This window comes from Pinus tabuliformis, chromosome 5_1, assembly GCF_031772625.1.
Source record: "Pinus tabuliformis cultivar Carrire ecotype Pingquan chromosome 5_1, CPIR1, whole genome shotgun sequence".
Taxonomy (NCBI): Eukaryota; Viridiplantae; Streptophyta; class Pinopsida; order Pinales; family Pinaceae; genus Pinus; species Pinus tabuliformis.
This window is the reverse complement of record NC_142305.1, coordinates 715,581,703-715,653,791: the sequence shown is the minus strand read 5'-3', so window position 1 is coordinate 715,653,791 and position 72,089 is coordinate 715,581,703. Positions and strand designations below refer to the sequence as shown.

The 72,089-nt window shown below is 36.0% G+C and overlaps 3 protein-coding genes across 3 annotated transcripts; 2 read left to right on the top strand and 1 right to left on the bottom strand.

Annotated features, from left to right (window-relative positions):
• Positions 1 to 12,895: 12,895 nt before the first annotated feature.
• Positions 12,896 to 13,498, top strand: LOC149166914 (uncharacterized). The gene has a single exon (XM_089430297.1). The coding sequence runs from the start codon at positions 12,896 to 12,898 to the stop codon at positions 13,496 to 13,498; it is 603 nt and encodes a 200-aa protein (XP_089286423.1).
• Positions 13,499 to 13,532: 34 nt separating this feature from the next.
• LOC149166913 (uncharacterized) lies at positions 13,533 to 13,961 on the top strand. Its single transcript, XM_089430296.1, has one exon. The coding sequence runs from the start codon at positions 13,533 to 13,535 to the stop codon at positions 13,959 to 13,961; it is 429 nt and encodes a 142-aa protein (XP_089286422.1).
• Positions 13,962 to 40,337: 26,376 nt separating this feature from the next.
• On the bottom strand, positions 40,338 to 42,045 carry LOC149166912 (uncharacterized). The gene has a single exon (XM_089432823.1). The coding sequence runs from the start codon at positions 41,512 to 41,514 to the stop codon at positions 40,582 to 40,584; it is 933 nt and encodes a 310-aa protein (XP_089288949.1). The 5' UTR covers positions 41,515 to 42,045; the 3' UTR covers positions 40,338 to 40,581.
• Between the last annotated feature and the right edge of the window lie 30,044 nt (positions 42,046 to 72,089).

Here is a 72,089-nt window from a genome sequence, read left to right as displayed (position 1 = left end):
GTTTGGTTCACCCATTCTCATTCATTCTCAGCAGGTATTGTGCAGTGGAGGCAGGCAAGCAGCGGAGGAGATTTGGAGATCAGATCTGAGCTGTATTGTGTGTAACAGGTGGAGATAGTACTGAGTACTTGTGAGGAGTATTGTACTATGTTTGTTACATGTTCTCAATCAATATAATATACAAATAGTTTGGGTTTTTAGTGAGATGCTTTCCCCGGGAAAATACTGTGTTGATATGTGTGATTGATGCTTCTATGTGCACATGTTATTGTTTCTGCTTCTGCAAATTGATGATCAACGTAGAGGAGGTTATGTATTATGCATGCATTCCGAAATAGTGTATAATCAGGATAATCTCTGTGAATAAGTGTCTTATTATTCAAAATTTCTACACTTCACGGCAGTTCGCCAAGAACTCTCCGCAAAGGTAGTCCAACCAGTTAAACTATACTCCTTCCACACACTGTTGTGTGAGCACGACAACAGACGCCGACACCTCATAGGCGCGGCACTTCCGCATCACCTTCCCTACAAGGATCTACATTTCCACCTTCACAGCGGGGTCGAAGATGCTAGAGATAGTGTACTCGCGCGACTTCTTCACCATTTTGAACTTTTCTTTCATTGATTCTTTGAACGCCTGCTCGCCACCCTTGCTGCCAAATATCATAGATGGATTTTCGCTATACGACAGGCGCGTTATTATGTTAATCAACATATCAGTGATGGGTATCATCTCCTCCAGACACAGACACCCATCATGCACCAAGCATAGCAGCTGCTTGATGACCAACACTGTCACTGGGGTGCAGTTATAATGTAGAACCCAAAGCAGGTTGAGTAAGCTTGCCTTCTCTACTCCTTTGAGCCACTTCGCTATATGGCAGGTTGAGTAATCCTGCCTTCTCTATTTGTGTCTATGATGCAGCGCATCAGCTATTTGGTCGCCAGGTGTGGGAACTTCTCGTGGTTCGCCAATTCCCAGTCTTCAAGCTTCAATATCAGCACCCATGCCAAACACGGACCGTCAAAAGCAATTTCATTTGTTAGCAGAGGGGTTTGTAGGGGATTCTTACTTTCATCAATGTGCTTTGGGACCTTGGACTCAGGCTTGCGCGGAGGGACATACTTTAGTAACCGTGTAATAGGGTCCGTACCCTAGGCTTTAACCTCCTCTATTTCCACTCCCACATCCTCATCATCCATGGGGATGTCTTTGATATCCTCCTCTTCTGCTTCTAGGTTTATAGCCTTGCCTTTCTCCTGGGCAGTGAGCTTTGGTAGGTTTCGTCTTGGTTATGCACGCACCCATATGGCAGCCTGCTTGCCCTTATTGTCCTTCATGGTCTCCTTGGTTGGGATTGGCTTTGGTCCCGGCATTCTCAGGGATTTGGGGACCTTCGCCAATACTTTAGCCACTTCCAGGGCAACTATTTCGACATCTCTCTCCATTTCCTGTGCTGGCTCCTCTACTACTTGTTGTGTATTGATAACTTCTGGGGGCGCTAACATGATCTTCCGCAAGAATTCCTATGTGTCCATCGGCAAAGTCACAAATACCCCAAAAACTATCAGAAGCTCATATTGTTCATGCTTCATAGGTGCTTGGGAGCTCAACCATTGAATATTCAAAATTCCAAGTGTTTTTCGCTAGGCAGCCACTTGTAATTTATAGGGCATTTTGCATTCAAATTCAACCGTTCCCTCCAAAATCAGTTCATTAATGTTAGATTGGTGGCAGATTTTCAAGGATCTAAGCCATAAATTTTGTCTTAAATGTTGGCCACCCACTCCATTTGGCCTCACTTCTATCGTCTTTTCATGAACAGTGACTTTAACGGTCACTTTCCAGCCGACTGCATGATTTCTCCCTGGGTAGCGCAGCTCCCTCCGTGCTGTCGCAGACCCACTGACACATCTGTGCTTCGCACCATCTTCCAATCGCGCAACTCCCTAACCCAAGCAATGTAGTTTATAGTCCTGCGCCTCCTTTGAGCTGTCTGGAGCGCTAAGACTCTGCTACTTTCATTTATTCACATGGCCAGACCAACAATGTATGGCTTCAACTGACTTCCATTCACCTTTCTTGGGACCTTCTCCTTATATTTCAGATTGATATGGTAAGGCCTTTGCTTAACTGGCTTCATGTTGGCCTTTAACTTGATCGTCATCATTCCTAGGTCCCCGATTATTCCTTTTAGATCCGTAAACTTGGTATGGAATAAGTCCTGGTATTCACGAAGCAATTCAGCAACCTTATCCACCATCACATCGTCCTAGTAGTCTCCAATCTTTGTGAATTTGGGTTCTGCCTTCGTACCAATGTTCACTTTTTTTGTTTTCAACAACGTAGTTATATCAGGGTTCTCAATTTGCGGTCCTTGAACCTCGCGGTGACCTTATGTTTCCAGAATGTTAATCTTCTACAGATCCTCATCCTCTTCTTCAGTAGTTACATTATAACATTCCAGCGTGCGACTCAGCTAAGTAGCCCATTCAAGCCGAGTCAGGTCTAAAGGATCCTGCAGCATCCTAAAGATTACTGCTTTTACTTCTTATAGTGCTTCATCAATATTGTCAAACCCATCCTCAAAACTGAATGTCATCATGACTCCTTCGCGCAGGATATCCCATTCGCATGTCCCATGGTAGAACTTTATTTCTATATACCAATTCATTGGGATAACATCCAGGGTATGACAAAATAGGTGCACCCACTCAGGTTGAGGCTTTCTCCAAAAGCCTAGGTCCATTTGGCCAGATGCATGCACGAATTGTTCTGCCCATCATATTTTTCTGTCAATTGTATCTTAGGCTTCCCAAATTGTGTTCTCATCATCCTCCTACATTCGCGCCAATCATCAAAGCTTCCCTTGTGCGTACCCCACCATCTTGCGAGCATAGCACGCAGTGCCCAGTCTAAGGCATGGAAGCACTACTTTTCTAGTACCTCCCTTTCAAATGCATCGAAAAAATTATCTACCTCATTCAAGCCATCATAAGTAGGTAGATTTCTTACCTCTGACGACACACAACACAACGACCAGGTCATCATGTTGCAATTCAGCGTAGTTACTTCATGAAATCGATTCTGCTAGCATTCTATTTCTTCATCGGAGTCTGAAGTGCAGGAACTCTTGCGATCCCATGTAATCCGTCCATCCGTAGTGGGATTCACCCAATCTTGGTCTCACGCTGTTATCTTATAGATACAGTCTAGGTCATCATCACTCTCATAATCACGGACAGGTTCAGTATAGCGCGATCCTTCAGCAGGATTGAGGGGTACTATTATGCACAGCGATTTCTTCTCAAAGATCATCTTTTACTTCTTTAGATTGATTACCCCATTCATATCAGTAGCCCAGTCAATTCCCAGGAGTGCAGGATAGGGATTTTTGTCATCCACTATCTCTATTACTTCAAAATCAGCCAGCGCTCGCTCCCTCAATATCCATAGTCACCCCCTATAGCTGCCCCATGGGGATGATCTTCTGTTGATTCACCATCCTTAGCTGAATCGGAGACCATTGCAATGCAGGTCTCCCCATTCTCTCCCAAGTCTGCTTTGGTAGGATATTCGCATCTGACCCCAGATCCAAAATGACCTGATCCATTTCATACTCTCCTATTTGTGCAGTCAGTCTCATCTTCCGTCCCGTCCTTGTTTTATGCTTGCCAATCTTTCGTACTACGCACAGCTCACCTGGTGCAGTTCCAGCGCATCTATTAATGAGTTCTTGTAACCCTTTCACAGCCTTACTATCGTGCAATAACTTCATACAGGTTTCCAAGAAAGTTGTGAGCATAGAGGGGTCCATCTCCTGCTCAGGCTTATCCTTGCTTCCTGAGGTGGAGGCCTCAGCAAAGCTCTTCTTAGCTTCCATGAAGGTTTCACGTACACATTGCAAATCGAACTCAGCCTCTTTTGTCAAGGCTTTGTGAACCCATGTACTATCTTCTGGTTGTTTCCCCTTGTCATCTCCTATCGCGATTCCACTTCTAAGCACTATATTTACGTTTGGATCTTCCTCGTGCTACTCAGACCTCATCATCTGCAGGTTTTGAGTCAGCAGAGGTGGTAGCGCCCCTTTGTTACATATCCTAGCTATCAACATAGTACAGTCTTCCTTTTCATGATCAAACAGTGTGCAATACTTACACGACGAACGCATCGGATTAGTGCAATCGCGGGCATAGTTTCCTTGTCCTCTGTAATTGTAGCAAATCAATTGTCCTTGACCTCTACCAGATCCTCCTCCGCCTTGGCCTCTTCCGCGCCCCTGAAATCCTGTCCACGCCATCCCTGTGCTCTGGTCAAGGGGTCGTGTATCAGCCTTAACACTATAGGCGGGAGATCTATCCATCATCAGTTCATAGCTCCTACAAGTACGCTCATCGTGCCCTACCGACCTACAAAAGTTGCAGAACATTTGTTGCGGCATTTGTACAAAATTATATAGCAAGTGACAGTTATCCGTGGCATGTTTTCTGGCTACCTGACAGATAGCGCACCATAATGCAGGCCCCGCGCTTGGTCCTGCTTAAGCTTCTGGCCTTAGAGGCATTGTTCCTCCTCCTGCAATATAGTTTGCAAAGACCGGGCAATGGTCTTTTTCATGACCCTGACTCTTGCATTTCAAGCACCATTCCTCCTCGCGCACCTCTGGTCGAACCGTCTTGTCCTGCTTCAGACCTTTCATCTCAAGGCACAGATTCTTCAGCTATGCATGGATCTGTTGAACTCCTATATTAGGATCTTGCATCAGAGTTTCATGTAGTTTCATGGCAATCTACAAGGCCCCTGCCTGATTTGTTATCTTCTGCTGTGACAGCGCACTCCTTAAGTGTGGTAGTAGCGAAGCCACAAACCACTCGCAATGTTGTCCATCTGTCAAATTCATGTTGGCTTCGCGGATTGTACATTTCAGCCTCTGATCTAGTTCCCAAGGCGTCTCGCCTGGTTACATCGTGATCTCTTTGAATCCCACAATCGACTGCACCTCAGATTTAGGCCTACTAAATTCCCTATTTAGTGTTGCCTAGATGTCTGCTACTCCAGCATTTAGGTTATCGTTAGAGTACTTAATATACCAAGTTAGCGCGTGATCTTGCATAGCACTAACTAGTGTCACCTTCTTTATATGATCATCTGTAACACCTTGAGCTTCCCATACAGCCCTCACAACGAACCAAAATTGGTCCAGGTCCTCATTTCCCAAGCCTTTGAACAAAGGAAACTTCACTGTATTTTCCATACTGAACCACGGTGGAGGTGGAGGTGGTACGAGTGAAGTTGGAGATGAGGGTGGTGAAGTCGAAGGTGGTGTAGGCAGAGGTGGTATCCGCAAGAATCCTTGTTTTATTAACTGAATAGCACTCCGTGGAGAAACCTTTGCTATCACTTCTTCGTCACCTCGTGGAGGTGAAATCAAGGGACTATACTCCGAACCCTTTTTCACTTCGTTCCTGTAAGTTTTTCCACTTCACGTAGTCCTGAACATCAAGGTAGCTGCATAACCCATTTTTCACAGAATTTTAATCCAGGTATTCAAATATTTTACGTACTTATCTCGCAGTCCTTTGAAAAAGTATCGCTCCACCTCGCTATAGCTGACTGAGGTGTTGACCGCAAATTTAGTCACAAATCCTCCTATGACACGATCAAGCCAATGATCGACAGCGTGAGCGATCTTATCCTCCAATTCTTCTAACCTTCGCACTAGCTTTGGCGTCCACACAATAGGACTGTCATGTTTCCACCTTCGTTGGCTATCTGCTAGCTCCACGATCCACTCGTATAGCTCAATAGGGAAGGAACAGAAAAAGATCTTGTGGATCTTTGTATACAGGTATCTGTCCAACCATTGTTCCTTTGTTGACTTGAGGCTTCTGTGATCCATATCAATTTAATGAGAAATTTTTCGGCATAAATCACATGAAATTTCATTTGTCAACGCGTTTCGAACCAGCAATTGTGGTTCATCGTCAGGACAAGTTGAAGAATCAGATCCAGCCTTGCATATTAAATAGTAAGAGCAGAACATCCAACGACTATATTTCCTAATGGCTATTTTGACTAACGGCTAAATTTGACCGAGAAACGGTTAGTTGAACAGGATTAAGGGCATGACCTTTATTTTAATAATTAAGTCAATTCTAATGAATATTAAATTAATAGTTAGTCATATATTTATTAAAAAAAGGTTAAAGGGACTTAAAATATATAAATTATAAAATAAAATAATTTAAAGTCCCTTTAACCTTTATTTTAATAAATATATAACTAACTATCAATTTAATATTCATTAACCTTTATTTTAATAAATATACAACTAACTATCAATTTAATATTCGTTGGAATTGACTTATTTATTAATTTCTATAATTTAAATTGAATTTATTTTATAATTAATTTATTTTAATATATATTTCGAATTATAAGTTTAAAAAATAACCCTTTAAATTTTTAATAAAAATATAACTAATTATTTATATATTTAATAATTTTTACCCTTTATTTTAATAAATATATAACTAACTATCAATTTAATATTCATTGGAATTGACTTATTTATTAATTTCTATAATTTAAATTGAATTTATTTTATAATTTATTTATTTTAATATATATTTCGAATTATAAGTTCAAAAAATAACCTTTTAAATTTTTAATAAAAATATAACTAATTATTTATATATTTAATCATTTTTTAAACTAACTATTAATTTAAATTATTTTATTTTATAATTTATCTATTTTAAGTCCCTTTAACCTTTATTTTAATAAATATATGACTAACTATCAATTTAATATTCATTAGAATTGACTTAATTATTAAAATGAAGGTCGTGCCCTTAATCCTATTCAACTAATCGTTTCCCTGTCAAATTTAGCCGTTAGTCAAAATAGCTACTGGATGTTCTGCTCTTACTATTTAATATGCAAGGCTGGATCTGATTCTTCAACTTTTCCTGATGATGAACCACACTTGCTAGTTTGAAACGCGTTGACAAATGAAATTTCATGTGATTTACGCCGAAAAATTTCTCATTACACTGTTCCTTTGTCAGTCGCGGGTTTCTGTTATCTTGTGCTGCAAATTCGTGGATCTTTCTATCTAACCAGTCTCCAATATCCTTCTTAGTTGGATTCCAGTGGTATGACATCACACATCTCTTATGAAGATTCTGGTCCTGACAATGGAACCATTTGTTGGCTTGAGGGGGTTTGACCCAAGTTCAGCGTTAATTAGCCAAACAAATCCCTACACTACCAGCCCTTTCAGCATCAGCCCGCAAAGCGTGGATCGAAGTCTCACCCGAAGCAGTATGGGGGGATGTTGGAACCAAGTTTCCACACCCTGAGATGGTTGTGATGTTGTTTGATTTCTTTTATCCCTGCCTTCACGCAGGTGTTCTCGCTCTAGGGCTTGTAAGACAAACCCTCTATTCCAGCCTTCGGTACCTTCGCGAAAGTATATGATCAACCTTCGCGAACCTGTGGCTCGGGTACTTTCGCGCTCCTATGGCAGCGTGTCATGTAGATTCCTCAATTATCCTAAGTGATTTGCTTATCTTGTCAAATACTTGAAGTTATTACTACATAAGCATATATTCGTAATTGCATTCAATTATTCAATGTAATTGCATTCATTCATGCATCATATAAGCATAATAAAGGAAAATCATACACAAATATCCAAACCCATCAACAAAAAAAATACATAGAAATTGCAAAATAACTCATTTTATTAATATCTCCCAAGTGTTATAGACTCTGTCCACCCTGCGCACATAGTTGTAGGGGTCCGCACACTCAACTACGTACTTCTACCGTAGGCCTCTGTGCACTCAGCTGCAGAGCCTCTATCTACATTACGACCCAAGACTTAGACTTCTTCTTCAGAGCTATCACTCTATTCCATTATATTGATTGATTAATCGATTGATTACTTAGAGCTTAACTCTTTTTATACAATCCCATGGTCCACAGAACATGGGTAGGTCTCTTATAGCCGACTTTACTTTACAAAACTAAGTGCGGACTACCCTTTTTGACACATAACACCTTCGTGCTCTGCGACCACAAAATGCCGAGTTTTTACAATTATATTACAAAAATTGACTTAACATGGGCTTTTAGCCCAAAAACTGCCCTTGGGGGATCTCGCTCCCAACAATCATGAATCATGATTATTTTATGTTAATGATTTTATGTACATATGCATGTATGTATGACATTGACTGACGAGATCATTATTATTTTATGATGTATATATGTGTACATGTATCTATGTCACTGTTTGACAAGGTCATCAAGAATCATTCTTGTGGAGGAATGATTGCTTATGCAGGCAAATGACATGAAGAGGTTCCTAATCTATGAGGAATCAAGTGGGAAGAGTAGTCATGAAAAACATATGAGGTTAGTATCATGTGAATATGAATTTATATTGTATGCTTGTATTATGCCTATGCTTATGTTATGGACAGGTTATACCGAGGGATACATCAGCAAAGTGAAAGCAGTGTGGTCTGTGGCATGTTGGGACAAGCATGGATAAGACACTAGAAGCAAGGTTGCTTGGTAAAGAGTCAATGTGGTTTTGGATGTGTGGTATGATTGTTGTGCATATGTCATATATGTTGTACTTGTTGCACCTGTGATGTTGTGTGCATGCGGTGTGGTGTATATTTAGTGTGTGTACATGTTGATTATGTAATGTTATGTACATGGTGTAGTATAGATAGTGTTGTATGAATGTTTCATATTCATTGTTGGGTATAAATGGTGCTATGTACATGTTGGATATGTGGTATTGTGTACATATTGTATTGTGTGCATGATGGATATGTGGTGTTGTGTGCATATGGTGTTGTGCACATGTTGGATATGAAATGTTGTGTACAGATGATGCTATGTACATGTTGGAAATGTAGTGCTATGTACTAGTGGTGTTGCATGCATGTTTTACATGTGGTGCTATGTACATATGGTGTGGTGTGCATGATTGTACAAGTGGTGTTGTGTGCATGATTGTACAAGTGGTGTTGTGTGCATGTGGTGTTGTGTGCATGTGGTGTTGTGTACATGTTGTACAAGTGGCGTTGTGTGCAGGTGGTGTTGTATACATGTATTGTATGCGGTGTTGCGTACATGTGGTGTCACGTACATGTCGTGTGTGTGGTACTGTGTACATGTGGTATTGTGTACACATTGTATAGTAGTGCAGTGTACATATGGCGTTGTGTACATGTTGTGCAGGTGGTGTTGTGTACATGTGATGTTGTGCACACATTGTGTAGGTGATGCTTGGTACATGTGGTATTGGTGTACGTGTGGGATTAAGTGCATGTCGTACATGTGTTCTTGTGGAAATGCGGTACTATGTATGTGCATTGTTTAGTCATGGTATCATGACATATGCATTCATTGTGTTGCACTCTAGACACGTATTTGTGTTATCTTGTACATCAGGTGTAGGTGCATGTATTGTGTTGTACACCGGATGTAGGCATATGTATTATGTTGTGTTGTACATTGGGTGTAGGTGTATGAGTTGTGTTGTATATCGGGTGTATGTGTATGCATTTTGTGGTGTCGCACGTTGCGTGCGGATGAATTTCTTCTAATATACATTATGCACATATATGTATGTACAGTGGGTGTAGGTGTATGTGTTTCATGTCAGGTATAGGTGCATGTGTTGCATGATGTTGTATGGCATGTGTAATTGTATGTGTGTGATGCACACTATGCGTATGTGCACCTGGTGGAGGAGAAGGCACTAGGCCTTTGTTGTATGTGGCAACCGATCTAGTGTGTGTACAAAAGTACAAAGGAAGATGTAAGGATTGATGAAGGATAAGTATCGATATTGTATTTCAGTTTGTGTGGTTGTATGTGTGTGATGCACACTATGCGTATCTGCACCTGGTGGAGGAGAAGGCACTAGGTCTTTGTTGTATGTGGCAACCGATCCATTGTGTGTACAAAAGTACAAAGGAAGATGTAAGGATTGATGAAGGATAAGTATCGGTATTGTATTTCAATTTTACTATGCATATGATTTATGATCCTGGTCTATGATGATTACATGTGATCTATGATTCTGGTTTATGATGGTTACATGTGATTTATGATTTTGATCTACGATGGTTATGTTTTGAGCTAACCTGATGTGACGTTTTTATACATGATTATATTTTTACTTGTCATGATAGGAAGTAAACAATATTGCAAGTGTACTTTATTGATGAGCTAATAATGAGGTACGATTTGAATTTATTTCAATTTATTTTGAATCTAATGGAAGTTATGTGCCTAGTACAGGAAGCACGGAAATGCCTGGTTTGGTGGTTAAAATCAACTAAAAAAATCACTAGCAGCAGTGAAAATAATTTGAATATGCAACAGTATGTTGGTAAAGCACTTTAGGAACAGGGCCATTGTGGGACAGTGCTACCCAATTGTGTCCATTGATTTTAATGAGCATGCTATGACCGGTATGATGGTTTTGAGGCAGATATATGCCTTGGTTCTTGTATCTTCCAATGCGAGGAAGTCTTGCCAAGGGATGGACTACTCAGGATGGGGGTGCTAGCAAAACTTGGAAGGTGAGTGACTGCATGGAAGGGTTTACCAGATTTCTCGAGGGACTGTGTAGCAGAGAAGGGAAGGTCGGGGATGGATTTGTTTTGGTCATGAGAATTTCCAGATGGAATCAGATGCACATTGGGAGTGTGCCCTGGAACAATGAGTCGGTAACTGTTCACTGAGAAGACAAGTGGCATGGGATTGCAGCGCTAGACATTGGATGCAGCTTTGATTGTGGCAGTAGATTCTAGGCTTCCTAGGAAGGAGGTGAATCCTAGTACTACTTTGAGGTGGAGGTGTGAGCCTCTAGATTCCCTTGTCTACTGATACAGGCACCGTATTCTCTTATTTGTTGGTTTAGCATTTGTGTATATGTGTATACATGATTATTGTAAATACCGTAATGAGTTGTGTTATAAAGCTCCATTATGCAATATGTTGTCATGTTGTCATGATGTTTTGTTTTAGCATATGGTCATTGTAAATACTACAACGAGCTATGTTATAAAGATCCATGGGTAGTATGTTTTGTTTTCAGTGGTCTTGTTGGTTATAGGTGTCATTGAACACCGAGGACGGTGTTCCCCCAAGGGGGAGGGTTCTGTAATAGCCCTAGTGAAAATTTCATTTAAAAATATATAAATACCATGGATGATGGGGCACGTATTCCAAGCTAAATGGTGGGAAAGACATCCTAGTGGGTGTTCATTTGGTTGTTTATGGCTACAGAAATTGGCAAAGGCATTGGCTAAGGCATTAAAGAGGCAAAAAGGTATTTTGGCACATTTATTTATGAAAATAATGGAAATTAGGAGAAAAGGAAGGTGAAAGGTCATAGGTTGCATGTGAGGAGGAAATTGAAGGAAAATAATGGAAAACGAAGAAAATAGAGGCCTCATTAATAAAAAGGTGTCTAAGGATCAATGCGTAATACTTTTTGTCAGTTCATTTTTGGAGCACTTTCATTATTCTCTCTCTCATACTCTTGGATACTAATGGAGGTCAAATATGATCATAGTAGCCTCTCGTCTCATGTTTACCCAGTTGGCATGGTTACTTGGGTGGATGTGGGAGGAGAGTGTTACAAAATTGAAATGAAATATTCACTAAACAAAAAAAACTATGTGGATATAATAAAAATATATATGTGTTTGATTAGTTTTATTTAAAAACGTAATATAATATTATTAACTTCAATTTTAAATATAGTTCGATCCAATTAATTTTAAAATTGACAATGTAATATATCACATCTATCTTTATGTATGCTAATTTTCCATATGTTATCCATTTATGGCATTTTCTTTGCAACATTTGATACAATTTCTAGTTTAATATACAATTGTATTAATATTGTTATTTTTCTCAATTAACTTGTGAGACTATCCACGAATTATCCACCAATTATAATATTATAACTATGATGTCAATATTAAAATATTTTGATAACAATATTTTAATAAAACATTAAAATAATGCACCAAATCAATATTGCATTTAAAAATAAAATTATAAATAAATTATAAAACAGTGATCTACATAAATAAATATAATTAAATAATATTTTAAAATTAAGTATGACATGTAACCTAACATATACCTCCTAGCATTCATGAATATTTTAAAGAATAATGCCATGTTTGCAATCTTCAGGTGTGAAACATGACATGGAACATGACATATACCTCATAATATCCATAAATATTTTAAAGAAATGTTATGATTGCAATATTCAAGTGGCAACACACATGATTTAATATATATTAAAATACATATGACCTCGTGTCAAACGTATTATATTAAAATATGATAATACAAATAATTGCAAAGATATATATTTATAATTATGAGTCTTCCTTTTAATTATTGTAATTGAATATCTTAAATATATTTTTTTTATTTAAAGCGAAATCAAAATTAATTAAAATATAATGTATGTTATAATTGCAATTAAAGATATGATCATGAACCTTTTATATTACATATTAATAGTAGTTTCTTCTGAGTTAATCACTTCTACATGGATAGACTTTTTGGAAGGAGAAACTAAGTTAATTACTTCTACATGTATAGACTTTTTGGAGGGTTCTAAAGTTATAGAGAAAATGATTTACAAGGAAATTCCATAGTAATGGCAATGGATAAAGATTTCATTGTAGATAAGAAAGGGTAATGGTTGTTTTAAACAAAGATGATTACATTAGTAAAATGAATGAGCATCTTAGTTGTAGTAGTTATAGGAATCTTAATAAGAACCTCACTCCTAAGGTTATAAAAGAGATCAAGAAGGATATTATGGAGTCCAATCTTAATGAAAAATTAAAGAAGTTAACCCTTTCTTGTGAAGTTATCTCTAGAATTTATAGGTTACTGAAGATTCACAAAGATGGGACTTCTCTTAGACTAATAGTCAATACTATTGGATCCCCCACCTATGAATTGGCAAAGTATGTTGCTAAAATCCTAAAGCCCTTCGTTGGAAACACTGCTTCTTTCATTAAAGATTCTAATGATTTTGTTAATACTATTAAGAATGAGAAGGTTAATCAAGAGGACATCCTTGTAATTTTTGATGTAGTATCCTTATTTACCAAAATTCCTTTGGATGAAGTCGTTCAAGTTATTAAAGAGGTTGTTGATCCGGAAACAGCAAAGCTTGCTAAGATTGGTTTACGTTCTACTTTTTTCAGTTTCAAACATTGCTATTATGAGCAGATCTCTGGTGTCGCAATGGGATCTCCACTCTCACCAATTGTTGCAAACTTATACATGGAGTATTTTGAGAAGAAAATTCTTGATTCGTACTCTTTAAATCCAGCTTGGCGGAAGAGATTTGGTGATGACACCAATGTTAAATCGACACATGATAGGACAGAACTTGATAAGTTCTTCGGGTAACCTTAATTCTATCTCTTCTGAGATTAAGTTTACTATGGAACTAGAGGAGAACAAGAGCATACCATTCCTAGATGTCCTTATTACCAAGAAGGAGGATGGTACATTAGGACATCAGGTCTTCAGGAAGAAAACCCACACGGAAAGTTATCTCCATGTTGAATCATACCATCATCCTTCTCAAAAGTTTGGTGTCCTTAACACTCTTGATATTAGGGCTCTTAGAATTTCTTATCCTGAGCACCTGGATGAGGAGAATAAGCACTTAACCTCTATATTTAAAAGTATAGGCTACAAGGATAAGGTCATTAAGAAGGTTATAAGTAGAGAAGCAAGAAAGGTTAATTCCCTAAGGCCTCAAGCACGGTGTGGCAAAGTATTCCTACCATACATTCAAGGAGTCACAGATAAAATTGCAAAAATTATGGGAAAGAAAGACATATTCACTTACTTCACAATAACATGAACTATTAAACAAAGGATGAGGTCTGTAAAGGATAATATTGATCAGCAAAAGCTTAAGGGAGTTTACAAAATTGATTGTTCTTGTGGGAAGAGTTACATTGGAGAAATAGGACACTCATTACAAAGAAGATTGAAGGAGCATGGAGCTGACATTAAGAATGAAATATTGTGCTCTTCAGCTCTTGTTGAACATTCCTCGAAGACTAAGCATCAAGTTTTCTTAGAGAATGCCAGGATTATCGCTAGAGAGGATCACTATCAAAAGAGGAAGATTAGGGAAGCTTTGGAGATTATGAAGAATCCACATAATCTCAACAGAGATAGTGGCATTGAAATCAGTGGGAGTTGGTTTCCTCTAATCAGTCAGATTAAGTCTACCACCATGTCTCAAGTATAACCCTTCAGGTTTATTTCCTTAACCTCTCTTTAATTCATTAATTTCCTTAGTTTAAGCTTTAAGATTATTTTTCATTATTAAATTTAACTTTATAACAATAAATATAAATAGATAATTATTATTATTAATTATTTATTTATAAAAAAATTATAATTATTAATAATTAATAACTATTATTAATAATCTTTATTTATAGATTATTATTATTATTATAAATTAATAATTTTATTATTATTATTATTATTATTATTATTATTATTATTATTGAAAATTATTATTTAATTATATGATCCAGTGAAATTCTTTAAGTAAACTAATAACTATTAGTTTAGTTTTTATCCGATGAATCATTATTATAAATAAATTATTATTATTATTTATTTATTTATTTATAATAATTATTCCATTATTTAGTATTATAGAATATAATGTTTCATTATTTAGTGTTATAGAAAATAATTATTTAGTATTATAGATAATAATTTATTAGTTAGTATTATAGAAAATAATTTATCATTTAATTTAATTTAATTTATTAAATTTATTTATTTTAATTTAGGTTTTTAGTGATATCTGACTTTTTAATTTTTAGTTCTTTTGTTTTATTTTCTATTTATTTACTCTTTGTTGGACTCTTATTTCCTCACTAAGTGTCTTGATGATGGATCTTATTTGGGATTCGAAATGTCCACACATTTCACATACCACTGTGGGAAATCTGGAATCTTTATCTACGACAAGTATTTGTTCAAAAAGATGTTTAAATAAAACTAGATAATTGGTTATTAAAAGAGAAGGAATAATGTTTGTTGGTGTAAATAATATCATATAGGCATGGTATGGAGAAGGAGAGGATAAAGTATAAATAGTGGAAAACTAGTTGCAATAATTGAGGTATAATGAGAACTGATCTAATAGAATAGAGAGATTGAGAGTTATGATCAATGAGCGTTGATTTGAAAAAAAAAAACTTCCATAATTATATTTTTGTTAATGATGTATATTTTTGTTAATAGGTGATTCATTTTTATCTATTACCTCAGTTAAAGCTATTGAAGGTTGATTTCTCTCCTCTCCTCTCATGGCCTTGGATGTGTGCTTTGTCAATAATTCCATAATAACTTAGCTATAATGTTTGGAGATAAGGTGAGAAACAACTCATAGTCCTAATTTTGTGTATATGGGTATTTATTTACACGACTAAAATATTTATAAAAGTATACTAATTCTTAAATGCAATCACAATACTTCTTTCTAATTTGCTTCTTTAATCTTTGACACTTTTAGCAATGCATGTCATGGTTTTTTTTTTAAGTAGAGGAATTGGAAACTAGACAAATCTCATACTCACGTGACATGGAGTAGATTGCCACCACTACCGCTATAACCTCTAGTTGGAGGTGAGACAGGTGGGGCATCCATGGGGTTTCAAAATTGGCCATTATGCAAGGAGTTTCTTAACGATGTGCCTATTCACCAACTATTCCAAGCTGAGTCGACTCAATGCTTGTCGTACTTATATGCATGCATATACATGAATTCAAGCGTGTCATACTTATAAGAGACAAAAATTCAAAATTTTGTAATTGAAAGTCACATTTCATAATTAATATTCACACTTTCAAAATTGAAATTCACAATTTATATATTGAGAATTTATTTTTTACACGATATTTAATATTTATAAATGAAATTCATATTTAAATCCAATATTAAGACTTTTATAATACAAATTGTAAATGATAAGATTAAATTTAATATAAGTACCCTACACTCTCATTACCTTGCACTCTCATTACCTTACCATGGAAATATTATGAAATGAAAAATATATATCAAGAAAACTACTTTACAAACAAACCATGAGAAGTGAAGGAAAAATGCATTTCATAAAGTAATGTGTAATGCATAAGCCAAAAAAAAACATTTAATAAAACATAAAATTTTGAATAATTTATACACTTTTTCATTTTTTTCCTCTAAACATATAGATAGAAAGGTTAAAGATATTTTAATTTTCAAAATCTAAGTATTGATATTATATAAAAAAGAGAGTAGAAAATTAAATTTGCTATAATTTTAAATATAATTTTTATAATACTCTTTTATTAGAATTAGTTGAATAACATAAATAAAAATAAAATAAGTTAATTTATATACAAATTCATTTTTTGCTTTTTATTTCCCAATTATATATGGTCTAATTCCCTAGGAAATTACGCAAGGAAATAGGGGATTAACAAGCAATGGATTTGGCTAAGTATTGGTTGGAGCTTGTTTTTGAAGTAGTGATATAGATTGAGATGGTGCAGAGGTTGCTCGGGCTTGAGCAAAGCATTGTAATCTTCTCATATTTTCTGATTAATGCAATATACAGATAGTGGGGGTTTTTCGCTGTGGCTTTCCCCTAAAAATCACTGTGTTATGTGTGATTGAATTCTTTATCTTTTATGCTTCGTGATTTCATTGATTGTTTATTTTTTCTATTGATGAGTAGAGTAGATTCAAGTCAATAGTTTTAGCATATTACAATCTGCAATTTGAATCTACAAGGAATTATACACAAAATCTTGGAACTTCTCAATAACATGGAGCCTCTAATGGAAGAATGCAATCATTGTCCAAAAGTTTCACGTGAAATTAGATTGCGAAGTTTTTTTTCTAAAGATTCTTCATCTGTTACTTTTAGAATCAATCCTCAAGATCATCCTCTTATGTCACTTTTGAGAGCTTGAATCCTGCTTGGAATGCAACAGAAAGGAAGATAAGAATAACATCTGACAAGGAGGCTAGAACTACATATGAAAGCCATAAGAACTATGGGAATGATCATGCAATCCTCTCAATAAGATTTTCCCTGAGGCCATAATTCTCTACAAACATTAGCTCTTTAGAATAGTTGTTTTTTGTCGAACAATTTTCAGATAGCTATACCTCAATATCAAATCTAATGAATATTTTGCAAATAGAGAATTTTCATGTTGGTCTACAAACATTAGCTCTTTGGACCAGTTCTTTTCCGTCAAGCAACTTTCAGATAGTTATACCTCAGTATCAGATTCAATGAGCAGTTTGCAAATAGAGAAATGTCTTGTTGGTCATTATTCAAATCATGACTAGAATTTACTTAAAGAAATTAATGTGTCAAATTGGGGTCCTTTTGAAAGGATTGTTGGCAATCAAAATAAGTCAGAGTATGATGAAAAAGAAACAGAAACAGGAAAACAACTATATAGATAATATTAGCCCTTTAATTAATGATATCTGTAAAGTATTTTATCTATGGAATCTCATAATTTAGACTGGTCCTTCAAATAAAATAAAAATGAAAATGAAATATTAACTAAACAAAAAAACTATATGGATGTAATAAAAAAACACACTATATATATATATATATATATATATATATATATATATATATATATATATATATATATATATATATGATTAGTTTTATTTAAAAACGTAATATAATATTATTAGCTTCACTTTTAAATATAGTGCAATCCAATTAATTTTGAAATTGATGATGTAACATATCACATATATCTTCATCAATGCTAATTTTCCATATATTATCCACTAACATTGTTTTATTTGCAACATATGGTGCAATTGCTAGTTTAATATGCAATTGTATTAATATTGTTATTTTTCCCAATTAAAGCGTAAGACTATTCCCAAAATATAATATTATAACTATAATGTTAATATTAAAATATTTTAATAATATTATTTTATTTTTGATTTCAGACTTATGTGATCCATATCATTATCGAATAAAATTTTTGGAATAATCACATCATTGTTTCAGAGTCGACGTTTCGAACCATCTATTGTGGTTCATCCTTAGGACAAGGATGAAAAACCAAATCTGAAATTAGGTATAAATAGCAGAGATGCCCCATGTGCCAGAAGTAACTGTTAGAAATTTAGTTGAGTAAATTAAATAATTTTAGTTATAAGAAGAACGTTAGAGATTAGTTAGGTCAAAATAATATTAAAAAATAAATTAGTTGGGAAGGATATTAAATACTAATATAAAAATAATAGAATAATTATTAATATTAAACATAGATAACCGTTAATATATATATATTTTGTTAATAATAATCAATCAATAAAAATTATATATATATATATATGAAAAATAAAATGAAAATAAAAACAAAACACAATAAGGAGGGAAATAGATTCAAAAACATAGAAGTCAAGAAGAAAAGGTAGGAACCCAGCACCTACTTAAGGTCCAACCATCATCCCTATTGAGACTTATCAGATGCTTTTCAATTTCAATGGCCTCATGTAACTTCTTATGATGAAAGTGATCAATCCTAGCGATGACCTGGGAGTTCTCAATACAAACATGATGCAAATTTTTCTCTGCATGCTCAACAATAGTTGAGGAACAGGAACGCCTATGCCTGAGGTCAGCAGCATGTTCCTGAATATGAAGATTAATGGAGTGACCTGTTTCCCCAATGTAGGGAATCCCACAAGAGCAAGGGATTGAATAAACCCCTTTCATGTCTTTAGGGTTAACTGGGTCCTTAACAGATCTAAGGGAGCTTCTGATGGTATTAAGGGGGTTAAAGGTAGCCACGACTTTATGCTTTTTAAGGATGTGAGCAATCTTGTTTGTGGTTCCCTGGATAAAAGGAAGTTTAACCATGTGAACTGGATCATCCATACCTTTTTTAACCCTGGGAGCCTTACTGGCTCTTTGAAAAGCCTTAAGACCTTGAAAATTGCTATAACCATTCTTTCTAAAAACTCTCAAAAGATGAGATTTCTCCTCCTCCAGGTGACTAACATCCGAAATTCTTAAGGCACGAGTGGCTAGAGTGTTAAGAACTCCAATCTTCTGGGCTAGAAAGTGGTGGGAGCTCGCATGAAGATATTGCTCCATGTGAGTTTTTTTTACGAAAAACATGGTGCGACAAGGAGCCATCATCCAACTTGCACAGAATAACATCGAGGAAGGGAAGGCACCCATCAACCTCAACCTCCATTGTGAATTTGATGGAGTCATATTGAGAGTTAAGATGATGAAGGAAGAGGTCTAACTTCTCGCGCCCGTGGGACCAAATGACACAAGTGTCATCGACAAACCTTTTCCAATGCTTGGGTTTAAAAGGAGTGGAGGCCAAAGCTTTGGTCTCGAAATCCTCCATGAATAAGTTAGCAACGACAGGGGATAGCGAGGATCCCATAGCAACACCACAAGTCTGCTCATAGAATTCCCCTTGGAAACTGAAAAAGGTAAAGGTAAGGCAAAGGCCTACTAACTTGGCAATGTCATCATCAGTGATCCTACTTATGACACTAATGGCTTCTTGGATGGGGATTTTTGTATAAAGGGACACCACATCGAAGCTCACCAACAAATCACCAGGGGCAAGCTTCAAACCTTTAAACTCATTAACAAAAGAAATAGAGTCCTTAACAAAGGAATCAGTGCGACCAACCAAAAGCTTGAGCTTCTAAGCAAGAAATTTGACAAGGAAACAACGATGTGATTATTCCAAAAATTTTATTTAATAATATTATCTTAATAAAACATCAAAATAATTCACCAAATCAATATTATAATTTAAAAATAAAATTATAAATAAATTATAAAATAGTTATTCACTTAAAATTTTAGTAATATTTTATTTCAATTTTCTTTTAAAAAATCATTTTATGAAATTTTTTCAAAAATAAATATAATTAAATAATTTTTAAAAAAGCTATAATATAAAAATTAGTTATTTATTTAGTTATTTATTTAAATTATAATTTTAGTACCAATACAATTTATTTTTAAAAAATGTTTTAGAATTAAGTATGACATGTAACCTGACATATACCTCATATCATTCATGAATATTTTAAAGAATAATGCCATGTTTGCAATATTCAGGTGTGAAACATGACATGGAACATGACATATACCTCATAATATTCATAAATATTTTAAAGAAATGCTATGATTGCAATATTCAAGTGGCAACACACATGATTTAATATATATTAAAATATATAAGAACTAAAATATGATAATACAAATAATTTTTAAGACATATTTTTATAATTATGAGTTTTCCTTTTAATTATTATAATTGAATATTTTTTTAGATTTAAAATGAAATCAAAATTAATTAGAATGTAATGTATGTTATAATTGTAATTAAAGATATTATAATGAATCTGTTATACTATACATTAATAATAGTTTCTTCTAAGTTAATCACTTCTACATTTATAGATTTTTTTTTGGAGGGTTGCGGTTTAGAAGGAAGTTTTATGGCAATGGTATTGTATCTAAATATCAGGTTTTTTTTTTTTTAATTAAAATGACCAATTTTCTCTGTATTATATAGTTTAGAAAATTAAATACAGTGTGAAAATTATTTGAAATATGGTGGTTTTTAATAAAATGGAATGTGTTGTAATTAGTTAATCATATTGAGGGTCCATTATTATATATATGTTGAGGATATTTAAATAAGCATTTTAAATTTTAAAATGGAAAACAAGGTAATGGTATTAAAATAATTTATCAATGACTAATGTATTTCACAATTAATATTGTTGATAAGCATTGTTCACTCTGTATATATTTAAAAGATAGGATGGCATTTATTTAAAAGAAGTAAGATTGTTACATAAATGTTCAAAGAAATGAGGATATATAGCGTTAGGTATTATCACAAACGTTGATGTGCACTAAGTTATAAAATGAGATAGGTTCAAGTTTCTTTTGACCTACAAACTTCTATAATTATTTTACTTGAAGAGTTTGTCACCATTAACAATTTGTTTTGGCAAATTGTCTAATGTAATATCTATTAAAATTTACAAAAAAGAGAGGTCCAAACAACTATTGATAAAAGAACTATTTTCTTACAACTTATTATCATTCTTAGTGCTACTTGGAAGCATAGTTCTTTGTCCAATAAACAAGATGATGGATGCCCAAACAATTTTCTTATTGGAAGTGAGAAGAGTAAAACAATTAAAAGGTCTATCATTAGCAATAAACAATAATAACAAACCTATTAAGTTCCTGGGAGTAAAAATGATAAAATTCCTTTATTTACACTTCAAATTCTCAAGAACAAGTGATCCTATTGATGATTGCTAAAGTGGACCTCTACCTAACTAACTCAAAAGAATTATCTCCAAAGGATATTATGTTTTTAGGGGAAATTTCCATAGTATGGTCATCAAATATGCATAGTACAATATGGTTAGATAGGGTAGAGGGAAATATTTAAAGAGATTTAAATGTTAATGATGAGATAAATAAAGTAGAGGTTCAGTGATGGAAGTCCACTAGAATAGTAAAGAAAACAAATATTTGTTCAAAAAAATGTTTAAATAAAACTAGATAATTAGTTGTTAAAAGAAAAGGAATAATGTTTGTTGGCGTAAATGATCCAAGGGATCAATAAAGTTCTCAAAAATCAAAGTGTTCAAAAGTTATTGAAACTTGTGCCAAAGCATAGAGCTCGGTGACCTGAATCAAACACAACTTGAATCGCACAAAATCAATATCATATGCTCCTAATATCATGTTCTGATCATTTTCCCAAACATGTAAAAAAAATTGCAGGTTGGATGCAGGACTATTGACCGAGCAATCTGTATGCTCACTAGGCAAGGTGACTGGAAAAGCTGACTCTACCTCGTGGGCTAATGGCAGGCTCCCAAGTGGCCTCATGAGATTAGTTGATTTTGTGCACATTTGATTGGTGGTTGGAATTTTTTATGTGGACCAATGGTGGGATGACACGTGGCCCAATCATGGGCTGCCACGTGGCACCCTGGGGGGAAACAAAATTTGGCAAGGGTCGGTTGGAGGCCCAACCATATTAGAACACAGGACCTCAAGACGCATAGCACAACTCTTTACTGCAAGACCAAAGGTGTTACTTATTAAACTATGGTAGCGAAAACATATTTAAATTGTATGCGGTTAAGTGTTGGGGGAAGGGGCTAGGGCTAAGCCCTGGCACCCGATCACCTTACCGTCCATGGGACCATAGGTAGGTGGGAACCAAGGGCTCAGGCTTAGCCCCAACATAAGGTTCTAGAACCCATATATGTTTTACCACCTGACTAGAGCGCTACAGTCGGGGGGGGGGGGGCTAATAGTTATAAGCCCATCCCATGATCGTGACACATCGCATGGAACCGCAGTGGATCGTATTGAAGAGCCTGGTGGGACATGTGTTGAGTTTAAATAACACCCTTGATTATATGGCGTTCATAAAACCGTTGTCGAGAGCCTGGGTGCTATGTTAACGGGGGCAGGCGGTTAGCCCCATACCCCAAGCGCATGGCCCTATGTGGCCCAAGTTTTCTGCCGATAAGGCCTTATTGGGCATTTAAACGAAGCAACAAAATGCACCCGAACTGGCAGGAATATCACTGGTACCAAGAGAAATTGGCACTCAACGTGGCCTGGAATTCCGAAATTCGTAGACTAGTTAGCAGTACCATCCAGTTTGTAGCTCAGTTAGCAAAAAATGTTTAGGGAGCATAACTTCTTAAGTTTTTGTCCAAATTGAGCCCAACAAGAACCTAGCTAGGGGTTTTTGACTATTCTGGAGCCATTGGAGACATGTTTTTTTTATATTCTGAGCACTATAAATCCATGTAAACAAAATTTGAGCACTTAATGAAAGAGGCCCAACATTGGAAGTTGGACAAGGAGATGTAGCCTAGGAGAGGGGTGAACTGCTTTATCACTTATGTTGTCATTTGTTTCTGATATGGTATATTTGTCATTGTTTTTATGTTGTTAACCAAGTTTTTAAAACCATAATTTTAAGTGTTTTTACAAAGTGATCCATTTCCTAACAGATTTAAAATTTTACTTACAAGTTTTCCGATCACCTTCAAATTTATATAACAGATCAGTTTGGTATCAGAGCCCAAGGTTAAGGTTATTTTGAAGGTTTGATTTTGTTTGCAAGTATTTTCTTATGCTTACAAGGTTGAAGCTCAAAAGAGGAGAAGGGGGACTTGTGGAGCCAAGGTCTCAAAATGTTTCAAGGAGAACACACATATCTCAAGCTTCACCAATCATGGCACATCAAGAAGGTCCTTAAGGGATCTCTGAAGATGAGAGAACTTTCAAAAAAGCTTTCTTTGAAATGTCTGATATGGTGAAATTTATTTATGAGTATAGGAACTCAAGGTTGCAAGGAGAGAGCTCAAAACCTCCAAAGGGATATGGAGGAAATGAAGACAAACCTCCAAAAGGGAATGGAGGGAATGGTGACAAGCCACCACCTTCACCTCCATCTTCATCCTCATCCTCATCTTCTTCTACTTCTTCCCCTTAAAACACACCTCCAAATTCTCCAAAGGGACATGGTAAAACCCCTTTGTATCCATTAGCATACATGCAAAAAGCTATAATGGATTGGAAAAACTTTAGACAAGCTAAGGGTCAAAATGTGCAAAGCTATACTCAAGAATTTAGGAAAAGATCTTTGATTTTGGGTATAGATTTATCCTCTCAAGACACTCTACTCAAATACATTGGAGGTTTGCATAGTTATTTGAGACACACAATTCTCATGTTTAACCCTACAAAACTAGATGAAGTTTGTGTATAGGCAACTCATTTAGAAGCAAGAGGGAAGAATGTTCCTCAAGAGGGCAAAAAAAAGCCATTCAAGAGTGGAGACAAAGGAAAGGGGAAATTCAAAGGAAAAGGGAAGAAGAATGCTTTAGTCAAGGAGGAGGGAGAAAAGCTTACATGTAAACACTATTCAAAAGAAGGCCATGATGAAGACCACTATTAGAAACTTCATCCTGAAATGAGACCCAAAAAGTTTAACAACAAAGTGAAAGAAAATAATGTTGCAACTACATAACATTATTTAGGATTTGATTATGGGGATGAAGCAAACATCACAACCATGGGATTTAAAGGTAAGGACTCTATTGCAAATACTAGTTCTTCAAGTAGCCTCAATGAAACTCAACATGAAAAAGAAAGAATAGAGATTTTCCACATTAGAGTCATTTCAAAACATACCAAGATAGATACTTTGTTTGATAGTGGATCACAAGAAAACCTTATTTCAGAAGACATTGGTAAGAAATTAAACTTGGAAATTGTTCCACATCCTAAACCATATCCCTTAGGATGGATATGTGACAATGAAAAATTGCATGCGACAAAAATATGTAAACTAAGATCTACCATCATTGCAAACTTTATAGATGAGGTAGATCTTGATGTAATTCCACTTGACATTTGCGGTATTATTTTGGGAAGCCCATATCTATATGATAGGAGAGCCATCTTTCATCGCCATGAGAAAAAGTATCATTTGTTTAAAGATGGGATTGAGTACACTATTTTTTTTTTTAACAAGATCAGTTAGTTGATATATTACAAAAAGTTGTAGTGGAGCAAGCTCCTACTACATTCAACTATATTAAGATAAAATACAAAGCAGTGAGATAGGAGCGCAGTCCCATCTCCTATGCTTGACTTCAAAAATTCAGAAATTCTTTTAACTATTCTTGAGTACTACCTGACAAACTGACCTACTAAGAAAGTAAATTTACATATCATATATTCTCTGGAATTTTTATGGCTTGTAGACTGAGTATTCCTAGGTTGCTTGGTTCGTTTTGTTGTTGTTGACCGAGTTCTCTCCTTCACTGCTCATAGTGTTATTTTTGTAATGTGCCACTGCTTCTTCTAGATGCTTACATTTGGTTTTCAGTGCCATTATCTCCTCTTTTTGCACTGCCATGTTTCGACTCTGGAAGTTGTATTCCATTCTCATTTCGCTTCTGAGATCCTTGAGTGACTCTTGCAGTCGGTGGATCATGAACTTGTTCCCTTTGCATGCTGGGCATGCATCATTCCTTGCTTCCTTTTCGATAGGGTTGAATTCCATTTTATTTGTTCTTTCTCTTGTGTTGTTGTTCTTCCTAGATCTTGTATTGCCTGGAGTATTTCTGATGCTGCTGCTAACCACAATCCTTTTATCTTGTGCTTCCCTACTTTGGTGACCTTTGTCCTGTGCTTTTTGAGTGGAACAGTGAAGGATGAGGTCAAGGTCTTTATGGAACTAAGCGAAGGCCAGAATATATGGAGGGGCTAGTAAAAAACAGAGATCAGAGATGCAAGATTGTCGTGCTGCTATGGGAATTTGCTGGGTGACAGGGTGGAGTGAGGCGGAGGGCAAAGAGCATGAGAACAATGAGCTCTGGAAGTGATTACCGGAGGCTGAGATAGAATGCGAAGTGGGGCTTAGAGAGGGCGAATGAACTGTGCACTTAACATGGGAGATGATCTCTCTGTATGCACATATTTGCTTATTTTGAATTATCATCTTACCATTGTTCTTATAGCCAGAGTGAGTAGCCCGAGAACTGCAGTTGATGGGATAGACTGTCGCTTGAACAAGATTGCGATCATCCTTCCTGGCTTTACTCATGCAAATTTCTCCATTGTAATGATAAATTGTCGCGTGATGCTTGTGAACAGGATTGCATTCCCTGACTTTGCTCATGCCAAAATCTCTAATGTCCTGATGTTTCCTCTGTCTTCCCATGATTTTCTGACTTCCCTTGCAGTTGTGTGTCCGTTGATGAGTTCTGATTGTCGATTTTTGATTTGTTTCTTTAATCAGGATGCTTTGTTCCTTGTTTTTAGAGAGCTTCATTCTTATCATTTTTGTTGGATATTATGGGACAAAATTGTAGTATTCATCATGGTTCTCACGGACACTCCCTTCATTTTTTTCCACTGCTTGGTTTGCGTAGTGATCCGCCTGCTGATTATGTATTCTCAATACATGTTTGAAGGTTACATTGCCAGAGCCTTCTAAGTTTCTCCTGACTCTTTTGAAAACTCTGCTCATAAACTCATTACTTGGATTTTTGTTTCGAGCCATTGCCTCAATTATTATGGCTGAATCTCCTATAATTATAGGATTTTGAATTTCTCTTTTCTTAATCATTCTTGTCCCCATCAACAAGCTGTATGCTTCAACCTTGTTATTTGAAATTTGTCCCAGTCCCCATTCATAGGTGACAATTTTGTTCCCATCCGGATCGAGAATTATTCCCCTGCTCCTGCCTTTCCCAGATTATTCTTAGAGGCTCCATCAAAGTGTAGACAGTGTCTGTTCTGAAGTTTTTTCCAATTTTCGAGTTCCTCTTCACTCATTCTTAATTTCTAAATATTTCCTGAGTTTACTTTTCTCTGTCATTTTTGTCCATTATTGTTAATTATGGCTTTGCTGAGCCAATCTCGTTCTTCTTGTTGGAGAATATTGTAGTCCGTTGGTGCAGTTCCTTTGACATTGAGGATTTCAGAAGTTAATCCCCACGTTTTTTATAAGGTCTTCCTGATTCTTGGATTTTGATTTTTGAAGATGCACTTATTTCGAGTCAGCCAAATTTGCCAACATAGAACTGTTGGAATGCACTTCCATATTCTTTGAATTGTGACTTTCTTCTTTATTGCGTATGGGTAGGCTTTCTCTAAAGTTTGAAGAAATTCCGGCAATGGTTTTTCAAAGTTTATGTTTATATCTAGGGGGCTTATAAGCTGCTGCCAACACTCTTTTGAAAAACTGCATTCTTGGAATAAGTGTTGGATGTTTTCTTCAGCCTGCTAGCATAATGGACATCGTGAGGGCCCCTAAAAGCCTTTTTTTTTTTAATTTTCACTGGTCAGGATCTTCCCTTTTAAAAGGGTCCAAATGAAAATTTTTATCTTAGGCAAACTTTCAGATTTCCATGCTATTTTCCAAGAGTCCCAGTCTTGTTGATTTGTTTGTTCTTGGAGGATTTTATATCTAGTCTTGACTATGTATTGCCCATTACTTGGATCCCAAAGGTAATTATCTTCCTCATCATAGTGGATTGGTGCTACCCCTTTTAGATGCTGCTTGATTTTGTTCCATTGTCCTTCCAGGTTTGCTGGGATTGTTGGGATTTTCCATTCCTGCCATTCATTTTTATTCCACAAAGAGATTGAGTGTAAAGTATTGAAGCCTTTTTTCCTTTCATCCATTCTTGGATGCCTTCAATTTCTGGGTGATTCTATAGAGGGTCTTTTCCCATGATTCTGTCCTCCCAAATAGATATTGTTTTTCCATTACCTGTGATTTTAGAGATGTGGCTACTCATTAGAGGAATTATTTTTTTAACTAGATTTCATACTTGAGTGCATTGTCTTATTGGGATATTTCCATTAAGTAGTTGTTTCCTGGATCCATCCATGTATTTATAGATGAGGGACTTTTTCCACCAGCTCTCTTTACCTGTGATGAGTCTCCATACTATTGTCATTCTCAGGGCTACATTCATGAGCCTAGGTAACTGAGTGGATAAACCTCCTTGTTCATATGGTAGCACTACTTGTTCCCACCTGACCAAGCTAAACTTTTTGTTTTCTTGCTTCCCCCCTGCCATAAAAAGCTTCTTAAGATTAATTCCATCTGTTTGTGAGCACTTGCTGGTGCCATGATTATTGCATATTGATAGATTGGTAATGCAGCAAGGAGTGCTTTGATTAAAATCACCCTTCCAACCATATTTAACCACATCATACCCTATCTCTTTATTTTGTTTTGCATTTTTTCAATCTAATTTGTCCATATTTCTACCTTCATGCTCTCTTTTGATATTGATAGTCCCAGGTAAAAGAAATGATTCCATTTTTCTTGTACTGGGATTTCCATGATTTGTGAAATCCTTTGCATGATTCTAGGAGGGGTATTCCACCCATATATCCTGCATTTTGTATTATTTAATAGCCCACCTGATACCTGTAGGAATTCATCAAGTATTTTTTTGAATCTTCTTGCTATTATTGTTGATGCTCCTCCCAGCAGCAATGTGTCATCCACAAAAAGTGAATGATTTATGGTTTTTACTCCTTTTGCTATTCTAAGCCCTGTGATGTTTCTTTCCTTTCTCTGTTTTTCCAATGCTCTGCTTAAGGTTTCTGCCATTATTATGTAGAGAAATGGGGAAAGAGGGTAGCCTTGCCTGAGGCCTCTTGTGCTTTGGAAAAATTCATTGGGTCTTCCATTTATGAGGGGGGCAATCCAAGGAGTAGAGATGCATTCCTGAATGACTTCTATTATTTCTTTTGAGAAGCCAAGTTTCTGGAGGACAGCCATTAGATATGGGTGTTGACTCTGTCGAATGCATTTGCCATATCTAATTTGATTATGATGCCCTTTTCTTGCCTTAAAATATTGGAGTGTACAGCTTCCTGTACTATTATTACATTATCTATGATTTGTCTATTGGGGACAAACCCTCCTTGGTTTTTTGATATGATTAGAGGTAGCACTTTCTTGATTCTATTTGCCACTATTTTTGTTATTATCTTATAAGAGGAGTTGCAAAGAGAGATGGGTGAAACCTATTGAAAGTGGAGGGATTTGACTCCTTTGGGACTAGAGCAAGGTAGGAGGATTTTGTGTGACTTCTTTTTTTTTTTTTGAAGACATTCTTTGCCATTCTTAAGAAATCCTTTCTGATTGTGTACCAATGAGATCTGAAGAAAGCTATTGTAAAACCGTCTGGCCCAGGGGCTTTATCCGGATGCAGGCTCCATATGGCCGCCACTACCTCTTCTTCTGTGAGGTCTTTGCACATTTCTGTATTCTGTTCTTTTTTTATTTTTCTTTTTGTGTGCTGCAAAAAATCTTCATATTCAGCCATTTCTTCTGTGGCTGAAAGTAAGTTTTTGAAGTGCTTGTAAGCTGCTTTTTTTATTTCTTCCGCACCTTTGACTTCTTGATTTTCAACTTGTATTTTTTCTATCTGGTTTCTTGCTCTTCTAATTTTCATAGTGTTGTGAAAAAAAGATGTATTCTTATCCCCTGCCTTGAGCCATAGGCTTCTGGATTTCAGTCTGACCTCTTCTTCTTCTTTCCTATTTTCCCTGTATATTTCCCAAAATATTTCTTTCTCTCTTAGATAGTCTTGCTTGCCTTCTTCTTTGCCTTCTTTTTCAGCTTGCATGCTATCCATTTTCTATTGTAGCTCTTTTTTCTTTTCTTTTCTTTTTTATTTCATTTGATCTTGCCTATTCCTTTAGCTTGGCTCTTACATTTTTTAATTTTGTCTCCCAAATGTACTGTGGTGAGCCTGATACTCTTGGTTCCCATGCTTTCTTAATTAAATCGTTGATTTTTGTATTGCTATCCCAAATTGAGCTGTATCTAAAAGGGAGTGGACCTTGGTTTTCCATTTTGCCCATTGCTACTACCACCAGTTTATGATATGATGATGTGGTGTGTATAATTTTTTATTTGATGGAGTTGTACACTGCAACTATGTTTTCTTGTATCAGAATTCTATCCAACCTTTCTTTTATATTGCTTTTACCCACTCTTTTGTTATTCCAGGTGTATTTCCCATTGTTTGGAGGGATGTCCAGAAGGCTGTGTTGTTCCATTATTTCTTCTAAAGTATTCCTGGATGGATCAGTGTGATAGATTCCTCCAAACTTTTCCTCTATACTTCTTACCAGATTTAAATCTCCTCCTAGAATTATTTTCCCAGCTTGTGTTTCTTTTAAATCTTCTTTCATTATGGCCCAGCATTGTTCTTTTTCCTTGTAGTGATTGGGGGCATATATATTTATGACCCTGTATCTCTCTTTTGTACTGATTTGCATTAGATCTGTTTGTATCCAATGTTGATCTGTTTTTTTTTGTATTAATTCCCATATTCCTTTTTTCCAAATTGTGCAGATACCTCCTGATGCTCCTATTGCCTGGATTGTTTCCCCTTCATAATTTCTGAACTTTTTTTTGATATTTTCAGTTTCTTGGCTATTTGCTTTTGTCTCCTGAATCATAAGGATATTTGGGTTTTCTTTTGTCAGAATATCTCTTGTAGCATTTTCTTTGAAGGATGACCCCATTCCTCTGCAATTCCAGGAGACTATTATCATTATTTACTTGTTGGGTGGTGCATGGTTCCTTTCCCCTTTTGTTGGCTTCTTTCATTGTTTCCTGTGCTTTTCCCTAGGAAAGTATCCATAGGTTGTTGTGTTCCTAAAGCCATTTCTTTTGTTGTTGCTTCATCCCTCAACTCTTTGTTTGTCTTTCTTCCTACTTTTTTTTTATTTTCTGCATTTGGGAATGCTTCCTTTGACTGCTTTCTAGTTAGTATTCTGTCTACTGAGGGAGGGGGAGAGAGGTGGGTGATTAAGACTCGAGGGGATTGAGGGGATTGAGGGGGGTTGGGAGAATGGGGGGTTCTGGATCTGGATCTAGATTTGGGTTCGGGGGATGAGGGGGCTGAAGGGTCCAGTGGCTCAAAAGGATTAAGGCTGGCATTGTCTACTTTTGGTGAGATTGGATGGACTTCAGAGGATGTTGTGGGCTGCGAAGAAGAATGGATTGGTTGTTTATTAACTGTCTTCTTTCTTTTGACCTGTTCCCATTTATTTTCCAGATCCTCAATCTTTTCACTTTCATTGTCTTTTTTTTTGTACATCTATTTGCAAAATGACCATATTCGTGACATACCTTGCATTTGAAGGGGATTTTTTCATAGTCCAGCTGTTGTATGTACGTCCACTAGTCCACTTTGATTCTAATAGCTTCTGGAAGTCTTCTCCCTAGATCCACTTCTACACAGATTCTGGCGCATGCATGCATGTTTTCTTTTGGCTCGCACCTGTCTATGTATTTCCTGCATTTCCTATGGCATTAATTGAATCATCTCCCCAACAGTGGAGGGGGAGGTGCATAAATCTGACCCATATAGGTACAACATTTGGAACATCCATTTCTGGATCAAAGTCTGGCGTCCATCTATTTAAATACAATCCCCTTATATCCATAAAATACGAGACATTCCTACATATCAGATCTTTGTCCTCCTTGGTTTCGAAGTGAAAGGTGTAGTACCCTCTACCACAGAACCTGATTGAGATTTTCTCGTTTATTGATGCAGACCAATTCCTTTCTGCCCATTTTTGGACAGTTTTGGGTGATGACCATAACCCAGTAAACTGCCCAACTAATCCTCGTTCTGCCAGGGAGAGTGCTGCTTTTCATGGGAGTGCAGGAGGGAGTGATATTTCAGGTATATCTTCCAATCTTTTGACAAACTTTTTGACTAATGGTTGGTTCTTTGCCGGACCCATTGCAGAAATGAGGGAGGCAAAGGCTTTTGTTGTTACTTTATTTTCTTGCTAGTGATTTGGATGAGACTCTTCGTCCTCTAAAGAATCCATGTAGATCGAACCTCAACAACAGAAGGCTGCTGAGGGCAGCTACGAAATGTTACGCGTTGGGTGCTGCAAATATTGGCTGGTGGTGCGTGTTGCTGCTGCGTAGCCAGACTCTCCTTCTGTGTCCTGTAGATCAAACCTCAGCAACAGAAGGCCGCTGAGGGGCAGCTATGGACTGTTGTGCACTGGGTGTTGCAACTGCTAACTAGGGTTGCGTGCATGCTACCACAACGGCTCTCTCTTTTTGACAAGATCAAATAATTATTAAGACTAAACTCAAATTTGGGGATTGAGTACATTGTTAGAGCACATAGCAATAAGTTGAATTTATCACTTGTGAATGCTAGACAAATGAAAAGGCTTGTTAATGTTAGCAATAATTTTGTACTCTTGATGATGAAACCAAAAGAGAATGTTGAAAATGAAGCCTTCCAAGGATGTGATGCAAGATTAAATATGATTTGATTAAGGTTGTTAACATCTATGATGAGATGTTTCATGAACCCAAAGGATTGCCTCTTAAAAAAGGAATCCAACATGAGATCCAATTGCAGCAAGATTGTCCTCTTCCAAACATTGGCATGTAAAAGATGTCAGTCATGGAGAATGCAGAAATCAAGAAACAAATCCAAAATTTTCTTGATAAAGGGGTCATCAGACCAAGCACATCACCATGCAGGTCACCAATTGTTTTAATACCAAAGAAATATGGTACATGGCGCATGTGTGTGGATTTCAGAGCCTTGAAGAAGATTATGGTAAAGAATCGTTACCCTCTTCCTCGAATTGATGATTTACTTGATCTATTGAAATATGTTGTGTATTTCACTAAGTTGGACTTGAGAAGCGGTTATCATCAGATTAGGATTGTTGAAGGAGACATATGGAAGACAACATTCAAAATAAAGTAAGGTTTGTTTGAATGGTTGGTTATGCCATTTGGGATTTGTAATGCTCCTACAACAGTCATGAGAGTTATGAATGATGTCTTAAGACCTTTTCTTGATGACTTTGTGATTGTCTACTTAGATGACATATTGATTTTCAGCAAGACTCATGAAGAACATGTCAGCCATGTTAGACAAGTATTAGATGTGTTAAAGAAATAAAAGTTGTTTTTAAAGATGTCTAAATGTGAATTTGGAAAAACCTCGTTAGTATAATTGGGACATATTGTTGGAGGGGGTGAATTGAAGATAAACCCCTCAAAGGCAAAAGCTATTATAGATTTTGCCTAAACCCAATAATGTAACAGAGGTTAGGACCTTTTTGGGAGAAGCTCAATATTGGAGAATGTTTATTTCTAACTTCTCATCAATTGCAGCTCCATTACATGCCTTGGTAAGCGTGAAATGGGTTTTTCAGTGGGGGAGAAAGTAGCAGAAAGCCTTTGATGCAATGAAAGAAAGAATCAGTACATCTCCAGTTCTTGCACTTCCTGATTTAAGACAGCCATTTGATATACAAACCGGTGCAAGTGACTATGCCATGGGAGCGCCCTTGATGCAACATGGTAAGCCCATTTGTTATCATTCTGAAACTTTTGATGGTGCGGTAGTTAAATATCCTACACATGACAAATAATTGTATGCATTGGTGCAAAGTGTGAAAAAATGGGAACACTATTTGATGGGAAATGAAACTATCAATCACACTGATCGCCAACCATTGCAATAAATGCAATCAAAAACCAAGCTACAACAAGAGAGGAATTTCATATGGATGGGTTTCTTGCAGCAATTCCACTTGGTGATAAGGTATAAGAAAGGTATCTATAACAAGGTTGTTGATATGCTATCTAGACAAATTGTTAGTGCATCAGTTATTCTTAAGCATAATTCTATCATGCATGAGAGCTATGTTGAACAATATGCTTTAGATGAAGATTTTAAAGATGTATATGCAACTTTGTGTCAAGGCAACCAAGTAGAGGAATTAAATTACCATGTTCATGATAAAATTTTGTATCATCTTGGCAAGCTATGCATTCCACAGGGTGAAAGAGTCAACATCATAAGGGAAGCTCATAATTCTCTTATTGCTGATCATTTTGGTGTAGGCAAGACAATGACACAATTACAAAGGTATTGTCATTGGCCTCGTATGAATGAAAGTGTGTCACGATATTTAATAGGATGTTTTTTATGTGCTACTAGTAAGCCTAGCAATAGAAAGTTAGGGTTGTAGATTCCATCTCTAGTTCCTTCCCGTCCTTGGGTAAGTGTTTATGTGGACTTTGTTGGAGGACTGCCTATGTCTAGGAAAAATCATGATTATCTTTATGTTGTGGTGGATCGTTTAAGCAAGATGTGTATTTTCATGCCTTGTAAGAAGGAGATTGTAGCTAAACAGGCTACACAAATGTTCTTTCAAAATGTATGGGTGCATTTTGGATTGCCCAAATCCATTATTTCTGATCGAGATTCTCGATTTGTATGGAAATTTTGGTCAATCTTATGGGGACTCATGGACACCAAGTTGAAAAAGAGCACAACATTCCATCCACAAACTGATGGTTAGACAGAAGTGGTGAACATAACAGTAGTACATATTCTTCGTGGTTATTGCAGCAAACATCCTAAGCTTTGGGATGAACACTTACACTACATTCAGCATGCTTACAACTAGGCAAAGCATTCATCGACTCAAACATCTCCATTTGAGGCATGCTTTGGATACTTACCAAAATCTCCTTTAGATTTTATCTTTGGGAAATATTTTGTTATTGATGGTCATAGTGACATTGATAAGGCCAAGCGATTCATTGAACAAGTTCAATTGGTGCATCAGATGGTTCAAGAATAGTTAGAAAAGAGTTAGGCCAAGTACAAGACAAGGCATCACATGCATCGTGTTGACCACAGTTTTCAGGTTGGAGATGAAGTTTGGCTTTACATTAGCAAGGAGAGGGTTAAAGGAGAAGGTAAAAAAATTCAAACCAATAAGGTATGGACTTTTTAATATTTTAGAAAAGATTGGTAATAATGCCTTCCAGTTGGATTCCATATATGCAAATGTATGTAGTTGTTAATGTTGAGAATTTGAGATTAAATGAGCCTCCTTTGATTGATGATCAAGGAGAGCATGATCAGATTCATTCAATAGAATATTTCTCTCCTGAATTTCTTGAAGAATTGCAGCAAGACACTATCCTTGACAGAAAAACAAGAACTTCAAAAAGAGGGAACGTGGAGTACCTTCGTGTGGGGCTCAAAGGTACAAATCCAAGCAAAGCCAAATGGATTGAGATTGGAAGGGTGAGGGAACTATACCCTCATATGTTTGTTGACTGAAAATAGTCTTTTGGAGGTCCAAAAGCTTCCAGTGGGGAGGAGTGATCCAAGGGATCAGTAAAGTGCTAAAAATTCAAAGTGTTCAAAAGTGCTCGAAACATATGCCAAAGCATAGAGCTCAATGACCTGAATCCAACACAACTTGAATCACTTAAAATCGATATCGTATTCTCTTGATATCATGTTTTGGTCGTTTTCCCAAACAAGTAAAAAAAATTGCAGGTTGGATGCAGGCTGCTGACTGGGAAATCTGTACACTTACTGGGTAGGGTGACTGGGCAAGCTAACTATACCTCGTGGGTCAATGGTAATATGCCAAGTGGCCTCATGTGATTGGTTGATTTTTGGGCGCATTTGATTGGTGGTTGGTTTTTTTATGTGGACCAATAGCGGGATGCCACGTCGCACCCCTGTGGTCAACAAAATTTGGTAAGGGTCGCCCGAAGGCCCGACTAGATTCGATTGCATGACCTCAAGACTCGTAGCACAATGCTTTACCACTAGACCGCGGGTGTTACTTATTAAACTATGGTAGCGAAAACATATTTAAATTGTATGTGGTTAAGCATTGGGGAAAGGGGTCGGGGCTAAGCCCTGGCACCTAGTCACCTTACCACCCATGGGACCACAGGAAAGTGGGAGTCAAGGACTCGGGCTTAGACCCAACCCAAGGTTCTGGAACCCATATATGTTTTACCGCCGCACCGAAGCGCTACAGTTGGGGGGGGCCTAATAGTTAAGCCCAACTCACTGTCGTGGCACATAGCATGGAACGACAACGAAGAGCCTGAGGGAACAGGTGCAGAGTTTGGGGAATGACCCTAGTTATATGGCGGCCACATAATCGTTGTTGAAAGCTTGGGGGCTATGCCAAAGGGGGTGGGTGGTTATCCCCAACTCCCGGGCGCATGGTCCCATGTGGCCCAAGTTTTTTGTTGATAAGGCCTTATTGGGCATTTAATCAAAGCAACAAAATGTACACGAACTGGTGGTAATCTCGCCAACGCCAAATGAAATTGGCACTCGGCACGCCCAAGAATTACGAAATTTGTAGAACAGTTAGCAGTACAGTCCAATTTATAGAACAATTAGCAGAAACACTTCTAGGGAGCATAACTTCTTTAGTTTTTGGCCAAATTGAGCCCAGATGGGAGTTTTTTTACTGTTATGGAGCCGTTTGAGACATAATTTTTACATTCTAAGCACTATAAACCCATGTAAACACAAATTTGAGCACTTAATGAAGGAGGCCCAACATTGGAAGCTGGACCAGGAGATGTAGCCAAAGAGGGGTGAACTCTATCATTTTTGTTGTCATGTGTTTCTGATATGGTATATTTGTCTCTGTTTTTATGTTGTTAACTAAGTTTTTTAAACCATAATTTTAAGTGTTTTTGCAAAGTGATCCATTGCGTAAAAGACTTAAAATTTTACTTGCAAAATTTCCCATCACCTTCAAATTTATATAATAGATCAGTTTGCTATCAGAGCTGAAGGCTAAGGTTATTTTGAAGGTGTGATTTTGTTTGCAAGTTTTTTCTGTATATATGGGTCTTTATTTACACTAATTAAATATTTATAAAAGTATATTAACTCTTAAATGCAATCACAATACTTCTTTCTAATTTACTTCTATTTAATCTTTGACATTTTTAGCAATGCATGTCATCGTTTCTTTTTTTTTAACTAGAGGAATTGGAAACTAGACATATCTCGCCTAACATGGAGTAGATTGCCATTGCTACCACTATAACCTCTAGTTGGAGATCAGACAAGTGGGGCACCCATGGAGTTTCAAACATGGGCATTATGCAGGGAGTGCCTTAACAATGTGCCCATTCACCAACTATTCTACCCAGAGTAGACTCAATGCATGTCATACTTATATGGATGCACATACATTAATATATTTGTTTATAAATAAGAAAACAAAATTCCATCTTTTAGAAGTGAAATTCACAATTTATGTATTGAGAATTTGATTTTTACACTTTATGATATTCAACATTCATAGACAAAATTCATATTTAAATCCAATATTAACATTTTTATAGTACAAAATCTAAATGATAAGATTAAATTTAATACAGGTACTCTATACTCATAACCCAACAATGGAAATATGATGAAATGAAAAATATAAATTATGAAGAATACTTTAAATACCAACAATGAGAAGTAATAGAAAAATGCATTTCATGATGCATACATAAGCTCCAACATATAGAGATAAAGAAAATTATAATGCCAAATTAATAAAGAACATTTATGAATATCTATCATATTTAATTTTGATTTTATTGTTTCAAAATTTCATTCATTTAAGTAATGCATATATTTTTGAACAATTTTGAATAAAATTAATTATATTAGTAAACTTTTTATAAATTCATAAATATTTCAATATTTATTCCATTAGTATATAAATTCAATTTCCAATATTATTTTTTTTTAATTACATTACCACTTGATTTTATTGTAAGTCTGACCAAATAAAAAAAATGTAAAGATACTTCAAATTGAGAAAATAAATAATTTCCTTTCCCAAAAAACAAATAAATAAATTCAATAAAATTTAAAACCTATATAAAACCTATATTTCATTACTTAACTTAAAGTTAACTTAACCTTTTGCATTCAATTTATTAATCTTTAGTATTTTGAATTATACCATAGGATACACGTCGTTAGAACATAAAGTATACCACAGGGTGCGTGTCGTTAGAACATATTTATCTGGTACTATCAATAATAAAGTATTTGCTTAAAATTAACTTAACCTTTTGCATTCAATTTATTAATCTTTACCAATTTGAATTATACTCATCAAGGTACACGTGGCTGGAACTTATTATCACTATTAAAGTGTGAGGTTTGCACAGATCCTTTATAAATCAATAAGTCAACGAACATGTAAAGCGGAGCGAAGTGAGATAAATGCATGAAGATTTGAAAATTAAAATATGAAAAATTTAGGTATTTGAATTTAAAATTTAAGCGGAACTTTTGTAAGATATTGAAAAATATTTTCCAACGCAAAAAGTGAAAGCTCTGACAAAATAAAGAATAGTAAAACTGTATTAGTATGAGCGAGATTAAAGGGCCGAAAGCCTACAGGTTTCTTTATCCACCCAATTTCTTTAAATATGAAAATAAACGTCATTATGATGCAGGAGCATAAATAAATTAATAAAAAATGGCATTCAAGTGACAAGAATGGGTGCAGGAACATTAAAGCCAAAAGTGGTAACTATCACAACTTAAGTATCCCACCAAATTCAGTAACATCATTAGGAAGTAGTTTAATCAACGCTTTCACTTTGGCTTTTCATATTGCTATGGGCTCAACTTTAATTTGGACTAATTAATATCCACAATCAACTCAACTAAAATTTTTTATTGTCAAAGATTATTTGTATGTATTTATGTTATATTAATACAATTTTGTTTATTTTAAAAATATATTTTTTTAATATTTAATTTTTATTTTGAATGGTTGAAAGATATGATTTAATTTTCATAAATAATATAAATTTATATTGAATATATTATTAGAATATTATTAAATCTTATATATGGAAAATATCTTACACTTACCTCAAAAGCGTAAGGTAAAATACTTTATTACGAGGAAAAATAGAGATTAAAAATACTTTATTATATGATAAAGGAAAGCCACTAATATATTTATTATAATTTAATGATATCTTTTTGAATTTTGAAATCCAAAATTAAATTTGAGAATAAGAATATATTATTTTTTAGTCATGATTATACTTGAAGTGAAACCAGTCATTGCAATTTTGAATGGTAGATATAAAATGATTGCATTTTACTTGAGGTTTCCATTATCAAGACGATTCTTACACTAAAATATAAATTGTTTGTCCTTTCAAAGATTATGTATATATTTTATAAACAAATCATATAGAAAGAGATAGTGGATTGTGTAATCGTGAGAGTTTTTAAAATAATATTAATTATATATTCATTCGTTATATAAAAATAACTAGTTATATCAATCTAAATCAACTAGTATATTAATATAAAAAAATAATCATCGCATATTAAAATTTTATTGTATTATAACATCAATGTAATATAACTTAATCTATTCATTAACATTCTTTAAATTAAAGTAAACCGATATTTACCGTCATATGGCTTTTATGATAACCGTTACTATATGGAATATCATGTTAACCGTTACTATATGGAATAATATAATACAGTAACAAAAGCTTTCCAATTTAAGTATTTTCTAAAAAGCCAATTGGCAAGACTACCAGAAAATAATATCGCGGATTTTTACGGTAAAATTATACTTACAAAATAATAGTAAAATCTAGAACGACCCACGACCCAGATAACATGACCAGTTAAATAAATAAACAAAATATCACATCAAACACCAGCAAAGAGTAAAAGGAAGATCATCCTTGTTTTTAGGGATCGGCCGCAACAATGAAAACAAAGCTCAAATACCAATTCAAATAGATTCACAGCTGTCATTGCTGTTTGCTACCAAAAATAATAGATTCCCAGCTGTCATTACTGGATTGCTAGCAAATATAGTAAATTCCATCTGTCATATTTAGATTGCCAGCACATATAATAGATTTCCATGCTACCAAATATAATAGATTCCCTGCTTGCATTACTGGATTGCTAGCAACTATAGTAAATTCCATCTGTCATAGTTAGATTGCCAGCACATAGAATAGATTTCCATTTGTCATGTTAGAATGCCAACAAATATAATAGATTCCCATATGGCAGGGTTGATTGCCAGCAAATACAAAACTCAGAAGAATAACCAGAACAGAAGACAAAATTCAGAAAAAGTTCCATTGTCCATGGTTCATTTACTTTGGTAAGGCCCACAATGTGCAAAAGTAAAGAACAGAAGGACAGAGTAAACAAAGTAGAGCCAATACTGGTTTCTCTAGCCAAAATATGAACATGCACTTTCATTTAAGCAAATAACAGAATCCTTTAAATGATTTAATATAGTTGGCAATTATCTATGATTACAAAATCTGAAGATATTCAAATCAAGAAACTCCCAGGAACGGACTTGCTGGTATAAAGAAACTATAATTGATAAAATATATTCAGAATATAATAATATAACAGTAACAGATTGCAGCCATGGAGGCCGACGGTGATTGCTGCGAAGAATATAGTGGGACTAATGCGTGGAAAACTAGTCTGCAATTCTCTGAAAAAGGATTGGGGGTAATGATCATCGATTCCAAGTTCATCAATGAGCAACTTGTGAGGTGGCAGCTCAGATGAATTTCTTTTTTTCTCGGCATCTGAAGATGAAGTTAAGGAGGGGCAGAGTTTATTTACAAAAAGGAAGTTCTTGTGGTTGTAGTTGCTTACTGTACAAGTTTGTCGAGGGTTTGATCTGACGAAGAAATCCAGGAATCTACGATACCATCGGCTCTGGCGTGATGGTTATTGGGCGGCTCTGCGCTGCTTTCCTCCGGATTCGATGTTGGGGTTCGGCCGAGATCGGGTCCGACCCTGTTGCCGTTATAAGGCATCTTGCAGGGAACTTCGGCGGACCATTGCGGGGCCGGCGCGGGCCTTCGGTCGGAGGGCACCAGATCGGGAAGCACGTGATTGTTCAAGGCCTGGGCGGCAGAGGGATTGAGGCCAAGGTCTTCGAACAGGCCGGCTTTTAGGTGGGCCTCGGAGATAGGCGGGGCGGTCTTGTTGAGGAGATTGGGTGAGATCGAATCCTTAGGCGTGTTTGGGTGGAGCAGGGACTGGAAGAACAAACTTGGGGGCGGCAGCTGAAAAGGCGCCGGGGGCGGCGGAACGGCGGAGGGGAAGGTTTGGGTACGGTGGGGGAAGGGACGGAGAAGGAAGGGATTACCGGATAGGCTTCGGGGCCGAGGAAGTCAAGCCCGCGGTTGCGTTGGAAAGGGGAAGGAGATGCGAAAGGGGCCGGGGGAATACCCGTGAACTCCTGCACCATGGCGCGGAAATTGGTGGTGTCCGTCGTTAGAACCGTAGTCGGTGCCCTGCGGGAGGCTCTGGAACGCTTCTTCCCCACCTTGGAAGCCGACGCAGGATCCAGCGATAACCGGCTCGCGCTCGATGCAGAGACGGACCCCGACACTGAGCCGTTGGTCGGAATTTTGTTGTTGCTGTTTCCCCGACTTGCCTGGGACCACTGAGAGGCATCGAAGTGCTCTGCGACGGCCTCGGCGTTCAAGCTCGAAGACAATGGCGGAGGGGGCGAGATATTATTATCGCTGCTGCTATTATTGCTGTGACTCTCCATCTCCAGCTGGAGCTCGTGCGATTCGACCCCGGGACCACGTCTGAAGCAGGCGCCTTTCCTGAGCTGCTGCTGAGATTCGACATGAGACGAGGCGGCGGCTACGGCCCTGGGATTGATATTGTCGAGATAGCTGGCAATTGAGTCGTATAATGTTTGTTGCAAGGAAGGCGGAGCGGCGGCCGGCGGATCGGGCGGTCCCCCAGGCGGGACCGCCGAGTTGAGCAAAGAAGTAAAGGAGTTCCTGGAGCCGAAGTCTTCTTCGCAGGAAGTGAGAATGTCGATTTCTCTTGATGATATCTGAAACCCGCAGTTATTATTGTCCATGCTTTTTACACTGATGATCTCAATTGGCAGAAGAGCTCTTTGGGACCCGGAAGCGCAATGAGCATCTCGGCCTTTGATAATCAAAAGACCTCCGCCAACACGAACACCATTATTGAGCCATCAGTCCCTTATATTAACTCCTGCCAATCATTGAATCCATTCATGGTATTCATAGCTCTGAGATTAGAGGCCCTCCCTTCCTCCCTGAGTCCCTCCCAACAAAAATAACGAATGAACGGGGTTCGATTCCTGGGGATTTCGATTTAATAATAACCGAACGCGGTGACCTCCGACACGTGATTTCAGGCCTCGGCTAGCAGGAAAAAGCGGACGCGGGAGGATGCACAACCTGCCCTTGCATTCCTCACAAGATATTCTTCTGCTTGTTCTCCTTCTTGTTGTAGTCGTAGCGATATCAGAGGACGCTCCCTTTCTGGCTCGCTGTGGGGACGCCCATCATCATATCATCTGATGAGACAGATTCCAAAAAGCAAAGAGGCATCCATCCATCAATCAATCATCCATATCAATTTAAAAAATATATATATATATATATTAAAAAGAGGATTAATTGCAAATAACAGATGGGGTCCGAGACGGCTCTTAATGTAAAAATGTGAAGGCTGGGAAGCACGGAGTTAATTCGCGAGAGTTTGGTAAATGTAGAGGGAGGAGGTTACGAGTAAGGTGAGCAGCCAAACCGAATCCATTAATTAATAGCAGGAGGATGGTCGTTGAATAGCAGGTGAATGGCCGGAGATTCAGAGAGAGCGAACAAGCAATCTAAATAGAATACAACCCAACCCAACCCAACCCCAGGAAAGGAAACGGAAATTGAAATGTGAGGAGGAGGAGAGGTGAGTCGTTGCATGGGCGGGCGTAGAAAGAAAGGAAGGTGATTGTCGGCCCGTCCCCGACATTTTGGCAAACACACGCGAGGCGTCGCCCTTCTTTTCATATCCCAACCGCACTATCCGACACTCCTCTTCCTTCATGAATCGGTCAATCCCGATTCCCCACTAACTGCACGGGCTTTTAGATTATCCATGCCCAGAGATATTCATGTCGGTGTATCCACGCCTCGTGCTTCATTAGGTCTTCAAACTCCTTCCCCGCCCAATTTCACACGTCAAGATATTTATTTACACACTCTAGCCTCTCCAAACATTACATCAAATTAACCTAATATCTCTTTAATTCGAATTTTTAATGCACGAAGAGAATATACCGCGTCCATTTAGAATCACACATTATGGTGATCAATATTCAAATACATGTCTATTTAACGAAACGCTGGTTCTTTGCAACCAAGCTCAGGCTAGTTGCTTTCATTCAATGTGAAGTTGATCAGTCCATTGATGTAAACTTGTAAAAACGTAATGTATTGGTAAAACAATGGTTGGTAAGCTAAGTAAACACACATGAAATAGAGGTGTTTTATCACCCCCAACACCTACAAAGAAGTTGCAGTTGATACTTTACTGAGACGATAATGTCTACCTATACTTGATTCAAGGTTAATAATCACAATGGTGGGTGGTAGGCTAAGTAAATGTATACATGAGATAGTTGGGTGGTAGGCTATGCAAAAGGTTAATAATCACAATGGTGGGTGTTAGGCTAAGTAAATGTACACATGAGATAGGTTAATAATCACAATGGTGGGTGTGAGGCTAAATAAATGTATACATGAGAGAGTGGGTGGTACGCTATAGAAATGTATAATGCAGCCATATAATATTTTAGCTTAATGTTCATAACCTCAAATTATGGTGTGGTAGGATAAATAAACCCATAAATGATTTATTTGGATATTGTTTTTATAGCAATCATGAATGAGTGGAAATTAAGGTCCATAATATTGTATGAGATAGTAGTATAGACATGTAGCTTTGTAACCTTAGTTCATAACATCAGTGGTGGGTGACCTAGGCTAAGTATACACTCACATGAGATAATTGAGTATTATCCCTCTATTGCCCATAAGGAGTTGAAACTTAGGCCTATAGTAATTTATGAGATAGTAATCTAGAACTTTAGTAGTATAACCAAGGTTCATAACCTCAATGGTAGGTCATAGGATTAGTAAATACAAACTTGAGGTAGTTGGATACTATTAGCCAAATACCCATGAAGGAGTCAAAATTGTATGAGGCGGTAATGTAGACCTATAATATTGTAGCTAAGGTTCACAACCTTAATGGTGGGTGGTGGGCTAAGTAAACACAAACATGAGATAGTTGGGTATTCTTAACCTAATGCCCAAGGAGGATTCGAAATCAAGACCTATAGTAATGTATGAGATAGATGGATATTGTCACCCCATCACTCAAGAAATTACTAGCTCTTATATCAAGAGTTGATACAAAGATTTGTAGTGTGGTATTCGTGCCCAATAATTCTAACCATTGGATTGGTAGGTATGATACAAGGCTCTGTAATTCAATCCCTCATAGGTCATATTCTTAGAAAACGAACTGAATAAGCCTCCAAAGGAGGACCAAAAATGGATAAAATGTGTGCAATATTGGTATGATATTTAAAGAGCAGTGACGATAACAATCATGGGTTCATAGAGATTCATGAAAACCAATTGTGTGTGTAAAAAATCAAGCATAATCACACACAACATGCAAGATAGATTGATGCTCATAACATATTCAAATAAACACAAGTTATGCATATTCATAAACAATGATAAGGCATTTATCTTGTAACAAAACTTGGTCCAAAAACAATTATGTTTACAAGTAATTTTTCACCCAATCAGAGGTATCTAGTGCATATACCACCCCCAATCTAGGTTATGAGGTGACTAAGGCAAAGGAACCAAACCACAAGGTTTATCTCTCTTAGCCCAACCCATTCACTCCCATGCTCATCGATCTACTCACTTTCAACCCAAACCATTCGCTCACATGCTCAATCAATTGACTCACTTTAGAGTATTATAAGAATCTCTTCAACCATCAAACAATCATTTTACTCTCATCCACTACCCACACAAAAAAGGAAGATCTTCCATTTTCTTTGCTAAATAGTCCCTTAGGGATATTCCTCACTTCCGGCGAGAGTGGAAAGTACTCAATGTGTTGTATGTTTTTTGAGAATTGTTTGCAAGAACTATACTTGGCCCTAAAGCAATTAAAAGCAACAATTACACTATGGGTGATGGATCCTTAACTTACCCACACTCTACAGTGACCTATAGCCATCTATCCTTCATCCGTTTCCTTTAATTTCCTCTCTATAGTGTTTAATTTAATTAATTTCCAATTAGTTAAACATGAATAACAAGGATAGCAATGGAGAGTATAACATGAATAACATACAACATAAACATGAGAATGATGGAATCAATATTAGAGTGAATGGCCATGAGAAAATTGAAAGAACTAGTCACTAGAATTACTTATAATAGAAAAATTGTAGGACTCTTACACTTCCCCATGATAATTGTACCAAGCTCATGTGAAGACTTCCCCACCAACCTTTTTGGCATGTGTTCAATGATTGAGTTGAATAAGTTAAAGGAGGTGGATGGCTCTATCTAAGGCACGAGATGGAAAAAAGATGAAATTTAAGGCTGACACTTAGGCAATATAAAATTTCCTTTTCCATAGACCTCTTTCATCTTCCTCTCTAGTGGAATCATAGCCCCTCATGCATTTTCAACCATTTTGGACCATTTTATATTTTTCATAACTTTAATTCTCATGAAAATCCTAACATATGGTGTATACATGTGTATTTACATCACACATGCCTAATCATTCACTTTTGGCCCTTAGTTTTGATCTTCACATTAGGAACACATAATAGTATATTTACATCATTTGCATCGGAGGTCATGGATTTAATCTAGTATGGCTTAACTCCAATCATTACAACCACACATTACAATTTATACATGTTTTGATCCAATACATAACCAAGGTCGAAATTGAAGTGTAAAAAGATAGTAAGGATGTGAAGGCTCATAACCAACTCCACTAGAAAGCCACATTAAAAGTGACTCAATGGTGAGAAAAGTGACATGATTTGATTACATTATTTAGAAAAGTAAGATGCAAAGTGATCTTACAAAGTAAAGTTAAATTACAAGTTTTATTAAAGATTTATCTTAATTTTGAATTATCCAACACCAAAAGAGATCAAATATCTTGAGATACAAACCTTCTTTATGATGCAAAAAGTGGAGGAAAGCATCTTTACCTTACGGATTTAATCCTTTTGAATATTTGCAACCTTTGAGGCTAATGTATGTGGGTGTGTGACACAAACTTAACATTATTGTTGTGAATATATATGGGAAAGGATTATGCAACATTACACTCACTCAATCACTCATGATACCACCCCCATAATGTGTTTGCAGAATGCACCTCTCACTGCAATTAAAATGGAAATGTTGAAAATCATCAAATAAATTACTTGATAACATCAACCCTTGTCTTCATCATGTTAATTTGGAAACCATGCTACTTAAGCATTGATCATTCGAATTAAGATGCTACTTAAGATTTGACTTAAGATAATTCATTTTGAACAACATACCAATAAAATCTTTCAACGATAATTTTTACTTTTTACTTTTAATTTCTTTATATTTTTAATTGACATTGAAATATTTTATTCTTCATGGGCATTGAAATATTTTATTTATGGATCATATTGGCCATATTAAAAGGTTTTTTTTGTTATTATTATGTTTTTAAATAAAAGTCTTCCTCATATTTGGGAAATAGAATGTAGATATCCATGCAATAACAACCTCGCTCTCTCTCTCTCTAGAGAGAGAGAAAGAGGAGATTTGTTTTTTTATTAATATATTTTTTTAAATGGTACATTTCAACTACATATTAAGCATTGAAAGAATTACAAACTTCTATCATACTAAGAATTAAAAAGCACTTATCAATAAAATAAGAAATATTTCTTACTGGTTATGTGTGTGTCCATATAGTTGATATAAAATTATTATAGATAAAGTGGACATTTGAAATATTTTATTTATGGTCAACAATATTTTTATTTTTGATTTTTATGTATGAAATTGATATTGAAATATTAATTAACATGGATATTCAAATATTTTATAAGGCAAACATTGAATATGAAAGAATTACACATCTTACTCTTACTAGGAAGTAAAAATATAAGAACTTTTTTTATTTTCAATTTCTTTATCTTTTTATATATATATAAAGTTGATATAAAATTATGCTTTTTTTGTGAAGTAAATACTTTTGTATTTTATGAAAATAGAGGTTCATATGCTAATATTTTGAGGCCTATTTTGGTCTACGACTAGGAAGACTAGACCAGACACATAACTTTATTTGTTTCAAAATTGCAAAAATATTTTCTAGGCTTCCCAGGCCATTTTTAAAATAAAAATTACATAACTTAAACATAAAAGATTTTAAATCAAAGAAACTAAAAAACATTTAGGATGAATTATCTGAATTGGTGGTATCAATTAGAATGGGCTCCTTGTTGCTTCCAAGTGAGTAACCTGGATTAGGAAGAATGCCCATGTGCTTCCCAATACGACCTAGTTTTTGGTCTATTGTTGCCATGTGCCATTGCATGTGATCCAAAGATAGAATAATTTCCTCCTTACTCTCATTTCTACCCACTGAGACTCTACCAAGGAGGAACTTTAGGTGCTAATAAATGTCCACAGTATATATTTATTGATTATAACTTCCTCTAGTATGCCTTGAATCTCGAACCCAATATGCTACTTTCACAAACACTTCACTATTTGTGAGGGTGCGTCTCTTTTCATCTAGTTCCCTCTCTATTTGTGTAATTTCCTCTTGAATTATGCGAAGTAAGCTCTTTGTACCATGCTACTGAAACATTCAACTCTCACTTGAGCTTGAGTGTGCCCCCTTTCCTGGTAGTAGGCCACTCCATGATGCACTCGATCTCTCTAGCATGACATGATGGGCATCAAAGGAGTATTCTAGGCCTAATGGAAGATGGAATTCCCGCTTTCCCAGAAGTTTTCCACCAAAGGGAGTCTTAAACATTGAGCAAGGTTGTAGGCAATTATGGCCTCTTCCATAGGAGGGTGTCAAAGTCCCTTTTCTCGACTTATTTTTCTATTTATGTTGCGACTGTGGAGATACTCGCTCTCAAAGATGAATCTATCCCTGTCACTTTTTCATGTAATAATAGACAACACCATAACTACAACAATGAAGATATTAAAAATGCTCACAAAGGGAGATGGGACGAAATTTAACTTGTGTCTCCTACTACTGCTACCTTTTGCCTTTTGTGGGAAGCTTGCCTGGGAAGTTCGAAAATGACTAAAATTATTACATCTAGTGAAGTCTTTTCCTCCTCATGCTCGTTTGAATGATGTGGAAAATACTCAAAATCTCAGAGCAGAGTTGAGCTACATGGGGGTGTGAACCATGGTTGTGTATACTTTTCCTATACATCCCCCTGGAATGATGCCTAAGTGAGTAGCGACTCAGATTAGAAACCAGATGAAGCGTCAGAGAGGAATGAACAATATCCTTTACAATAGTATAATTAAGAAGTGTCAACCACAAGAGAGATGAGAAAGTCCCATCCCCATGTTAATTCCTTATGACTCAACCTTGATCAGTTAGCATTGATGAGAATGATGTAAAATTATTCCCTCTATCAAATTTTTGGAGTTGAACCTCACCACTTGACATCTATTGAATGTAAAATTAACGATCTAACATTGAATGACAGGATCGTTAGGCGACCTAATATCTGCGTTGGAGTTGTTTCCTGATCATTTTGTATATTTCACCCTTCTTCTCACATTGCATAGGTAGAGAATATTTGTTGTACAGTTCATTGGGTGGTGGATCAAGAGGTTATCCCATGTCCTCTGCATGCGCATGCATAAAAAATTATGGGGGAATCCTGTCATGTCCCATTGGCATGTGGCATGGTGGGATGACAATTTCCCCCTAGCCCCACCACTTCCCGTCTCAAGCACCCTCTCTGAGGAGGTATAAAATAAAATTACGTTAATATGAAAATTGAAATATTTTATTGATGGTTGACATCAAATTTTTTTGGTTATTAATATTTATATGAAAAGAATTTCACATGTCCTTCACAATGCATTATCATTTTAGATGTCACGTGTAAACTCCATATTGAGTAGGGAAAGAATTACACATCTCCTTCACACTAAAAAATAGAAAGTACTTAGGAATGAAATTAGATTTTTTTTACTGTCAATTACTTTATCTCTTTATATATAAAGTTGATGTAAAATTATGTCATTTAAAGTAGACATTGAAGTAATTTATTTATGGCCAACATTAAAATATTTTTTTTGTTATTAATATTTATGTTGGATGTTGAAAGATTTTTTTATTAACAATATTTTAATTTTTTTTTAATACAGCTATTATTTTCATCTCTTTTGAACTAAAAAGCACAAGCAATTATTTTCCTTACTTTATTATGATATTTTTATTATTAATATTAATATTATTATTATTATTATTATTATTATTTAAGTAATATTTGGTTGTCCATCAAGATTACACTTCTCCTTTCATTAGAAAATTTTCTAAAATATTTATATTTCTTTTTTATAATAAATGATTTGAAAGAGGAAAAAAAATTTACTCAAATTCCAAATTTTTTAAAATAAAATATTTTATTTTAAAAATATTAAAAATAAAAACTATACATATATATTTATAAATTTAAATATCTTTTAAAAATACTATTAAATATTTATAAATGATAATTAAAAATAATACTATCCCTTAAATAGATTTGCAAAATTTTGGGATTGCAGTACAATGCTTTCTATATTAAATTATAAATAAATTATTTAATTTAATTTAAATAATAAAAACATTTATATTCGTATTCTATTTTTTTTTTTAATCTAGGATAATCGATAACTGGTGAGAGTTATCCTGAACAGGCCCAGGATCAAATCCAATTAAAGGTGAGTGGCCTTGGCCCAGGGAACGAGTAACACCCACAACTAGTCAACGCCCTCACTCAAGTTTGAGCACAAGACCTGAATGTCTTTACGAGTCCGACTTTACCAACCACAACTAGTCAACGCCCTCACTCAAGTTTGAGCACAAGACCTGAATGTCTTTACGAGTCCGACTTTACCAACCAGCCACCTCTGTTGACCTTATATTCATATTCTATTGTTATTGTTAGCTAATCCACGAATTTGACATAACTCCTCATTATCAAGCTAATCACTGTTCGAACTATCCCCATGGGCATTCATATTCTCTTTATAATGCTAATCAATAATATTTAATATTTATAGTTTTACATTTACTTTTATTTTAAAGATGGTATTAGAAGTAAAATGGACTCAAGGGGCTCACAATGAATATCACAGATGTATTGATCTACTTGTATAAATTGATTATGAGTGGAGTGAATAATGTTCTTATCGGTTATTTATACTAAACTTAATTAATAATTCTTTAATAGATATATAAAATGTGTTCTAATGCCTCATAAATGACATTTTTTAAAATTTAAAGTTGTATATGATATGAACAAAGATTATTATAGTTATTATTTTTGTATTTTTTAAGCCAGAGGAATAAGTAATTAGGTCAATCTCATGCTCTATTATAAAGGTATATTTTTTGCTACCATTATATTTCTGGGTTTATGACTTGTCTTCTTCTTTATATTTTCGGGACATATATCAGAGAATTGAACCTTAGATCTCTTAGTTTTCATAAATTCACATCACTTTGATTACCAATTAAACTACCCTTAAACAAAAAAAACAAAAAAATCACCTATTTAAATTAAATTTAATTAACATTTTAATTTAATATAAAAAATTATATTTAAAAATATATAACAAATAATTTCATTCTATCCATTAAATTTTCATTATAATTTTTGGATAAAAAAATAACATGGGTTAAATCAAGTAATCCTAACTTAAAGAAGATCAAATCAAAAAGTTTGATGACCTTGATTTATGCTAAAAGCTAGATGAAAAAGTTAAATAGAATTTGAGTTTCATAGCAATTTTGTTAAAATAAATGGACATCACAGATAACTTCGAGGCCATGCGATTGACAGTTCCGCCCGGTAAATTTTGATATAGTTAATTTTTATTTTGATGTAGTGAAATAATAAATTTATAATAAAAATACATAAACAAAATTAACATCAAATATTATTTATAATTACTTTAAAAAATATTAATACAGATAAATAATTATTTAGTAATATAATTAATTTAATATTATTTATAATTAGTAATTACTTAAAATAAATTAATACATGTAAATAATTATTTAATAATATAATTTATTTATTTTAAAATATATTTGAAATGATAATAATAACTCTCAAAATTTCGAGTTATTATACACAATCATTATAAATATTTTTCAAAATACATGATGTAAGTATTATTAATTTGGAAAATTTAAAATAAATTATTAAATTAATATAATAATATTTTTTAAATTTTAATATTAATATTATTAATAATATATATATATATATATATATATATATATATATAAACGATGTTATAATCTATTTTATTAAAATAGTATATTTTTATATTAAAATTCTCTATCTTTATATTGAAAGTTCATGATACCTTAATATTTATCTTTTTGTCATCTAATAATTCATTACCACTTCACTTAATATTTATCCTTTTGTCATCTAATTATTCATTACCACTTCACTTAATTTATCTTATACTTAAATCACTTTTATAATTTTAAAATTGCACTATCTTATACCTAAATCACTTTTATAATTTTGGTTAATAGATTTATAATTATGAAAGAGATTTACTTTCAAAAAAATTTAAAAGGAATTTCACTATGGAACATCATAGTTACTCACAAATTAAGGACCATAATGCTACCTCTACCAAAAGATCACTCCAACAAAGAACCATTACTATACATATGTGTATACATACTTCATCATAAGCATGAGGAACATAGAGGTATTGGACCAAAACATCACTCCAACAAAGAACCAATACTATACATATGTGTATACATACTTCATCATAAGCATGAGGAACATAGAGGTATTGGATATTTGAACTTGTATCTGTGTTATGATCATCGTACGGGGTTAAAATTTCCAAAAATATACCTTTATATCTTGTAATGTTTAGATATTGTAATATTTCCAAAAAAGTTGAGTACAACTTTTGAGATTTTATTTATAAAGAAACATCCAACAGCAACGTTGTGGGATTTCATCAACAATATGATCAAACTCCAGTAACTTCTGTATAGGCTAGTTTACAATAATTATATATATATATATATATATATATATATATATATATATTTAAAAGAGAAAATATTATAAATATAAAAATTAAAGAAATTATAATATATATATATATATAAATTTTACACATTTCAAACTATGAATATACGAATTACAAATGGTACGAATATAAAATTACAAATGTTGTGTGTTGTATTATTTAAGAATTATAAAGTATAAAGACTGAATTAGATGGATAGAAATGTGGTCACGTATAAATAGTGAGAATTCTTGTTAAGAGTTATAATTTTATTTGATTGATGAGAATTTTAATGGAACTTTTTCATCAAAGATTTTGGTGCAATTTAAAACAATTTAGATTATTGAAATTTTGAGGAAAATAAGTAAATCAAAACAAAATTTTATTTTATTTGGAAAAAACTAAATTCACAAAAAAAAAATAATGTAACTTGCTAAACTAATTGCTATCTATAAGAAAATAATAAAATGAAGACATGTAAAATCTAGTATAAATTTAATGAGAGTATATAGAAAGTCTTAAATTACAAGATTTAAGGTCTAAAAAATTGAGATTCTATTTAAAGGTGAGAAATGCTTTTAAGCTTTAACTACTAATCAAATTTTAATTCATTTGAGGGATTTTCTAGTCCCTCTTCCTTGAAGACATGGATTTTTTTTTTGTGTGTTTTCTATTTATTTTCCCCTTAAGTGTCATTCATTATTGGCCAATTAAATTATGATTTATTGGTTCTGGTTCAGCATGTGAGACTTTCATTCTACTCCTTGTGCATATATAATATGATCAAACTTGTCGACTCCTTTTCCTTCTCAACGCCATTTATTCTTTTTTTCTTGTGTTGTATTTTGGTACTTTGTGGTCAAACATGTGAGGTATACATTGTAACTATATACATACATAAGTGGATCAAATATTACCCTATTTTTCATCCTAAAGGTCAACCATTTTTTTATCTTTCACGATGTGTTCTTTAATGGTTATGGTTGAACATTTGAGGCTTGGGTTGCAATCCCTATGCACATATAAGTGGATCAAACACTACCTTTTTGTCCACCCTAAGGATAATCATTTTTGGTTTTATAAGTTATAATCTGGTGATTATGGTTGAATGTGTGAGGCTTGCATTGTACTGATTATGCCTACATGAGTGGATAAAAGATTACCCCCTTAACTTCTGTACAACCAACCAATTTGGTTCATTGAGCTATGCTTTAGTGGTTGTGGTCAAACCTGTGATGTTTGCATCACATTCCATAGGCACACATAAATGGATGAAAGCTTACTCCTATGTCACCTTAAAGCCATTGATTTTTGGTCAATCCGGTTATAGCAAGGTTTGCATTGCACTAAGTGTAGACACATAAGTAGACCAAAACCTACCACTTGACATTGTTAAGACCAATATTATTTGAGTTAATAAAATGTAGTGATTATAATTAAACATCTCAAACTTGCATTATACTTCTTATGTACACATAAATGATCAAACCTACCACGTATCTTTCTTAATGCTAACCATTTTTCATCCATCAAATTATAATTTAATAATTAAAATAAAACTTTATTATAATAAAAACTCAAACTTGAATGATCATTAAAAAAATTAGTTATATTATTAAATTCAAACTTCTTTATATAAAAATAAAATACGTTTACTCTCATATCCTATCATATCATATTCTATATATATAATTTTGAATATTATGTAACATCAACCCAATTCTGACGGAAGATGGCCATCGTAGCGAGCTTTCCCTGCGCCGGAAATGGAGTCACCGACTGGGCGATTGTTGGAGGCGGCGCGGAAGGGATGGCCATAGCCTCTGGCCTCTGCAGGTTCGGCCTCAAGTGTGTGTTGACGGAGCTCCCGAAACCCTTTCGATCAACCTGTAAGGATGTGGTTATTCGGTCCATCGCCAGGGAAGATCCCGACGCTCTTGGCATAGCAGATATGCTTGAAGGGTTGAACAAATCAAAGATAGATCGGAAGGGAAAGACCGGGAAGCTGAACGAGGACAGAGATCGGCAGACAATCTTTGTTTTTTGGCTCAAAATCCATTTCGGGGGCGGAGAATCGTCAGGGTTTGGGCCGATTTATGCAGGCCTTGCCAGTTGGCTGTTCACCAGGCCAATCGCTCCACTGCCGTCCTTTGTATGCAAAGATGGGGGATTGCACGTAGCAGATCCAATCCATCACACAAATGCATGGCTCAAATTCCACAGATCCAGGCCGGATCTAACAGATCGGAGCAAGTTTCAAGACTATACAGAACCTAGGCAACAGATCGGCGGGAATAGGCATCGAATGAGCAGAGGGCACGCGTTTCTCGTCATACAAAAGGCAGATCGACCCAATAAGAGGCAAGATCTGGAAGAATGCACACAGCTGGACCATCTGGCAACCAGCATAGACACTGGTTCAGGCAGAGCTCAGCCAAACCGCAGACATCAGGTAACTAAAAATCGTTTCCAGATTTTTATTAAAACCCCTGAGAAGAAATCTTTCTTAGTATGGGTAAGTGCAGATAGCTCTGTTTCGCTGCTAAAGCAGCAAATTTGTGCTTTGACTGGCTATCCTGGCCAGATCCAACATTTAGTCAGTGGCAGGTGGTCTCTCCAGGACAACAGAACCCTGGGAAGTTACGAGATCAGCCCAGGAGAAACCATTGTCTTGAATCTCAGGCTGAGAGGAGGGGCACCATCTCAGGGACAGCCAAGCAGTTCAGGAGGGGAAAAGGGGAAAACAGCACCCCAGCATAAACCTAAGGGAGTTTCATCCTATAAAAACATTCTCCAAGGCAACAGAGAATCAGGATCCTCCCCAAATCAAGGTGGATATACACCTCGGCCATATATAGTAGACCAGCTAGGGCAAACTCCAGCCCTTAATTTTGATTCCACAGGGCTGGATGACTATGTTAAGTCATATGAATCGCAGGCCCTAATATGCCGATTCAACAGTTTTTGGCCAACACCAACGAATCTATTTCACTGGATCTTCACCAATTGGACCATGGAATGCGATATACACTTATGCTCCAAAGGGTTCTTCATAGTCAGATTTGCATCCAGGGAAGCCAGAGATACAATCATCAATGCTGGGCCTTGGTTCTGGGGAACGGCGGGGTTGTTCATGACCCCATGGTTTACAGACTTCGATCCAAACAAAATGACAGTCTCCAAAGTGCCGGTCTGGGTTCGTCTATATAACCTTCCCCTACACTTCTGGAGTGAACGAGTCTTGGAAGGAATCGGGAACAACATAGGGAAATACATCAAAACAGATATGGAAAGGATTGATGAAAGGATTTTCACTTTCGCACGAATTTGTGTGGAAGTGGATCTAAGTAAAGGGCTGCCTGACAACATAAGGCTGATCTATAAACAACAAAATTGGTTGCAAGCACTAGACTATGAAAATACTGCCTTTAGGTGCAGGCTCTGCAGACAAACAGGACACTTGCAAAGCACATGTCCAGAAGCCAAAAAAGTAAACAGCAAAAGAAAGCAGAAAGGAAAGCAGAAGAAAGGATGGTTCTTTTCCCCTCCGGTCTCAGAAGATGAAGAATCAGAAGCTGAAGAGGAAGATATTACCACAGAGAAAGCTGAGGTTTCCCAAGAAACGGGGAATCAGAAGGAAACCACATCAGACACCAAGGCTTCACAGCTTCACCCAAATCAGGCAGAGAAGACAAATGATGACCAGAACATGGGAGGGATAAAGCGGCACCACCAATCAGACACATCAGATTCAGACAAGGAATTAGGCCCGCAGAAAGCAGAAACACAGTTAGTCATAGCCTCGATCGAGCCCACTCAAGGAGAGTGGCGCAAGGTCGAAAAGAAAAAAGGAAGAAAAACCTGAAGCGTGAGTCTTACTCACATATGTAATTCAGTTTTTTCTTGCCTTCACTCCTCTTCCCTCTCTCTCTCTCTCTTCTTTTCTCATTATTTTCGCACGTTAGTCTTGTAACGTTGCGAAGGGTGCCAAGGCACTCGAGCCCATTGGGCAGCTTATGGAAATGCATCATGCATCTGCAATTGTAACTTTTCATTTTTTAAATAAAAGGTTACAGATTTTTCCTCCGGAAAAAAACATCAACCCAATTCTATGATTGTGTAAACTGTGAGTAACCTTAAATTTTGGGGAACAACAACTAAATTCTATTAAAGTGCAAAATGTTAGTGCGCCTTAAATTTATTCCATCTATATGGTGCCTATTCCTATCCATGTACAAACACAATAAACACCCAATAAACACCATTAATATTAATGGGTGAAATATATTAAATAATTGCTAAAAGAAAAAATCAGTATAAGCCACACGACGATGAGATAAAATTCACCCACAATCTTAGGAAGCAGCATGTGCAATTGCACATGGAGATTATCTGTCATTCCAGAGAAATATTTATTTTATTTGGGTACAAAAGGTATATAATTAAATAATTAAGCACATAAAATTTGGATGATTTCATTGAAATTATATTCAATTTAAAATTAACCGTGAGAAAACATTTAACCTCTCCAATTAAATTTCCTTTCGTGTCTAAACGTTGTGATAGTTGTTGTATTGAGTTGAAGTGACGATGTAAAAAAGGTATTTACGTCTCTTTCAATATGACTAGTTACCAAAAGGTAGGGGTAAGATGCTTCCGTAAGGCGTATCTTTCTCATGAAGAATGTGTCGATTCATTGCATAGAGATGAAAATATCAGTTTTCACTCCACAGAGTTTACTTCCATTTATTAGAATAATAATAATATTGGTGCACTATCATTTTTCACTCCACAGAGTTTACTTCCATTTATTAGAATAATATTAATATTGGTGCACCATAGTACATATGAAAAATGACAATATATATGAGATTTTATATAGTAAGGACAGCTAACTTATATATTAAAAAAGAAGTTAAATCCGTTGGAACCCTTTTGTCCTTTACCATTAATGTTCATCCGAATCACAAGTTTAATCTCCCTTAATTTGCTTTTTTTTAAGAAAAGGTTACTCCGAGGGCCTACCTTGATTGTGCACCAAATTCTCGGGAAGTGCATAGGCAAATAATAAAATGTAATTTAAAAAATTAATGGCAGCTTAACAAAACAAATCCCACATAATTTGTTAATATAAAAATATTTAAAAAATTTCCCACATAATTGTTAATATAACAATATTTATATTGAAAAAGAGGGTTAATATTTATATTACAAAAAAGGGTTGTGGCTATGTTAAGTTTCTCAAAATAGGAAATAGATTTGTCTCTTGTATTTAAAATTAATATAGAAAATAAAATGTATTTATAAGTGGTTTGGAAAATATTTCTTAAAATTTCTGAAATATAATGTTTATCAAATATATATTTTTAAAAATATCTATTATAACATAAGAATCGAAATATACATTGAAATTATATGATCTTTTAAAAACTTTTTCAAATAAATATGTTTTTGGTCATGTTTTTAGAATGTTTTCTCTTTGATCTTTATATTTAGAGGGCATTGAACTGCATTGGGATTGAGAATGCTCAAATAAAGTTTGAAAAAAAAAAGAATTAAGTTGAATAGGGAGCACTACAACCAGATTTAGAATGTCATGATGAGTCATCATTATTTGAAGATGCTGCTTAATAGGGCCAACTTGAAGAGTAATCTCCATATTCTTGTTGAGATAGACACCAATGAAAGTATCAATTCCCTTTTGCTAGTTCCTAGGTCTACAATTGTCTTTCTATATCAATTGCACATGTATGTCTAATATAGCTCATATCCTAAATTTTCTTTTCTAGTTTTGTTTGTTAGCATTTCCATTTGATGTAGGTGTTAATAACACGACATTGGGGCCTCTCTTGCCTCCTTCATGCAATACTTAAACTCCTTTCTTTGAATCCTTAATTTCACAAGCATGACACCTACTACACACAAAATGTGCCATTCATTGCCAACTGTTGACCTTCAATTAAAGGATTGAACTTGCCTCGCCATTGGGTGTAAAAGACTTGAGAACCAACCCTTAAACCAAATAACCATGAAGTAGAGAATCCCAAAGTTGGAGGTTTAGATGAGAATGAAAGAAAATTTATCAAATAACCAATATAAATTGACATCCAAAACCGCACTCAAGAGAAGACATGACGGAGGTGAACTCAGAGCATGGGAAGAGGAAATCTTGTGGTGATTCCAAGCCACCAAACAACCAAAAGCATACTCAAGATAAAAGTAGCCCAAAATCCCCAAAAAGATATGGAAATTGTCCATACCTCAATCCCTCAACCCACATTTATCCACCATCTTGAATGCCCTACAATGCATACTAATTCACATGCAAGAGAGGGTGCAAATTACAGCCCCACATCATCAATTTAGTAACATTGATAGAAGGAACCCCACCTTGAAACATACAAAATTCCCATTTAAAGGAAAACCTTAATTCTTAAGGGGGATGTGGAGTGATGTCCCCTCATTTGTTAAACATTACTTAAAGTTCAACTTCATGCTTTGGTGTTCTTGAAGGTTTGTTAGCTCATTTTGATGACATAACACATGAAAGAAATATATTTTGTTGAAATCCTTAATCACTTCATGAATCCTTTAACCAATAGATTTAGAGAAGGGGGATTTGATACTATGTTTCCTTGTACAACTCTAAGAATAATCATGTAATTTCCCTCCATAGTTATTTACTTTGTTTGTTGAGATTTGATAATAAGGATCCCTTTATATAGAGCCCAAGCTTCACCTTCATTGTTCATAACTATCCCAATTCCCTAAATAAACATAATTTCTTAATTTCCTCCCAAGTTAAATCTACCACTCCAAATTTGTAAGCACTAAAAGAGTTTACCTATATGAGTAACAAAGGCTACATATGCATTAATAAAACCCTTGTAAACACTTTTGATTCAATTCAATATTTTTATAGTTATCATACAAATAATAAATAATAATAATAATAATAATATGATTTTAAGGTCATGACCAAGCCAAGCACTAGATTTGATCAGAATTGGATCCTCAAACAATTCCATGATTGTTAAGAATGAAAGACAGACTTCAAGAAATATTATAGCTATCAAAAATAACCTCTGAATAATGGCGATTTGCAGCCAGCACGGAGCAACGAGGACCTTCGGTCAAAGCGCGCTGACCGTTGGCCTATGGAGACCATGCATGGTGCAAAAATGGCAATTGGGAAGCTCAGATCCGGAAATGGAGGCTGTTTCTGATACATGATTCGCTGGGCAAAACCCCTCGAGAAGGAAAGACCCTGAGTGCTCGGTCACAAGGGAAACTAGAAAACTGTGGGAAAGCGCTAAAACCGACAAGGCAGGTCCCGTGCTCAAAACCGGCAGAATATCGGAGGCATTTCAGGCAGTAAGCGGGTTTGGCCGAGGACCCAACGAATCCATACACTGTGTGATGCGTGTCTAGCGGGGAGAGAGAGAAACCGCTTAGATTGCAGACTAATGGTCGAGCAACTCAACCGCATGATATAAGTGAAGACTGTAGGATCTGGGGGCTCCAGATCAACGACGGAGGTTCAACCCGATAGATGACTGGACCTGAGGGAGAAATAAACTGCGGCGCATAAGATTTGAAGTCTAATTTGACCAATGAATCGACAGAAGGATCTGTTTCACAGGCATCTGGGAAATAAAGGAAAAAACGACCGTTTAGGAAGAACTGACACTCAGTTCGTAAGGAGACAGGTGGCCACCTCTCCGCAAAGTGTTACACAAGGATGATGATGCAGGGCAGAGGAGTCCCAGCGGACAGGGGTAGGCGATCCAGAGAGCTGAAAGCAGAAATGAACAGTCGGAGGAACGAACTGGCTTTAATGCCATGAGCTGACAGGAAGCAGGGAGATAATGAGGTAGGGAAGCAGTGAAGAAGCCAAAGCTCGAGAGACACAGAAAGAGAGGCAAAGTTGTAGAGGACAGAGAAGCTGAGCTGACCATCAGAGTAATGGCAGCATCGAGCAAATAGAGACCAATTGAGGTCGAAATTTGGTAAGGGGAGTCTATGAACTCTAAGGACTTGGGAATTCCAAGTGCCATCCTACTGATCATACTCTGTCAAGTAAGACTCAGATTGAGCTCCTTATTGTAATACTCTGCTTTAAGAACATGATAAAAAAGCCACCACCGAAGGCTGGACCAGGAGACGTAGCCGAGGAGGATTGGGTGAACTCCTTATTAAATTTTGTTGTGTTTATGTTTGCTTACTGTGATCTCTTATTGTTTCAAGTGTCTGTGTATTTCGCAATCTTATCGATCCGTTGCACAAGATAACATAGACACACACACTAGCACATGAGTCTGTAATACCTTCATTAATTTCCTGAGATCACCTAGGGGTGATTTCAGATCAAGTGGTATCAGAGCTATAGGTTGTTAAGGTTAGACAAGCTTGTGCTGGATTTAGCTGTTGAATGCTAACTAGATCGAAGCTCAAATTAGGAGAAGGAGAGTTGGTCGAAACTAATCCTGAAATTGGAAGAGTCTATCCTCAGAAGACAATGTTGGAGGAAGGTTCTGTGGGCCCAGACCCTCAATTTATAGATATTTTCCTGGCCATGAGATCCATGGTAGAGGAAATGTATAAGGACTTTAGAAAACATAAAGATGAGGAATCATCAAGCTCCAAACAAGATAAAGGAGAAGAAGAGTCTCTCCTCCATGACCACTCAAAAGGCAAAGGGAAAGAAGAAAACTTTCTCACACCTCCTAATAGCCTTGAACATAAAAAGAAGACATCTTTGATTAAACTAGATGTTAATTTGATTTACCAATATATGATGGAGAGTTAAATGTAGAAAAGCTGGACCATTGGATCAGAAAAATTGATGTTTATTGCAGAGTGCAGAGTATCGACTCAGAAAAGAGAAAGATTCAGCTGGCCAACCTACACCTTGGTTTGATGGGAAGGCAAGACCCAAGCTAACATGAAGAGACATGGTAAGACTCTTTCTGTCTGGAGTGAATTTGTTTCTGCAATGAAAAAGCAGTTCTATCCACTGGCCTACATGTAGCAAGCCATGATGAGCTAGCAAACTCTTCTTCCATTGAAAGGGAAAAGTGTACAAGGTTACACCCAAGAATTTAGGAAGAGAGCTTTGATTCTAGGAATCTCATTAGACTCACCCAAGATTTTGTTGAAGTACATCGGTGGTCTACACAGCTACATGAGGCACACTATCCTCATGTTTAATCCCACTAGTATAGATGAGGTATCTGTTCAAGCTACACATCTAGAAGCTAGAGGAAAGAATGGGAACCTAGAGGTTGGAGGATCATCTAAGCCCATTGCAAGCAAGAATAAGGAGAAAAGAAAACAGAAATGGAAAGAGAGGAAGACCAACACTGCATAGAAAAGCAAGTCTTCATGCACTCACTGTAAGAAGGATGGCATGATGATGAGCACTATTGGATTCTACATCCGGAGCTAAGACCTAAGAAGTTTGAGGGCAAGAAGAAGAAGAATGTTGCAGCTATTCAGAAAGATTTGGGGTCAGACTTAGGAGATGAAACAACCATTGTAGCCACAGGTATAAAAGGTAAGAATTTTGAAGCATCTACTAGTAATTCTACACAATCTACTATTGATGAAGAAAATGAGAGAAAAAGACATGAGCTTTTCCATATTCGAGTTATTTTCAAACATCAAAAGATTGATACTTTGTTTGATAGTGGCTCACAAGTAAATTTAATTTCTGAAGCAATTGTAAAGAAGTTGGGATTACTGACTACACCTCACAAGAAACCATACCCATTAGTTTGGTTAAGTGATAAAGAACAACTACAAATGACTAGACAATGCAAACTCAAGTTTTCTTTTGGGTCAGCATTTGTAGATGAGGTTGAGTTAGATATAATTCCTTTGCATATATGTGGAATTGTTTTAGGAAGTCCTTACTTGTATGACAAAAAAACTATTTTCTATAGAGATGAGAACAAGTATCTACTCGTTAAAGATGGAATTGAATACTTTGTAAGAGCTCATAAGCTCAAGAATAATTATACTCTCATAAACTCAGGGCAGATGAAATGAATTGTAAATTCATGCAAACAATTTTTACTGATGGTTGTAAAGGAAAAGAAACCTGATAAAACTAATGTATTTGAGGGTTGTGATGCTAAACAACACGCTGATTTAGAAAAAGTTGTTTCAGAGTATGATATCTTGTTTCAAGAACCTAAAGGTCTAACACCCAAAAAGGAAATAGTGCATGATATTAATTTGTAGCAAGATGATCCATTGCCTAACATTGGGATGTACAGGTTGTCTGCTTTAGAGAATGTAGAAATCAAGAAGCAGGTGCAGGAGTTGCTCGAGAAGGGGTTCATCAGACCTAGCACATCATCATGTAGGTCACCAATCGTTTTGGTGAAAAAGAAAGATGGCTCATGGAGAATGTGCATTGATTACCGAGCACTAAATAAAATAACAATAAAAAATTGTTATCCCCTTCCTCGCATAGATGATCTATTAGATCAGTTAGAGGAAGTTGTTTATTTTTCCAAGTCAGACTTGCATAGTGGATATCATCAGGTCAGAGTTGCAGAACAAGATGCATGGAAGACTGCTTTCAAAACAAAGCAGGGATTGTATGAGTGGTTGGTTATGCCTTTTGGCTTAACTAATGCTCCTTCTACTTTCATGAGAATAATGAATGATGTGCTCAGACCTTTTATTGATGATTTTGTTATTGTATATCTGGATGACATTCTTATATTCAGTAAAACATGGGAAGAGCATTTAAAGCATGTTAAGCAGACACTGGATGTTTTGAAAAGAGAAAATTCTTATGTTAAACTCTCAAAATGTGAATTTGGCAAAACATCTTTGAATTATTTGGGACATATAATAGGGGGTGGTGAATTGAAGATAGATCCCTCTAAGGTGGCAGTCATTGTGAACTATTCTAAACTCAAATTTGCTACAGAAGTTAGAAGCTTCTTAGGAGCAACACAATATTGGAGAAAGTTCATTTCTAACTTTTCCTTAATTTCCGCTCCCTTATATGCTTTAACAAGATTGAACAAGGTGTTTCAGTGGGGAGGCAAACAGTAGAAAGCCTTTGACACCTTGAAAGAAAAGATTAGTACAACACCAGTACTAGCACTGCCAAATCTTCAAAGACTGTTTAAGATCCAAATAGATGCTAGTGACTATGCCATGGGAGCAGTGTTGATACAGCACGGTAAACCCATATGTTATCATTCTGAGACATTTAATTCTACAATAGTTAACTATCCCACATATGATAAAGAATTGTATGCATTAGTACAGAGTGTGAAAAAGTGGAAACATTACTTAATGGGAAAAGAAACAGTTATCCATATTGATCATCAACCACTTCAATATCTACACTCCCAAACTAAGTTGCAGCAATCAAGACACTATAGGTGGATAGGGTTCCTACAACAGTTTCATTTAGTCATCAGATATAAAAAGGGCATACATAATAAAGTTGCAGATATGTTATCTAGACCCATTATAAATGCATCTACTATACTTAAGCATAATTTTGTATTCAATGAAAGCTACATCAAACAATATGCTCAAGATATAGACTTTAAAGATGTATATGCAACTTTAAGTCAAGGAAAACGAGTAGAAGAATTGGATTATCATATTAAGGACCAACTCTTGTATCATTGCAGGAAGCTATGCATTCCACAAACTGAAAGAGTAAAGATAATTCGAGAAGCACACACTTCTCTAATATCAGGACACTTTGGGGTAAGCAAAACAGTTGCACATCTGCAAAGATTTTGTTATTGGCCAAAAATGAATGAGATAGTTATTAGATATGTTAGAGGGTGTACTATGTGTGCTAAAAGCAAGCCCAACAATAGGAAACTAGGCTTGTACACTCCATTGCCAGTTCCTTCTCATGCTTGGGAAAGTGTTTCCATGGAATTTGTTGGATGACTGCCTAAATCTAGGAAGGGTCATGATTATCTGTATGTTGCTATGGATAGGTTCAGAAAAATGTGTATTTTGATACCTTGTAATAAACAGATTACAATTGAACAAACTACAAAATTGTTCTTTCAATGTGTATGGGTTCATTTCTGATTACCCACTTCCATTATATCTGATCAAGACACCAGATTTGTGGGGAAGTTTTGGTCAAGTCTATGAGAACTGATGGACACCAAACTGAAGAAAAGCACATCTTTCCATCCACAAACGGATGGCCAGACAGAAGTAGTCAACAGGACAATGATCCGGTTGCTCAGGAGATATTGCAACAAACATCCCAAGCTTTGGGATGAACATTTGTGTTATGTGCAGCATGCTTACAACCGAGCCAAACATTCTTCCACACAGAGATCTCCTTTTGAGACCTGTTTTGGTTTCACACCAAGGTCTCCCTTGGATTTTGTCTTTGGTAAGGACACAACAATTGAGGGACACAAAAATGTGGACAAGGCAACTAGGTTCATTGAACAAATTCAAGGGATCCATTAGGCAGTACAGGAATAGCTGGAAAAGAGCCAAGACAAATACAAGACAAGGCATGACAAGCATCGGATGGAGCATAGTTTTCAAGTTGGTGATCAAGTCTGGTTGTGTATCAGCAAGGACAAGATGCTAGGTGAAGGTAAAAAGATAAAACCAATAAGGTATGAACCTTTCAGGATCCTTGAGAAAATTGGTGAGAATTATTTTCGCCTTGATTTGCCAGCTTATATGCACATCTACTCAGTGGTCAATGTAGACAACTTGAGACTATTTGAACCTTCGTTAATTGAAGATCCTAAAGAGCAGAGTCAATTTCCTTCTATTGATGACTTGTTACCTGAATATCTTAATGAATTGCAAGAAGACATAGTTATGGACAGGAAGGTGAGAACGATGCACAGGGGAGATGTTGAGTAACTCAAAATTGGGCTTAGGGGTTCAAAGCCAAGCAGTGCAAAATGGATAGAGATTAGACAGGTGAGAAAGTTGTATCCTCACTTAGTTGATGCTTGAAAACCAACTTTTGGTGGTCCAAAAGATTTTTCAGTGGGAAGGCTGTGATCCAAATTAGATCCTCAAACAATTCCATGGTTGTTAAGAATGAATGACAAGCTTCAAGAAATCTTATAGCTATCAAAAATAACCTTTGAATAATGGCGATTTGCAACCAGCACGGAGCAACGAGGACCTTTGGTCAAAGCGTGCTGACCATTGGTCCATGGAGACCGTGCATGGCGTAAAAATGGAAATTGGGAAGCTCAGATCCGGAAATGGAGGTTGTTTCTGATACGCGATTCACTGGGAAAAACCCCTCGAGAAGGAAAGACCGCAAGCGCTTGGTCACAAGGGAAACCAGAAAACTATGGGAAAGTGCTAAAACCGACAAGGCGGGTCCCACACTCAAAACTGGCGGAATATCAGAGGCATTTTGGGCAATAAGCGGGTTTGGCCAAGGACCCAATGATTCCATACACTGAGTGATGCGTGTTCGGTGGGGAGAGAGAGAAACCACTTACATCGCGGACTAACGGTCGAGCAACTCAACCACGCGATATAAGCGAAGACCGTAGGATCTGGGGGCTCCAGATAAACTACGAAGGTTCAACCTAATGGATGACCAGACCCGAGGGAGAAATAAACTGCGGCGCATAAGATTTGAAGTTTGTTTTACCAATGAATCGACAGAAAGATCCATTTCACAGGCATCTGGGAAATAACGGAAAAAACGACTGTTCAGGAAGAACTGACACTCAGTTCGGAAGGAGAGAGGTGGCCACCTCTCTGTGAAGCGTTACACAGGGATGATGACACAGGGCAGAGGAGTCCTAGCGGATAGAGGCAGGCGATCCAAAGAGCCGGAAGCAGAAATGAATAGTCAGAGGAATGAACTGGCTTTAAAGCCACGAGCTGACAGGAAGTAGGGAGACAGTGAGGCAGGGAAGCAGTGAAGAAGCCAAAGTCCGAGAGACACAGAAAGAGAGGCAAAGTTGCAGAGGATAGAGAAGTCGAGCTGACCATTAGAGTAAGGGAAACATCGAGCAGACAGAGATCAATTGAGGTTGAAATTTGGTAAGGGGAGTCTGTGAACTCTAAGGACTTGGGAATTCCAAGTGCCATCCTACTGATCATCCTTTGTCAAGTGAGACTAAGATTGAGCTCCTTATTGTAAGACTCTACTTTAAAAACATAATAAAAAGGCCACATCTGAAGGCTGGAGCAGGAGATGTAGCCCAGGAGGATTGGGCGAACTCCTTATTAAATTTTGTTGTGTTTATGTTTGCTTACTGTGGTCTCTTACTGTTTCAAGTGTCTGTGTATTTCGCAATCTTATTGATTCGTTGCACAAGATAACATAGACACACACACCAACACATGAGTCTGTAATACCTTCATTAATTTCTTGAGGTCACCTAGGGGTGATTTCAGATCAAGATTGGCCTATAAGACCCCCTTGTTTGTGGGACAAGAGATCCCTATCCATGCATGGATTTGACTACTAGAGTATACAAAGATGTACATACTCTACCCACTCTAGATTTAAACTTGTGACATATTATGAGGAAACACATGTTCTTAAACATTAGGCCTCATATCAATAAGTGGTAAAACTTAGTTAATGCTTATTTTAACATATAAAAAGTAAAAGATGCATTTAAAGAAAATTTAAGAAAAGAGGAAATTGAGTACATTAAATTTGATCTAAAAATGAGAGTGGAAAATATATAATAAGATAAGAAATATAAAGATATACAAGTAAGTTTCATCAAAGGTTTATAAAGGAATGTTCTATAAATAAATGAATTTCATTTATTAATTTTTACTTTAGTTAAGCTAATTTTAGATTATTATTATAATTATCAATGATCAAAGTGGTCTATTTTTACATATAGAGTTAAAATGATTACATGATACGTTACACTAAATATGTATTTTGGTTGTGCTTTGGGCTCTCAATGGGATTTGGCATTGTGTATTCCCTTTAAATTTAATAAGCTCTATGTGCCATTTTAGATCTAATTGAATAATGGTTAGTAATATAAGAGGCTTGCGGTGGAATTGTATTTGGGGACATGTAAGAACTTCTTCTAGAACTAAGTAAACTCTCTAATCAAAATGAGAACACATATATTGTATGTGATGGTCATTCTACATCCTTTAATGGTGGGTTCGAACCCCAAATTACATGCTCATGATAGGATAAAACATTGTGAGAGAGTTCGAGCCCATTATAGCTTCAGGTAATATTAGAATCATTAACGATACAATAATGAGCATAGTAATAATGGTGAAGTTTGGGAGGAAAGAAACTCTCATGGTGAAAGACAACTATACCTCAAATATATTGGGAAAACCTCCATAATACACACACACACACACACACACACTTGAATTAAGGATTTGAAATATACCATACAATGAAACATTCTCAATACCTAGAAAAAAAGAGTGCAAATGAGTAATAACCTTCCAATACTAACCATGCCAATATTTGTTCATGTATAAATGCTTTGATGATTAAAGAATAAGAAAATGATGCAATCAAAATAATATCGATAATAAAGCCTATGTAAGAAGGTGCTAATGTGAGACATTTCCCTAGAGATAAAAGGGTTAATCCTAAACTCTAAAAAAACCAATGACATGAGGTATTGATCCCATAGATATAATTATTTTATAGAGAATGAAGTTAATGATTCTCTCAACATAGGATCGTTATATTTGTTGGAGTCTAACATTTCAAATCTCACATCCAAATGGTAGTGTTCATGGTACAATCTTATAGAAAACATTGTTCTTTTACTAGACATCCTGAAATTAAGGATAGAAGCAATCTCTCTCCAAAATGGATACTACAACATTGCTATTTTCTACTTGGGTTTTAGAATTATGGGTCATACACATTTCTAGTCCAACAAAAACATCCCTAGAAAAGTATAAGATAAGGTAACATCCATTCTCTTTCCTTTGTAATCAACATTAATGATAGTGTTTTCTTAACATAAACCATATTAGATTATTACCTTTAATTCTAACTTCTAATTCATGGAATTCATAAAACCTACTAATAATAACTAACTACTTTTGGAGATCATTATTGAAAAATGCAGCAAGAAATTCTCAATTTGATATTTCCTAGATTAAATTAAGAAAATTCGAATTTCCACATCAACAAACAACTTGGATGCAGTTAACTTGTGTGACATGGCTTGTGTCACCCAGTTTACATAGTAAATTTGAGTTGGAGGAGTTAGAGTTCACTTAAGCATGTGTGATTGCTAATTTTTAGTAATAAAGGTCAGTTATTTCAAGTTGTTTTCAGTTAAACTAGTTCCAATGGTTGAAGGAACTAGTGGAAGGTCAGTTCTGTAGTGAGACTTCAATCAAACTTAGTGATCATCTATTTACCTAATCATCCAACCCAAAATATATAGTGCATGCAAAGAATTTTAGTTCCCCAGTTGTGGTGGAGATTCCAAGGCAATGTAACCTCAGTTGTAGGTAGTCTTGAGTGTACAGGTGTTACATGTAGTCAGATGATAAACGTTGTGAATTGTACAATTAATTTGAGGAATTTCCTAAATAATAGTGCCTAATTTCTCAAGGAATCACATAAGGAAATAGGGGCTTAAGCAGAGGTAGAAATTGACTAAGTCTAGGTCAGAGCTTCTCTGTGAGCAGAGAGATAGGTTATTCACTTGCAAGTTGTTCTCAGTTTACCAAAGAAATTGTAATACATTTTTATTCATCATATCAATGTAAGAAGGCATAAGGGTTTTTAGCATATTGCTTTCCCCTGGAAAAATATTGTTTGCATGTGTGTTATTTCTCATTACATGTTTGTGATTGATGTTCTAAATTGTGGCTTGAATTCTCTAGAGCTATAGAGTAGGTTTATGTCTTGTCAGTTTGATTAAAATTTCACGAGCAGTTGCAAATATACACCATAATTTATACATGGTATTAGAGCAGGATTCACATTAGAGCAAGAATTTCAAATTTGTTTCTCAGGAGGTTTGAATTTGTAGTTAAATGTAGTAGGATCTCTTAAGAGTTGTGAAGATGACCTTCAATGAGTTGAGACTAGAATATGCCTTGGAAGGAAGCTCTAATTTCATTGCATGGAAGGATCACATGAAGGTCGTGTTGGATGACAACAAATTGCTAGAATACATCAAGAGAGATGTTGCAAAACCAGCAGAATCTGATGTCCATAACCTAGCCCAATGGAAGAAAGATGTAGCCAAGGCAAGGAGAATAATCTTGGAGGGAGTGCGTGACCACATTGTCACAAATATCCATGGAAAAGAAACTCCTTGTACAATGTGGCAGGCACTTAAATATTTGTTCTGGAATAGCAGTGACCATAGGAAAATGGTGCTCAAGGATAAACTTTAAAATATCAATATGTAGAAGAATGACACTATTCAACAATATATGAGTAGTTTCACACAAGTTTGTGATGAGCTTGCAGGAGTTGGTGTTACTGTTTCAAATGATGACTTGGTAAGCCTATCCCTTCTAGGCCTTCCCAAGAGCTGGCATAACTACTAAGATTCGATGAATGGGAGGGAGAAACTACTGAATTGGGAATGCTTATGGTCTGATTTGGTACATGAGGAAATAAGGCGGAATACTAGAGATGGAACTTAATCCAAGGGCGAGGATGAAGAAAAATTTGCATTTGTTGGAAAAGGAAAGAAGGGAAAAGGGAAAAAAATCTCAAACCAAACCAGAATCCAACCAAGCGAGCAAGAAGAAAGACTTGTCAAAAATGAAATGCTTCAATTGTCATGAATTCAGGCACTATGCCACGAAGTGTCCACACAAAAATTCAAGCAAGAAGACAACAGGAGGAGCATCAGGTGAAGCTTTAGCTTCACATTTTGAGCTTAAATTGCATGGCCAACAAAGTGATGGGGAGCATGTGGTACTTGGACTCTGGTGCCTCATTCCACATGACAAGGTGTAGATAATTTTTCAGTGACCTGGATGAGAAATGTCTCCATATGCATATCGAGTTGGGGGATGAAGAAAGGTACAACATGACATGGATTGGTACAGTCACCTTTCATAGGGACTTAGGCTCCCCTCTCAGACTCAAGGATGTCATGTTTGTTCCAAGCCTAAAGAAGAATATCATCTATGTTACAGTTTTGGAAGACCATGGTTATGATGTGATCTTCAGCAAAGGGAAAGCATTCCCGAGACACATCGCCACAGGACAAGTGAAGCAGATCGAGGTTCATGTGAAGAACCTATATAACCTAGATGTGGAAGATTGTGCTTCATTAAGAACTAAAACAAAGAAAGTGCATAATCGTGATGTTAGTGAACTTTGGCACATAAGACTTGGACATTTTCATCATGATGCCTTGAATATTATGCAATAAATAACCATTGGCCTCCCTAAAGGAGCATTTGAGCAACCATATGTATGCAAAGGATGTACCTTGGGGAAGTACACAAAATCCACATTCCATGATCGGGACAACAAAGCACATGTAGTCTTGGAAAGGATCCACTCTGGTGTCTGTGGACCTTTCTTGATGGCCTCCATTTCCAGACACAAATATTTTGTCATTTTTATTGATGACTTCTCAAGGAAGTGTTAGATCTTCTTCATGTAAAAGAAATATGAGACATTCTCCAAGTTCACAGAATTCAAGGCATTGGTTAAGAAATAAACTGGCAATAAGGTTAAGGCTCTTAGGAGCGATAATGGGGGTGAGTATGTTTCGAATGAATTAAAAAAAGTATGTGTGAAATAAGGCATTTGGAGAGAGATGAAAACACATCACAACCGACAACAGAATAGGGTGGTTGAGAGAAAGAACCGTAGAATTGTGGGAGCTGCAAGGGATATGTTACATGACCAAGGCCTACCTCTACATTTGTGGGTTGAGGCATGTAACACAACATTATACTTGCAGAACTGGAGTCCTCACCGGATTCTTGGTATGATTACACTAGAGGGGGCTTTCTTAGGGAGGAAGTTAGATGTGTTGCACTTTAGGATTTTTGGAGCCTCTATTTACTTCCATGTCTCCAAAGAATCAAGAAAGAATCTTGAGCTGACAACAAAGTTGGGGGTATTATTGGGTTACACACAAACTCCTCACAAATACCGTGTGTACTTTCCATCCCTCAAAAAGACAGTTGTGCGAAGGGATTAAAGTTTGATGAGGGGAAAGTGATGCAGTGATCTCTTGAGAGGGAGCTTCAAATCCCACTAGAAGATGAGCTTGTATCTCCAAAGGAGAAGCCTCAGGAAGTCATGGACCAACCACAAATTGAGGAGTAGAGAGTGGAGACATCCACTCAACCAAAACCATCTAGAGAAGGTAGAAAAAGAACCAGGGAAGCTGATAGACTTGTGCAGGATGCAAGGGAGAATGTGGGAGCTCCTTAAATTTCTTTTTAGATAGAGAAGGTCACCTAATATTTACACTTGCTACATGGCTCTAATGATTGAGCTGGTAGAGACTAAGCCATCTTATTTCAAGGAAGAAGTAGAGAAACTTGTATGGGTTGATGCAATGGTGGAGGAATATGAATCCATTGTAAGGAATAGTGTTTGGGAAGTGGTCCCAATACCAATAGATAAATCAATTATGGGTTTGTGATGGATCTTTAAGGTGAAGCATGCAACAGATGGAAGCATAGAGAAGTATAAGGCCATATTTTTGGCTAGATGATAGTATCAAGTTGAGGGAATTGAATATGAGGAGACCTTTGTTCCTCTAGTGAAGTATTCATCCATTAGATCAATTCTTGCACTAGCTACATTGATGGGGTGGAAGATCCACCATATGGATGTAAAAAAAAAAATTTCTCAATGGGGTTATTGAGGAGGAGGTGTACATCGAGCAACCATAAGATTTTGATACATTTGATCAGGAGTCTCATGTGTGCATACTCAAGCGAGTGTTGTACAGTCTCAAACAATCATCTTGTTCTTGGTACACCATGATCAACATCTATCTCACCGGTTTGGGCTTCACCAAAAGTGAAGTGTTTGCAAACCTCTATCACATCTTAGTACAAGGTAAATTGTTTATTATTGCCTTATATGTTGATGATTTGATTTTAACTAGTGATGAGTAGCTACTCAGATCTTGCAAGGAAGACCTTGAAAGGGAATTTGAAATGAAGGACATGGGTCTCATCCACTACTTCCTTGGGTTGGAAGTATGGTAAGGTGACGGGGAACTATTTGTGTCTCAAGGAAAGTATGCAAACACTTCAAAGGTTCTACATGGAGAGTTGTAAACCCATGGAGACACCTTTAGTGACCAAC

Excerpts from the sequence above, each read along its gene's own strand:
- LOC149166914 (XM_089430297.1), top strand. The coding sequence starts at position 12,896 with ATGGAGTCCAATCTTAATGAAAAATTAAAGAAGTTAACCCTTTCTTGT.
- LOC149166913 (XM_089430296.1), top strand. The coding sequence starts at position 13,533 with ATGGAACTAGAGGAGAACAAGAGCATACCATTCCTAGATGTCCTTATT.
- LOC149166912 (XM_089432823.1), bottom strand. The coding sequence starts at position 41,514 with ATGGACAATAATAACTGCGGGTTTCAGATATCATCAAGAGAAATCGAC.